The following is a 60,855-nucleotide window of genomic DNA, read 5'->3' as shown; positions in this document are numbered from 1 at the left end:
TCACTAAACTCATTCATTACACACTGATCTTGCCTCTTAACACTCCCTTAAATAGTCAATTTGCTCTCAGCTTGTCTACACTTGTGCATAAGATGATTTCAAGTAGTTACAGTGCCAAACCAAACCAAACGTGATTTTTTCATCTTGGCACCCAGGAATGTGATGTGCTGTTACATTTCCTGCGAAGGATAGGTTATAGGGCTGGGACGATACATCAACTGTGCGATCCGATATGTAACACGATACTTGCACGTGGTCTTATCGGTGATGTGTAGGTCATCTTTGACAGGATGGCCAAATACCTGGCTCACTAACAATTAACTATTAAGTATGGCGCAATGGCAGTGTTCGAAATACCTGCCTGCTCGACCGTCCGAGACGGGTTGATTTCAACTCGGGCTGCCAGATTTTCAAATCCCCCTGCCCGACGGTCAGGTTATATTTCATATTTCAATATTTCCCGATGATAATCATTAATTCACATGTAAAGATGAATGATAAAATGTAACCAAAAAGAAACCCCGTTAGCTTATCCTGAGAAACATATGATTATAGTGGGCAGGCAGGTTTTGGTCAGGGCTGGCAAGTATTTCAGCTAGCCAGTCCTGTGGTCTGGCTGAAATTTTTGGGAGTTTCATACCCTGGCAATGGATGAAAATATTTCCATTTTCACTAGTAATTAGTGTTTGGTGTAACATTCATTAAAGAATACATGTAAGGTTAGAATCGATACCTTTTACAGAGAGTGTAATTGTGATCGATACTTGAATCGAGAAGTGAAAAATCGTGTCCACCGATGCATCCGTGTATTGTCCCACTACTGATAGGTTATCCTCCCAAGTATTAGATATGTTGGCAGTAAAGGATGAATGTTAAATTTTTTATAAAGAATATAGTGTGATTGACAGCCAAACTGGAATTTATGGCTTTGATGTAATAGAAGAAGGGTATTCTGAGGAATCATATTCTTCTTTGACAAGAAAAAGCCAAAAAAGAGCAAGTAATACTGACAATGATGTTTTATTGAGCTGTACACAATAGGTAACAAAAATATAACTGTGCAGTACAGGTGGGTCCCCTCCATGCAGGCCCGTTTCTCTGTCCGTCCATACTATGAAGAAACACTCAACAGCAATAGTTAAATAATCATTAAATACACCTGATGGACAATAGCTTCTCTCTCTCTTTCTCTCACACAGCAACTTTCTTTGTGATCTCTCCTCAGTCTGGCTGGCACATGGTAGTGTCACAAGCAACATACAGCCATATTGATGCTAGCACATACAGAGTTATGTCCCCTGTATCAAGTGGAAATGGAACATGGGGAAACGCCAATTTGTAAATATAACGATTTACAAACATGGGAAATGCAAATTTGTAAATATAAAGATTTACATTCACAGATAACTAGATGGCAAGACTGTACAGCTAAACACTTCCAGTATTTAATATATCCTTGCTTTCCTCACAATTGAATGACAAATGGCAGTTCAAGCCTTGGAATGAAGTCCATGTTGCTATTATAACTGAATCAGCAGATGCAGACATATAGAAAAGTAAAAAAATAATGTTTTGTGCAAGGGGACATAACTCCAATGAGCAGCATCATCCGGACGCTAATCTACAGAACACAAAGTAAAGGCCTACAATATAGATACAAATACTCTCATACTACACAAATAACAAAAGTACAAATCTACGGAAATGTTACAAAATCTGAGTCACTGAAACATGTTTGATGGCATACTCAAGAAGAAAGTATTAGATGATGATCCTTTTGATGAAAATGAAACATGCAAGCACCCTATTTATATGATGTGGAAATGATGATCAAACCAAGCTGGATTGACAAGATTAAGTACAAAATGATACCAGCTAATGGCTTTTGATGATAACATGAAATGTATAGACCTACTTCCGAGCTAAGGTGTACAATCGGAATGCCTTGCCCTCAAACTTCTACCCATTCATCCATCAGATCACTCCAGATCATATAATATATTAAGCTCCTCAAAAATGTACAGAAATACTCCTCACTATGGGCAGTTATTCACATCGCTAGATATGAATATTTTAAAAGAACACAGGCATACCTTAAGCTAGGGAAAATGACAGATACACAGGAAAAACTGTCACATTTTCATATTCATACTTATCAAACAGCTGAGGATAAGGAATGGAACAACTGGACATGTGCATTGTCGGCAGCGCAAACCACCCTCAGAATGAGGCAGTATGTACTCTAAAGATGTTAGGAATATGAGGAATAAAGAAAAGAGATTTAATACTGCCAGAAAAATGATGACGATAGCACCAACCTGAATGTTATATGAGATGTCAGAAGGAAATGACACTAGCTGGCTGAAGTATGACGTCATGTCGCAACCAGCATGTTGGGTCCCCCTCCCCCCAACCCAAGATATAAAACAATTTCCGATTTCTAGAACCTCAAAGAGATGTTACTCTCCATCTGACCATTTGTATAGCATAGTTCAGAGATGAATATTTGTCCAAAAAGCAAATATTTCTAAACAGAAATAACATTACTTCGCAACCTGGATAGACAATCAAATGCCAGTTAGCATGCAGTAACGCTCAATTAGACCTTTATCCAACCAAATATGTATTCAATGGTGTTTAATCAGTGAACTTGGTTAAATCAATTTTCCTTTGACTTTGCAGATATGAAGCAAAATCAATAATAATAACAGCCATTATTAAATGTCCCTTCGAAATAATGCAGCTCATATTTTGTAACATGCTCGTACTAAATCAGTCTATCTGCTACAATTTTAACTATACATCGTACATAATATTAGCGGGGCCTCTGGATTCCAGATTATATAAATTCCAGTGTTATTTCTGCAACTTTGCAAAAGGGTTGTAACGATACAGCGATACAGTATTGTATTGAGATACAACACATTCACATACAGGCGTTATACAGTGCATTGCATACCTTAAATGCTATATTTTCATGATAAAGATCCCAAACCTGTGCTTTAAATCTGACAGAAAAACTTGCGGAAACCTCAATCAATTGTGGTGCAATGCATTACGCATCATATCGCCCCCTTTCGCACTGAATATATATGTATAGTGCCCCCTGTATTGTTACAGTCCTACTGCACAATATGGATTATGCGGCATTGTGACTAGAACACATTGTGGCTAGCTACTTCAGCTACACAGGGACTGCACATGCACTGGCCATGGCTACACACAGCTTGTACAATCTGAGACAGCTGACCGTACCATTCTGACGCATTGCTGGTCACATACAGGCTGACCAGTTGCCATGGAAACAATGACAACAATCACATAAAGAACACCTGGCATGCACAAACACAATAGACCAGTCCTTGGCCATAGGTAAATCACTAATACTTCACAGTGAACAGTTATTGCTAGAAAGGGCATGAGAATGAATGCCTATATACAACAGGTGATCATTTGAACTTGTTTTAAGTGCTTAGGTTGCAAATGATGCTGAGCCCCTGTGGAGGAGGATGGGCGCCAGCCGGCTTGCATAACATGCTCTGTACAGTTCCTGAGAAATTAATCTGTCTTTACATCCAAGCTGGCAATAGGTCTGACCACCACAGCTACATCTTCAAGTCGACAGCAAAACACTGTACCATTCATTCTGTTAGGATGGCTTGTTGTGGAATCACTACGACTTGCTCAAGGAAACTTAATCTGATTTTCAAGATGTCAACTGGATCGATGAAAAAGAATCACATAACTGGACCCCAACTTACAATCTCATGCAATAATAAAAACAAATCGGGATTCTGTTTTATAGGACATATGTCACTTTGCATTGAACATTTTGAAAAATCTGCTTTCACTGAACCTGTCTGAAAATGCAGAAAGTTTTGCTTGTATTGTCACAATTCCTAACAGATTGTCTTGCAGTCAAATCAACTGACGCTTTTCTGTATAAATTGTCTGATATGCAGAAACAAGGCTTAAGAGAAACATGTAGTTGTCTGGATCTCTGTTCCTACGTCAGAATGAGGATCAACTTCTCCTGATTTTACAGGTTGTCCTCATGGTGCGAGGGTCGTTGACCTCTTCGTGCTGGGAGGGCCACCAGCCCTCCTCTCCGCCATGAACTCGGTGCCTGCTGGCAGTGTCAGAAGGTCCACAAGCAAACAGGCAACACACACCCCAGAGTGGTAGTCACTATAACATTTCCTCAAAGGATGCCATTAGTTCACTCTGTTCATTCATGTCGATACGGTTGGCCAACTGAAAGGACAAAGTAAGATGCATTATGTCAAAAGCATGACAACAAAACATCAAGGTAACATCTTGAGCTGAGCTTTTGGTCCAATATAACTGAACTTGATCTGATTGAAGAATAAATATTCCAGAGAGTAATATCAGTTGGAAAGTGCCCTATGCACAAATATTAACGAGTGAATATTGTTTAATGCCAGTAAGCAACATAACAGCTTTATCACAACAGCCTTTAAAAACAGGCAAACTAGAGGTTGTTAACAATGATCCAAGGAGTGAGTGTGCAATCGCAACTTAGAAACTTTTACTGAATCTATTCTGCCTGGAATCCACCGAGTGTCCTCACCAAAGAGATAACATCTGATCATCAATGAATGAGTCCCTTCCCATAATACTTGTCAAATGGCTAACTGTCCCCTCGAATCCCCACTGACACATGCTACATTCGAACTTACCGCCTCTCTGCGCCTGCGCTCCTGTTCTCGCATCCTCTCGCGTTCCTTCTGCTTGTTGATCTGCTCCACCTCGCGCTGCCGTATGATCTCGGCGTGGTGAGCCTGGGCCTGCTGGGCCTGTTTGGCCTGCTCCAGGGCCTCCTCCTCGTCTCGCTCTCTCTGTCGCTCGCGTTCCTGACGCTGACGTTCTCTCTCGGCCTTCTCCTTCACCTGCTGACGATGAAGAAGCTGTGTCTGCAATGCTCGTTCCTAAAACAGAATGTACATCAACATTCAGCTAAGACAGTACAGGAAATACTTGTTTCAATAAAGTCAGTTTGTCCAAGTAATATAGTATTGCATTACTGTTACAATTTCTAACACTTTTGCTGATCACTCTTTAACATGGTATGAGGCTCCTTAATGAGAAGTACTGAACCCAGATTTCGGAAATATTATGAGAACAATTTAGTCAAATCCTCCATATTATTAATTCTTGTTCATATCATACTATATGTATGATAATGATCAACTGCATCAGCTGAAACAAGTTTGAAACATACCCTCTCTTCTTTCTCCTTGGCTTGTTTACGGAAGTGTTCGAAGCTGTTGACTGCAGCAGGTTTCCTTGACATGTTGTGTGAAGAGTTGGATGTGGCAATGCTTGACCAGGAGCCAGCATTCTTCAACTAAAACATCAATGCTGAAGATGAAACATTGGGCTCTGAACATGACACACACAACTACTGAGCTAGTTCTAGGTTTTCTTTGCTTGTTTTCAGATAGACGAGTTAGGAAGTTACCATGATCAATATCTAAAGTTTCTTACAATGTACAATTTCCAATGTCTTTGCCATAGGCACCACCTAAAACAAAATCATAAGGCTTACATAGCTCAAGCTCTAAATGTTCCGTATGGTAATAACTCACCACATTCTGTTTCTGTTTGGTTGCAGCTGCGGCGGCGGCAGCTGCTGCTGCTGCTGCAGCAGCATGGGACGGTGGCATATGCATGGACATCTTTGGCTCCTTTTGAGGCTCCAAAGGTGAAGGCTGGGACAACATTGTGGATCCTGATCCATAGGCTATGCCTACACCGTGAGCAGCTGCCGGTGGAAAAAATAGGCTTGCTATAGAAGTATGTTCCTAACAGGAATACAAACATTGCCCTTGCTTACTAGCGCCAGTCAGTACATCTTGATAGGCATAGCACCAACAATACATGCACTTATACCATTACATGGCTGTAGAGGCAACTCGGCGAGTGATAACTGCTCATTGCCACAATCTTGCAGCTATTCACAATGAACCACGCCTCAGAAACGGACAATGATGTAAGTGTGTTTCATAAAAACCTGAACTGAAACTTAAATCCTACAACCAAAAACTTTTCATAGCAGGGCCTCATCCTTGAGACGTTTAATGATGTATGCAAAGGAAACTTGAGAAACTGACACAAAATTTCTCTCATATGGTCTTATTTCACCTTTGACCTTCTCACTGCATGTGCCAAAAGAATTCCCAAGGTGCATGTTCAGAAAGTCAAGAAATTTAATGTCTTTTCAAGGCTTCTTTCCTCACATTCAAGGCCATAAATAGCCGATTGCCTAAAATCATATCACATTTGAGTCAAATCCCAGAAAAAAAATCTGGCAATGTTCACACGGAAACTTTGCACACTTCCTTCCATTCAGTCATTCTCAAACAGAGGCTAAAGAAATGGAGAAAAGTTTTATTGTTTCCGATCAAAACAGGTTGGGTTTTTTCCAACCTATTAAAAGATATACAAAGGCATTCTGTGGGGCAGCAATTTAGCGATTGCTGTGATGAAATATTGCTTACATATGGTGGCCCCAGGAGGGGCTGGCTTCGGACTGGGTTTGGGGCTTTCAGGCTCATCGTCACAAGGGAATAGTTTGGATAAGTCATCTGGTGGCGACTGGATTCTGGGAGATGTTCTTCTGACTTCGAGCGGCATCTTTGGTGGTGACGTCACCTCCACTTGCGGTGACATGGAAGGAGGTTTACTGACCGGGAGACTTGGTGTCACTGGAACTAATGATTGAGTACTGTTAGCTAGTTTTTTCTGAAAATGGATATTAAACTGTAACAATACGTCTACAGAAAATAAAAATAATAATAATCAATTTACAGAAGTCTGCAGTTTTGTTTAGTTTGTTTGATTGTTGTTTAAAGCCACACTCAGCAATATTCCAGCTATATGACAGTGGTGTGTAGCCTGGACCAGACAATCTAGTGACTGACATGGGAACATCGAGCCACGCAACCATGCATCAACCAAGTCAGCAAGTCTGACCACCATATCCCATTAGTCACCTCTTACGACAAGCATGGGTTGAAGACCTATTCCAACCCGGATCTCTCACAATTGACAAGTCTGCAGTATTGACAAGAGTTCCACATTATGCCTTGCCTGGAATATTGAAAGCAGATCGTCTGGTTAGAGAGACAATAAGCTTGCACTGCTCCCCCCCCGCCCCCCTTCTCCTGACTTACTGGTATTCTTCAACGGTGGCTTGGCTGTGGCCATTGCCGTGGGTCTGCTTGGCTGCTGAGGCATGTGTGTGTGAGTTACAGGCTTTGGGGCTGAAAGACACAAAAGACAGAGTGTTGATCAAATCAAGTAAGCATTCAACAAAGCATTTACTTCGGATCAAAATAGGACACTTGATAGCATAATAGGATGAAAGAGTTAACAGACTGTTTACCAAAGATACAATTAAATGGCCATTCAAGTCACTTTCAAAAAATATTTCACTCCTATTAGCCACACATCTCCTTACATGTCATACCACTATACCATATAAAGTGATCTTTAATTATAGTTTGTTGTTTAAAGCTGCACATGGTAATCAGATGGCAGCCTATAAAATAATTAAGTCTGGACCAGACAATCCAGTGATAGACATAATGAAAGATCCACAACATTTTGGAACATTTGACAGATAGAACCTGACCTCCCAATCCATTATAATTTAATATATAGTTATGGGGCCTACTTTAACTCAGAATCACACCAACCCAGAATCCCTATTTAATAAAATAGGACTAGTTTCCTCACAGCTACAATGTCTTTCAATAACTGAGTATGCTTTGCCTCATTGAGGAGATAGATTTGCAGACAATCCCAAGGCCGTTGTATCCCAAATATTTGTACAAGTATCACTTGTCCCCAACTTGATTCAAATAAAACTGTTTTCTATAAAAACTGCCCACCCCGGCTGGCTGCGGCACTGAATCCTCACCTCTTGCCGGAGACAGTGGCTTGTGCTGAATAACTGGAGTAGGAAGACTGGGCTGTGCACTAGCGGCAGCAGCAACAGCAGCAGCATGTGCTGCAGCCATAGCCGCAGCTTGAGGAGGGGGAAATGATGGGTGAAGAGGAGCGCTAAGGGGTGAGGGTGGCGGTGGCGATGACACCACAACTGGAGTGTTGCCTCCCAGCATTATCTTCACTGGTGGGGAGCGTCCAGGGCTTCCAGGAGGCAACTCAACCCGTGGTGGCATTGACTTCAACTTTCGTGGAGTCTTTTCTGAAATGGTAATCAAGCATTATAGGACTATGTACATATCTGAGCAGATGTTGAACATAGTGCTTCTATTTTCAAGGCCTGAAGCAAGAGATTTCCAAGTTGAAACTTCTAAAAGGCAGAAAAAGAAATTTTTTAGTAGTGATCACAGTGTTGGACACACACACTGGTCTGCAGGTCCAAGTCTAGTATATATTTTATCATGTACCAGTAAAATTAAATATATGCTGGGTCCAGAGGTCTAGTGTTGTTTTGGGGACGTACAAAGTAATTTAAGTGTGCACGATTTTTCTAATCAGCAATAGATGGACTCTAAAATCTAAGCAAAACCAGCAATGTGGTACAGTGGTTTTCTGCTTGCCTGGTTACCACAATGAAGCAATACCATCTTACACCAATTTTGGCCAGAGATCCAACACGACCTGTACAATTTTCAATGTACTGGTCCTTTGGCTGCTAAAAAATTTTGGTCAGTGTCAAACCCTGTAATCATCCAAGTAATAATGAATGGGCCAATTTTCAAATAAAGGTAATTCTCAAAGATGGAAGAACAAAAGTCAAGAAATGCTCGTAAATCTGTTAAGGGATATCAAGAGTATCTTATTATATAAAAAAAAAAGACTGCCAAAGACTAATCCACTACTCCACTAAAAGGATCTACCTATGGTAAAAGTTGCAATTTCCAAAGGAACGTCACCAGTCATCCCTGACGTCACTTGTATCAGGCTAGCAGACCATGTTAAGTCCGAACCAATAATATTCATAGCATGGTACCAGTTCGCCTCTAGACCTATCTGTGTGCCAAGTTTGATGAAGAAATATTGCATGCTTTCAAGAATGGCACCGGCAACAAGCAATACTGCCATTTCCCCTACTAAATCAAAGTTGTTGCCATGAAAACTCGTTTTTATTTTTTAAAAATTAAAAAAAAAAATCAGTTCACTTATCGATGTACCAAGTTCATGGGATAATGTGACTTAATGAGGCAGTGAATAGAATGGCAGGTTTAAATCCAAGTCAAATAACTTGGAATGCCAAGATGACTTCTCATATTATCTAGCTATATTACTTTTTATTAAACCACTAGTTCAAAACAGTTGGGGACCATTTGGATGAGGATGTTCTGGTTTAGACCAATGTTCAATTGTGTGAAATAAATATGTATCTCGTCTGATATCACTGCAAATTTGGAAGGAAGTTGGTAGCCCATCTGAAACATTGTGCATGTACAAAAATCCAACTTGTCTGGGACGTTACTATGTGCTACCTGGCCCATTGTGTATTTGATGTGGTCATTACAGGTCACTTTCATAAAACTTAAATATTGCTGAAGATTAGTATTCACTCACTCCTGTCCAAATGTATTCTTCAGGCAGCTTTTAGTCAAATATGCAACAGCAATTATTTGTTGTGTCCTCAATACTGTGAGTGCTTGTGACTTTGCTTTGCTTTTTATATTTGTTTCTGCAACATTTCAACTACATGACAGTGGAAATATACAGGAATGGCTTCACACATTCTTTCACATGGGTGTTGAGTATATCAAGCCAAAGTCTTAACCACCAGGCTTCCCTATTTGTCTTTCATCCATTCGAGTTTATTAATTAGAATCTCATATCCCCTGAATCAGTTTCTCAATTTTCCGGCTTGGGGTATGGCTAAAGGGATGCCACATTTAAATTCAGTTTTCTGAGTTTCACATACTTCTTTCTTAAGAGGACCAGTGCCAAGGAAAACTGTTCCTAGAGAACATGTGCTTGACAAAACATGCAGACCAGCACATTCATCGAATGTCTTATTGTTCTCGGCTACATGTGGACAAAGCCAACATTCAGTGGGTCCTGGGTTTGCTGCTGCTGGAACATTTCCAAATACTGACCACTCCAAAACAATTTTATGGTGGTAACAGATCCACTGACTTTCATGCTTAACTTCAAACACTCTAAAGACTAAACAGATGCACTTTGAATGTTTTCAACTCAGATGACAGCAAAGTACAGTGGTACCACAAGAAGAACGAAACGCCTAATTGAAACGTGTGTTCTTAATGGATTGTATTGAATAATGTCAAAATTGGTGAATGGAGGGTATGTACCTTCTGTTGTATTTGCTACCTGACTTTCCCTTGTGATTGGTGTACAGTTGAATGATTCATCAGTTAACAATAACATACTTCAAGTCAGAGCTACAGATAAGCTGCATATTTGCGTAAAATACCCTACTATTCAAAACCCAATTACTTTCAATTAACTTGCGTACAGAAACGCATGCATTAAATGAAAAACTTTGTTTGAAAACACGTGAATTCCCATGAAGCTTTTTCAGCATGCGTACAACGGAGCTAATTTGCGAAACACAATTACGAGCTAATTTACTTTACTATATTTAGAACCATTATAAACATTTTTTTTAAAATGAAATGTTTTAGATCTCAAAATGCTTACTCATTTTGGGGAAAACCCAATATGCAGCAAGTGATGAATAAATGAGTGAAAAATATATTGGTAACCCAATGAAAAATGTAATAAATTTAAAATAGAAACCTGAGAGTAAAAACTCAATTACTCAAAAAAGTTATCTGGAGCTCTGCATGTGTACTGGGTATTATACCACCTGCAAAGGATTAAAATATATTTTGGCAGTGGTGATATTGCTTCAGATGTCATTCACAGTAGTATCCCTGTCCTAACTTCTCAGCCTTCTTTGGCAAAGGGAAATGTCCACTGACCATCATTCAAACTGTACATCAACTTGAGTAAGGATCATATTATCCACTTCCCCAGTGGAAACAATAAGAACTCATTCAGTTCTTAGATGTACTTGAAAGGTAACCACATTTCACCAACATGTTGAAATCTCTTTCTGTCTGGCATGGGAGTCATGGTTTTCAAACGACCATTTGCTGTATTCACACCTTGGTGAGTATGCTTGTTTAGACATGAAGGCAAGGGACCACGCGAGTTGGATACAGACTTGTACCCATGTGTGGAATCAAACCCAAGTCTTTGGCATGACGACTCCAACTAACATGTACCAGTCATAATCCATAACATCCTGTTACGTGTCAGCTTCTTAATACATATATTGGACACTACACAGACACAGACAATTACCAACAGTGAAATATCTAAAACTTGAAGTGCCATCAATAATTGAACAGTCTCGGGACTAACATGTGTTAATAGCTGCTTTCACCATTACTCCAGTCCAAAGCAAATTCCAAGAGATAATGTGGTAAACTTCACTGTATTGCTAAATATACTTGATTTTATGCCAGATATTATTTACAACCCCCATAAAACTGGATCAAATATTCAATTTTTTAAAACTTAAATTACTTGAGCATGTGAATGGACTCTTATAAGGACATCTTTGCACAAGTTGCAAGGTTGATAGTTTACCAATTCGACATGTAGATGTTAGGGTAACCAAATTCTACCTTTAACCGGAAATGCATCTAAAAAGAGATATGATAATTTGCTAAAATGGAACTCAACTCCCTTTTGAGCAAGGAACTAATATCCTTATGAAGAAGTTAGAATTAGAATAGGAGGATTCAGACAAAATGGTCACCTTTTTACAGTACAAAACAGCATGAAATCAAGCAGTTGTATTGCTGGCAATTGCTGACCGTGTCAGTTTTGTTCTGCCCAAATTTGACTCCAATTTCAGAACATACCACTCTTAATGCATCTTCAAAATTAATTTTGCCAAAAACTGAAAGTCCTCTTAAATAGGAATCAAAATGATCAAGTTAATTCATCCGTAATAAGTCATCAACTCTGGTAATTGTGGATGTGTCTGCATATTATAACAGGATCAGGTTTTACAACTTCAGTAGCAACGATGGAATTTGTCTTAACATATTTTGATTCCCTTAAACTGAATATAGACCAATTACAAAATCAAAATGTAACATTCTCCAGATCTTTTAGCTATGAGGGTGAATTCAGGTCAAAGTAAGTATATCCAATTCATATAATCATTTGATTTAGCATAATCTTTCCCATCAAATAGAGACAAAATGCAATTAACATGTGAATGAATCTATTAATAACCTAATGCATCTGCAATATAGTTTTTAACATTGATCCTTGTGAATGGTTGTCAATGCATAACTTCATGATCAGGTGTCCTAATTTGTATTGATTACGGAAAGCCATAGTGTCAGTGTATGAATAACAGCTGAATAATATCTATATTCCTGAGAACATTCCATACTGCAACATGTACCTGAATTCCCCATCTCTGAGCCACTGTTTCTTTGTTGGGCTGTGGGAGTGTTGAATTAAAAATAGTATCCTTTAGGTTGAAAGACAATATCAGAAATCATTGGTACAAGAACCATTTCAATCTAAAGAGAAATTCAATACTGTATGTTAAACAACATTTTCATTGGGTGGATCAACACACTTCCCATTTCACCCCTTATTTTCACATGATAATTGTCAGATCCTAAATAGAAAGTGACCAGTGTGCTGACCCAAATTTGAAATATTGACATCTGAAGACAACCATGGTATCCTTAATTGTTACACGGTTGTGTGCTCAGAGTGCGGTGGCATGGTTAACAATTTTGCCAGTACATCTATTGTACGTAGTACCAGCTGAAAAGAAACTTTGTTGTGTCTGAAATAAGAGTATATGCCAACATTGTAAAATATGGACTTTGAACTGATCAGGAGGAAAAGAAAACTGACTGGATTTGAAACTAAATTAGGAGCTACTCCCCGTCCCAACTGAGTGCAGAATGCGAATCTAGCATGAGGCCAGCCGAGGAGCTGCGAAATAAAAATACAATGCAGATTTGATAGTTGTTTCGTTTTATTGATGATAAAATGATGATGACATGACACTATGAGATCTGACGTATGTACACAATGCTTTATCAGATTTCTGACTTGGAGTAGAGAAATGTACAATACTTATGTATAATGCTTCACATACAAAATGATCTAAAGTCTTTTGTAGACCGGTAGTACAGAAATGTAATGAAATGACCACGACACAAAACACAGTTCAAATTTCTTAACATTACAGCATGCTTTTGTATATATTAGATCCAGAAAATTTGCACAGTGGCTGATAAAGTAATTGGTGGTACTTGCACCAACACAATAAGGAGATTAACTCCAGCTGTTTTGATTATACCTTCAATTTTGTGAAGTACATTTTCTTTGCTGAGCTACATGTGTCCGGCCAGATGGCTGGGAATGCATCTCGCTCAGATCATGTACAATTTGCCATGGAGTGCAAAGATGTGTAGCAGGGGAGGCCAGTTGACATGATCATTCTCCTCCAGCATTAGTCACGGAGTCAAATGAGTCAAATGTTTCGTTTCTCTTAGGTACATTTCACCTGCAAAATGTCCTTGTACTCGATCCTTTGGTGTAAATGATGTGGAGATTAGCAAAGCACCTTTGTGAAGTAAGAAATATTATGCAACCATGAGGTCCGTGAAGACATATTAATAATGTAGTGAGACGGACTACCCTATTACCCACCCTGGTATGAATTGTACCCATCCCTTCCTACCTAGCATCAAGATCACCAGCCCATTCTGTGACTGGCCTCAACCTTCACACATTCTGCACTCGTTGGCTAACAATCTAACCTGTAACCTCATACCTGACAAGACCAGATACTCTTACATCCCTACAAACAATTACATCTTGTCGCATCCATTTTGGATTTCAACAACAGTGCCTTTCAGGGAAAAAGGGCACCACCTTTGAACACAACAATCATTAGTCCCATTCACAGGCAGGGTGCTATTTGCCTCGTAGCACTCTTTAGACTGAGGCTAGCTGACGGTAGACTGACCACAGGGTTATACACATACAAACCCCTCCCTTGGCGTGCTACCCAGCTAGCTCATGTTGACTGGACCCACTTGTGACGCTAGCCAGTGCCTGGTGCTGTGAACACCATGTCTGTAACAGCAACTGCAGTTTACAGTAGAAGTCGATAGATCAGCTCACCAGGGAACTCAAGCTAACCTGATTCCGAGTCGCTCGACTCTGACGAGCTAGATGAACTGCTATCACTGCTTGTGTCGCTGCCAGAAGAACTGCTGCTGCTTGCACTTAGACGACTTTGACCACCTCCCGCCTCAACACTGCCTCGTTCAGCTGAAATACATTTTCATACATATACTATCCGATATCCAGTTGATTAAGCTGTAAACCTACACCCTTGGACAACTGAGCTGAAAATGCCCAACTTGGCAACATGTCAAGGACCTGGATAGTTTTTTATCATGAAAACAGTTCTTCAGAACATTAAGCATTTAGATCACTTAAAATATTCTTTTAAGGGAGAAAGCAAATGGTGTGCATCTAAGACCCAATCGTCAAGTGTCTAGGAAGGATGTTTGGCAGACTTCATATTAATAAGTAATCAGACCTCAAATTGAAACTCATTTCTGCTTTGCTTAAGAAGTCCACCTCCCTCTAACCAGAAAAACTCTGGCTAAACTTTGGAAGACAACAAAACAAAGCATTCAAATGACACGCATGATGTCATCATATTACTTATTAAGCAAAGCTGCATCACATACTTTGACAAAAATGACAAAAAAAACAGTGATCAATAACCTCTGATGTTCAGATTATCACCAACTGCCAGGTATGAGTGAAATGTTTCTTCGCATATTTCAGCGTAATTGTTTTGCTTACTGGTTGGTTTCTTGCCACCGGCCAGCTGCTGTTGTACACCCTGCAATCGGATTTCCAACTCCATCTGCTTTTCCCGCTGCAGATCCTCTTTTGTCTTACCAGAGGTCTTCTTGGCTGTAGAAGCAAAACACTCTACCTACAGCATTATGTCTAATATCAGGATTTTCATCTCACCGTTAAATTGGCATCACTACAATTGTTTGCTAATCAAAACTTTACAATGGTCTTGCAAAGGTGTGTAACCATTAATTTGAACTGCCTCTATTTCGTTTGTATGTGTATGTCCCCACGGCATGAAACAGCCTTATCAACATTGAATTGGCTGGGATTAACGTGGGATTGATTTTACCTCCAATGATTATGAGATCAATCACTGTCTAGGACTATGTCCCTTGCCCTGGAGGTATACTGGGTTAATAATATAATGCCCAACATCTTGTTATGATTTAGGCTGCACAAAACTTTCCTGATATTACCTGTCTATGGACTACTGTGTCCATTTCAAACAGAAAACTCGAGTTGATGTGGCAACACTGTTAAATTTGAAAACAAGAAGGAGGGTATAGGAATAAAATAATACTTACAATATGGCTTCCGAGGCTTTTTCTTTAAACATGACATTACATATGCTTCCAGTTCCCTTAGAGTTGAAGGTTTTAATGTTTCAAAGTCTATTTCTATTTCATCAGGATTGGAATCTCGCAAGGACGGCTCTCTTGACTGTATAATATGCACCACACGACCAAGCTTATCACCTGCAATCATAAGTTAAGCAACTCAGCAACATAGAAATGCTGAATTTCCTTACACCACAACAGTGTCTACTGGGAAAACTAACAAATGACTTTACAGGACTCCTAATAGGATGTTATAACCCTTGCATGAAGGATATCATTATATAGGGAAAACTGTCTTTGTAAGAGTGCTTGTCTTCATCAAAGCATCACCATTCCTAATGTAAAATATTGCTTTGTCCCTGAATTTATCTAGAAAACAATAATTACTGATATAACTATAAAACAGTTTAGCCAAAAGTCATAGTAAGATGACTCTACCAGACTCTGCTTATCTCCTAAATGTAAAAGGGTTGAAACTGATTGACTTTCAAAATGGATTCCAGCAGAGTAATAGCCAAAAAAATATGTGAGCAACCATCACCAAATCTTCCAGATATTGATCATAAGATCATATGGAACTACACAGATTTGAAGAAAACAGCTTGAGTTCTCACATATTTAAAAAATAAATAAAATCCCTGCCTCCCTATCCTTCCTGTTTTGTTAATCCAATTGTGAATACACATGAATCCTCCATGAAATTCCTGAAGCACTTTTTCCACATGAATTGCAGCCACACTCACTCAGCACACCTAACACTCGAGCTGCTGATCACGGGTAGTATCTTACCTGGCAGCTTGTTTATGTCTAAACTCAGCTGTCTCTTTTCATCATAAGTCATTGGCTTAGCATTGTCTTCATCGTCACTATCATACGAAGGCAGGATCGGTCCTGCGGATGGCACCACCACTGCCGGCATTTTCCTCCTAGTCGAGGACCGACTGTTAGTCCTTGATCGTTTAGAACTTGGAGACTTCTGTTTGGATTTTTTCTTTGGTTTGGGAGGATCCAGCGACATCCTGGGTGCACTCGGTACAGGAGGGGGAGGTGGGAGAACAGGGGGTTCCACAAGTTTGTCCTTTTCAACTTCTTTTTCCTTGCTTCGTTTCTTTTTCTTCTTCTTTTCTCTCTTCTCCTTTAACTTGTTCATGTGTTCTTTTGTTAACTTGGACAACTGCTCTTGTATTGTTTGAAACTGTAATAAAACCACAATTGTACAGTTTTAAATCGAGGAAGCAACAACATTCAGTTAACAATAATTAATGGAAATCCACAGCTCACATGTACTGCAATTCTTATTGGAACATACCTGTTCCTGCAATTCCTTCAGCCTTCGCTCCCTCTCCTCCTCACTGTCATCATCAACATCACTATCATCACTATCACTGCTGGAAGAGAGATCACTGGTGCGAGACTCAGTTTTGGGAACCACCATTGGCACAGAGGGTGGGGGCGTTGGTTCAGGCGGGAGTGGTTCATCAGGCATTTTGGCATACTTCATCTCAAATGCATCCTGCAGAGAAAGCATTTTTAAGTTAATATTCAAAACAAATGATATGTGAACAAAATTTACGTCATAACAGAAATGAAAATGTGGTCCTGATTGTTTTCATAGATCTCAACTACTAAAGTAACATTGGGAAATATTCATTAAAATTCGAAGTCACTCTTTACAAAGAAAAGCAATAACACGTTTGGGAACGGAACTTTGAAGACATAAGCATTCACAAAACGAGTCCAGTCCATAAACAGTCGAAAGGCAACAAACTTAGTTGCCAGCTGTTCTCACAATAAATACAAGGATCAAATTCAAATGGCATTGGTCTGTGGGGGGCATATATACCTGAAGTTTTCTTGCCATCTGCACCACATCACTGTCTCCAGAGTTGTACCTGTAACAGTTGGTGAAGATCAACCGCACATCTTCTGCCATCTCTGTTGGCGTACGGTACTCACGATTCTCCAGTTTCCTCTGCAAGAAACAATTTACATACAATACAGATAGCACTTCTTTTTTTTCTACCACCATCATGTAAACATAACGCTGTGGCTGTGATAATATATTTATTGCTCTCATGAGATGTTAAACATGTTAAATGAGCAGACCATATACATTGTCATCCACAAACTAGTCTTTGTTTAACTATACACTTGGCAATATTCCAGCAGCTTGTAAATAATTGAGGTTCGGAGCTACCCAATACACTTGGTCGCCTTTCAAGACCAGAGAAGTTGCTGGGGACCAATTCCAACCACAGGTACTTTTTCAATGAAATGTGGTCCTAACATATGGGTTATTAAAGCTTTCATACCTAGGACTATTGGCTAAAGTTTCGGACTGGATGAGTGAACAAGAAAAAACAAACCTTCACACTGCCAAGGTCCATTGGCTTCTTAATGATATCATGGTAATCATGAAGTTCAAGTGAATCAGCGTCTACTGGCTTGTAGAATGGCCAAGCATAAGTCTGCAAAAGAAAGTTAACATTCATGACACATTCCTGTTCGATACATTCTCCACAATTCATGACCATATAGAAAAAAAATAAACTTCACTTTGTGCATCCTTTTGGCCACAACACTTTTCCCTGTTCTTAAGAATGTACAGTGGAAGAAATTTATCTGAAATGTTTACTAGCCCAAACATAAAATAGTGATAACATAGGCACACCCTCTAAAAAGCCTCAAATTCTACAAGCCCAAAGTATCCTCAATGTTGGATAAACAGATTCTTCATTGTGAACCATGACTGGAGTTTAACTACACATCACAAATGACGAGTCAGAAATAGATCACCATAATAAATATGAATTGGACTGTTTTATTTTTGCTTTGTTTCAATGAATTTCACCCCATGAAATTTGACATCTATACAGAATACTTACAGCATGCTTCTTGGCAAACAATTCCTTGATGAGATTAATGCAATACTTCATCTGTTCTGAGATCTTCCCTTTCTTGTTTTTAGAACTATGCTGAGCCTACGAAAGAAACTTGACAGATTAAATAGACAGTGTATTCACACATTTAGTATTTAAACAACATTGGACACACTAAAGGAAAACACTTGCAACCTTTTTCTGACCATTCACTATATTTTATTGGAAATACAAATGACTAAACTGAAAACCAAGCATGGTTTCTTAATAAATTCACTTTAGTATGTCCAAGAACATTTTGCAGAACATATCAATCTTTGTGAAGTTACAGGAAAATATGCAGTGATAAAATGTGCAGTAGATCAGTGAAATTAACAAATATTTATTTACCATGCCTGCCTTTTCAACAAATGTATTTTAACTTCCACGTTATGAAACTACATTAAAAAGAAAAGTTGAAAGTTAAATCCCTTTTAAGATTTTACAGGTGTAATGGATGGTGTTGGGTGAGCAAATTACATAAGGATGAACCAACTGATTAAGCAAGCAAGGAAGAGAACCTCCCAAAGAGAATGCTACTGCTTTCACTGCTAAATTGGAAACAAGTTGGTCTCAAAAGAAGCCTTAAAAAGGAAATTCAAGCAGCTAACTACAAGTTAACTGTATTCAAGCCAGTCCTATTGTTCACTTGAGCACAAATTTGAAATAGCTGGTGTGATTACAATGAAAATCCCCATAGCGTTAAAATTTTGACATATGTGATTAACAGCAGATAATACATACATTTTGTAAACAATGTCTGGCTTGAATACAAGTAAAAAATCTTAAAGCAAAAAGCCAGGAAAGGCCTCATATGACGCACTTCATCTAATACAACGACCTGGTCATCTGGCAAGTCCCTCTTGGGCTTCTTGATCTGGCGATTACTTTCTCGTCTTGTTGGAGGCAGTCTGCCTGGGATTTTAGGTGAATATATTGATGCAGGGTCAATGCCACCAGAATTTGTTACAATGGCAGCTGGGGTAGTGGTGTCGGCTTTCCGCTTCACACCTTTTTTAGTCTGTAACATGACAAAATGCTTAGTTTCATAACAAACTTTACAACCTTAATTGATCTGTACTTTAAATTAACATATCTTTAACGATTAGCATCACTCAAGGATTGCAAACCATGTCCTTGAGGATTGTTTGAACAAATTAACCAATCCCGAATTCACATTTAACATTTGAGGGAAAATATTGTTTCTTTCCTTCCATATCAATGAACTATAAATATTTCTCAGATAACTTACTTTTGTAATCTGAGCTGGAGGTAGCACAGATGGAGGCATAACTGAGTTTTCTGTCATGTCAGGAATAGGAGTGGGAAGTTGTGGCTGCGGCTGTGGCGGTAGAGGTGGTGGTGGTGAGGGCTTCACTGGCATAGGTGGCAGCTGTGTATTTGGAGGGGGTACTACTAGTGGGGGTGGAGACGTATGAGTAAGCACTGGAGGAGGTGGCGGTGGTGGTGGTTGTGGCGCAGGTGGCGCCACAACTGGAGGAGGTGGTGGTGTCACTGGTGTAGGTGTTGTATTGTTAGGTGGTATGACTGGTGGGGGCACAACAGTCGTTTGAGTGGGAGGCTGAGAAGCAGCCACGGCCTGCGCTGCTGCTGCAGCAACTACAGGAGCACTTTTCGGTCCAAGTGTCCCAACACCACGAGGAGTCACTAGTCCTCTTCCAACACCTCCGCCTCCACGACCACGGAAACCCTTAGGACCTGGAGTTTTCTTCTGAGGGATTGACATTTCAACCTCCTGAAAGAAAATGTTCTTGCATTCCATCAAACTATCTTTGAACTTCAATAACAAACGATTTCTTTTGATCTTGATGCCAGAAACATGAAAATCTGTCTGCGTGTTATCCATACACAGCAAGTATTAGGCTTATTGTGTCTTTCTTAAATTTGTAATGTGGAATTAATCTGACTTTCCTCATCTAGACAGGTTTTGATAAAATTAAAAGCAGATATACCCCAAGACATGGTGCAGGACAATCAGTTTCAAATAAAAGAAAATGTCACCAGATGTAAAAACCACATACCTCTTGTGGCATCTGGGCCACCTTCTGAAGGAACAACTTCTCCAAGGTCTGTGCCATCAGAGTGATGTCCTGAAAAATACCAAATTAACATCTTTAATTTCTGTGCATTAATAGTCTGCCACTTCAGCTAATAGCTCAAACCTTGTATCATCTGTCTAATACGGTTAGCCTGTGCAGCCCATATTCAAGGAGTAAATCTTCTGTAACTTTAGTGTAAGGATGCAGAAATACAAGCTTGGGCTAGTCGACTCAAGAATGATCCCATTCACCATAGCAAGACAAGATATATGAAGAGAAATTTCAATCTACTTACATCCCCTGGTTTGTTGTATACATAGCAGTTAGTGAACATTGTGCTGAAATCCTGAATACATTCTTGTGCAGAGCAGTAATAATTTGTTTCAAGTCTCTTTTTAATTGTTCCCAGATCCATTGGTGTTCGGATTATCTTGTGGTAATCCTGAAACGCAAATGTGTGCAAAAAGTTAAAACTCCATAAATGATACACATTTTAGGAATTAAAATATGGTCAGATAAGCTTTTGGGGGCATAAAATCTATCTTATGAAACACACAATTAAGGAGGTGAAAGTAAATTAAAGCTGTCGCATGCGAAAATCTGTAGGAACTGGTATTACTTGTACTAACTCATGAGCAAGTATGTTGATGGATCAGAATCCAAATCAAACAGTTCAGTTTAGATACTTCTGTTGTCTTGATGTAAGATTGAACACACCGGTAAATTGAGTCTGTCTGCATCAACAGGTACATGGAATGGCCAAGCAAACTGATGTTTCCACACAGCCTTCATGACTGTTTTGAGTATGTATTGCAGCTGATTAGTTAGACGCCCACGTTTCTGGGAGGTGGGGACAGCTGGCCCCTCGCCCCCGTCATCCCCATCTCCACCACTGTGGTTCACATTGTTGGGCTGTAAACAAAGAATCAGATTTCAATCCAGAATTGATTTAAGAGGCTGGATTGAAAGCAGCCAATAACCAACCTAATCAACAATATTTTAACAAAAACTCTTTGAAGATCATACACGAATTTGGGAATTTCATCATAGGATTGTCTTCAGTAACCTATATCCCAAGGTAAGACTCAATGGCAATGTCACCATCAGTCAGGCAGCCACTAATCTGAGACTTGTACAAAAGGAGATGTGGAGGTGTTGGATATGACCCTGATGGTTTGGGACTTTGCCCACACCAATCTCGTTTGTCTGGTCAAGACTTAATTAATTACAGGCCACTGTTTATAGCTGCTATATCGTTGACCGTAGTCTTAGCATTAATTTACTCTAAATGAATTATTTAAACTTGATCAGTATTTCAAAGATAAGCGAAGGAGGGCGACATCTGCTGATGCTCACCACTGTGTTCTCATGAGTTGAGATGCCCTTCATGGTGCCACGACTTACTGAATTTGGTTCATCACCGTCTGTCCTTGTGGGGCTCTCTGCATCCCCATTTGACCTGAAACAAACAAAACAGGTGATATAAACGAAGTTTTCCCACACATTTTTAAGTATTCCACGAAACATGACATTTCTATTCACTTTTGCTACAGTACAACACATGATGAAAAATACTGAAAACTTACTCTGCTAGGATTAAATAAAAATAAAGTTTGTGTGATGGTGACTGCCAAACAAACTTAAAATTCTCACCATGCATATACATCGATTGCTTTTGACTTCATTTGCATTGAGAATGAGCAACCTCCTTTGTTTTGCTGCCAAATCTGGAAAAGGTAAAATGGTTTCAATTGAGTTAAAAAGCTACAGAAATCATGCTTACAAGAGAATGGCAGTCACCCTCAAACAAAATGCCTGAAAATGACTTACCATAGCAAAAGACAAAAAAGAATAACATGCCTTTATCATTCCACTTATTTGAAATTTTACATGCCTGCTATTTGCTACCATTACCAAAATAAGCAAATTTTGGAGCTCCCACCTTCAGAAGATCAATTTTACAGACATGGAAAATGAGATACTCAAGAGGTAACAATGTGGGATCTGAAAAGTTTTAACTGAAATATATTTCCTTAGGAATGGTACAAAGAGCAGGCAGATAAAACAGGAACAAACATAACCAATGATTAAAACACCCAACTGATTCCCAACGCTCCCTTAGACTATGCAGCAGTAAAATCTAACATTTTAGCCCACAAGACCCTATGATGACAATGTATATCAAAGCACTTAAAAATGGCAAATTTCAACTAGCCCTTATGATACCTTTACTACTGGGCAGTTTGGCGAGGACTACAGGACTAGAGCTATGGATGTCATTGCATATTGCAATATTGATAATTTAAAAGTCCATGCTGTATTGGAAAAAATTTAGGACTATCGATACTAAAATAATTCACTGCCACAGAACCTAATTCACTGCTAAATATGAAATAGGCTGATCTAGTGATGTTAATAATTCTACATACTTTAAAATACCAATTTGACTAAAAATTTGTGAAATATGTACCATGAAGTAGATTTCTTTATGGTATTACTAAAAACATCCCTGGTGTCCTGGTTAGCAAATGTATAAACGTGTTGCTAACACATATGAAGAATCTGATATCTATTGTGGGTTTCAAAAGATTTTTTGGTTAAAAATTTTGAGTATTCCTGAACCAAGCATCAAAATAGTTGTTAATGTAAAAATGTTTTTATAAATCACATTTATAAAAACCATCACATTTTCATTCCATCGTAAAAATAATATATTTTAACCTTTCACACGTTTCCAATACACAAAACTTGGTGTGAATAATGTTGGATCTTTTATACAATGCTGTTGAGTTTGTCTCCTGTTGGAGGGGTAGTGGTGAATGAAATTTGGGATCATTTTTTTGTTTCAAAGCTGTAATAGCGCAGCGAAGAAATGAGTGAGTGAGCAACACTGAATTTTAATGCAACTGAAGTGAGTGAGTGAGTGAGTGAGTATGGTTTTACGCCGCTTTTAGCAATATTCCAGCAATATCACGACGGGGGACACCAGAAATGGGCTTCACACGTTGTACCCATGTCGGGAATCGAACCCAGGTCTTCGGCGTGACGAGCGAACGCTTTAACCACTATGCTACCCGACCGCCCCAGCGAAGAAATGAGTTGTCTGTAAACTGTGGCAACCAAACTCACTACCACCGTGGTAACAAGGAGACGCACTTGCTGGACCTGGAAACGTGATCACTGGACAGTGATAAGTGGAAGAAAATCAAACATGCCTATTATAAAATAGTGTCTTAAAAATAAATCCCTGTTCCAGGGTTAGTGAGTGAGTATGGTTTTACGCCGCTTTTACAATATTCCAGCAATATCACGGCAGGGGGGAGACACCAGAAATGATGTTTCAGGGTTAACTGACACTAGTCCTATAGTCCTTGCCAAACTGCCCAATAGTTAAGGTATCATAAGGACTAGTAGAAATTTGCCATTTTAAGGGTTTGGCTATATATTATCATTATAAGGAATAGTGGACCAAAAATGTTAGTTTCTACCACTGCGTTTTAAAAACGTGTTCAATCTGGAATTGTGGGGCAGTCAGCAATGATTTGAAACATTTGCATAGATGTGAATTTCAGAATATTAGTTTTAATCAATGTATCATGAACACTTGAATTGACCTATCGATACTCATATTTCAACAATATTAACTTCTCCAAACCTTGAAATTATTTAACTTTTGAAAAGAGAAATGTTTAAGACTGCTATTTAGTAGAACATCTTGAATAGTAAGTAAGAGGCAGATTAACATTCATAATTGTAGCAGGATTGTTCCTTTTGCTTTGGCAAATACAAATGTCGTATTAAGATAAGTTTGTGTCAAAGTTAGTAAGGAAACCATGCACTTTAGTCAGGTGTATTCTGATTCTTTGCTCACAATTCAGGGAGATACAAATTCCCAAAAGTCCAGGCTATTTGGTTTTTAGGTTATTGATACAGTACAAAGTACCAAATCCGCATTTTAATGTTGCTGTGTGTCAATGTACTATTTCAGGCTTTACAGATTTGAAACAAGAAACAGCAAGCTTGAGTATTTCAGTGCCCTCGTCACAGGAGTTTGTTTGAAATGTATGTAACCTAGATGCAAAGGATCAACAGAAGTGTCAGGAGTACTGATGCAGACATATCATAATGCACTCAACACTGCACAATTTTCCATATTTTCTTTCATATCTGAAGCAAAACTATTTTGGGGGCATGTCCATCAGTGTTCTAAATATGATAGGTAACTTCATGTGCATGGACTAGCATGGCAGGATAAAGGAAATATTTCTCGATTTCAAATCAATTGCCAACTGGGTTGAAAAACCCACAAAAATACAGTCTCCGATCCTGATTATGGCAAAGTTTCAATAGACTTTAGTGTTATGTGGACTTGTTACTAGCTGAGTTTACTTGACCAAACAATCTTACTACTCAGGCTTCAGACAAGTGGCTACAAATTTATACTGTTGCAGCAGGCAACAAAGTAAAATACCAGTTCATCTCCATACACAGAAGCAGTGTGAACAGTCCATGCACACAATATCACTTGTTTAGAAGGACTACTAAGTTTGCTACACAGAGTTGTCATGACTTGATAATTTAACACTTTTCTTGTGCCAAGATCTGTAAAATTTGTTTTGCTTCACTGCAAGAGAAAGGAACATATGAATTGTTATTGTTAACAACTAATAATTGTGTATGCCACCACAGAAAGAAAGACCCCACAAGAAAGTCAATGGCTGAAGATATTATTACTGCAGTCTCAAATACCCCTTGCACTTAATAGAAGTGCAATCAGGATATAAAGTTTGCACCATATGACCCAAACACCTTACAAATATCAAACAAAATCTTAATAATCGTACAACTTTAAAAACTTTCTCAAATACGCCTCACATGATCATCTATGAAACAAAGCAATGCGGTGTTGCTTTGTACAGTCCATGCACTTGACCTCTTTAAAAACAGGTCACATTGTCGCGCGACTAGACATTACACCAAAGCAGGAAGTAGCTATATCACACGGATTTCTCGGAAAATGTGACTCTCACGACACAACGAAAGTACAAGGAATGTGCCGACGTGTTCAATAATGACTCATTTAGTCAAAACATGTGACTATTACCAACCAAAATGGCGGTACAAGCTTCATCCAGGAAAACAAGCGCTACGATGTAATGAGGTCTCGTACTAAGTGCGAGCGTTTCTCACATTTAGTCTATAAAATTATGCACAAACATTGCATGCAAAACGTTCAGAGACGGTTAACTTCCTAAATGGTAGGTCTAGAAGAAGGTAAAAAGACCTAGACGTCGGTAACAATGACAAATAAGACGCATTTCTGATGCAATGCACACGATATTTTATTGATAGCTTACCGTGTCTGGGAAACATTAAATATTTGCCGGAACACGAACAATAATAACCGTACAAAACACAAGTTCGGTTTCAGAAGTCACTTACACAAACTAAACAACCGTAATTTAGGTTGGTATTGGGTTAGGTATCCAGTAATTTATGATATTTCACAGAGCCGATGCGAAGTTCGACCGACGAACAATGGCGGACTGCACAATAAGCCGATCCCGTTGCCTTTCTTCATAGATGCTACGATAATTAATATCCAAAATGTAAAAATGTTGTCATAGTACCCTGCGTTGATGTTTAGTGCATTCTGCTGGTACCCTTGCAGCGCCGGATGGCTCTTCGGGTCCATCGCTTGGGCCAGATTTTCCAGCACACCATGGGTATCAGTCAACAGCATCGCACTCCCAAGCAAGGACCAGAATGCTTTTATACGTTCGTTCAAAAAGCCGTGAATTTGATTGGTCAGCTACATCACATGATGGGTCACCTACAATATTTCATGCAAAATGTAGTTGATTTGGATCATATTTATAAACAAATTCACTTAGACATGCTTCACATTAGTGTTCAAAACAAGACTGTATACAAATTCGGCATTTATCGTCTGTTCGTCCACATGAACACAACCGAGGACCCCGAGAGGTCTGAAACTTCCAGCCTGTTGGGCAAGTTGCTACTGACATGATTGGCTCAGACGATCACGTGATAACATATATTATACTCAATATGAAAGTATTGCTTGAGTTCTAAACACGACGTAGTGTGCAGACTTCGTATATAACTAGGAAGTGAGTGCTTGCAGGGATTTTTTTCAAGATTTCAACTTCATGCCTTGTCTTTGAGCGAAAAACGCTTCCATATACAACCACGCGAGATCGCGGTATATCGCGTTTTGTTTGTACGCATGCGTGAAGAGTCCATGCGTGATAGCGGGAATACATTGTAAGAACAACACTCAGTGTATGTTCTGGACGTGTAAACTAACGGTAAATTAATGGAAGTGCTTTAATATATGGAATGGTTTTCGATTGACTGAATGATATCTCCTTTATTATGTGTTATATCCAACAACCTTGCAATCCACTTCAAACAACTGTGGCCACTGTTAGAGGAAGAGCAAGATTATTTCTTTCCCCAATATTCACTGAAGTAGATATATTTTCGATATATGTACAAAGGATTTGATCATAAAACTGACCATAACAACACTACAGTTGCTTTATGTGCAGTTCCAGAATTATTTACATACTAATATAAAAGATTAATTTGGAGCTTACCGAGTATCACATTTGCATGAAGGCCAAACAACAATCTAGGCCGATTAATGTTCTAAAATTAACCACTCTTTGGTTTTGTTAAGATCCTAGATATGTTATCATGCGTGTTCTATAGGATATTGTAAAGTTACTTCAAAGGATATATATATAGTGAGTAAAAATTAAATTTGACAGCAATATTTTAGCCATATGAGCAACAATTAATTTTGTTGATATTTTGACAATCATTTGTGAATAATGTTCCTTTTGAAAAGAAATCCATGAATAGACAGAATCCTTTAGTTTCAATTGAATAGCATTTGAGGATGTTCAATTCAATAGTATGCATACAGAGCTCCAGATAACCTTTTGAGCAATTAAGTTTTTACTCTTAGTCTAGGGTATCTATCTTTATTAGGTTATTGCATTTTTCATTGGGTAACCAATATTTTTTCACTCATCTCTTCATCACTCTATTGGGTTTTTCCCAAAATTAGAGAACAATAGAAGATTTCAAAAAATTAAATGAATAGATGTATATAACTGTTCTAAATATATTTGGTGCCTCGGAAAGAAAAATTAGCTTGTAATTGTGTTCCAGAAATTAGCTCCGTTGTACACATGCTGAAAAAGCTTAATTGGGTATTTACGCGTGCTGTTTTTATAATTTGAGTTTTTCATTTAATGCATGTGTTTCTGTATGCAAGTTAATTGAAAGTAATTGGGTTTTGAATATTTTGGGGGAGTATTTTACGCAAATACGCAGCTTATCTGAAGCTCTGTGCATAAGTGTTCCATTGTTCATAGCACAATGTAAGGTTATGATTGAGAGAATCAGTAATACCATGCTATGATTGATTACTATGTTAAACTGTTGGATAAGTAGAGTTTTGCATTTTCGTTGTATTATTTAAAAGTTAAGAATTCTCTAGAGGCTAAAATGAAATGTGGGTGCACTGAGATTTGAACAGATAACATTATTCACATGTTCATCTCAATGTGATCCAACATGTTATTCTGGAGTTGACCGAACCTTCTATGATGTGAATAGTAGTACTTTATACAGTGTTTATTCTTGATGTCCAAGGCATGCAGACCCGTAAAGGTCCGGGGTAGAATAGGCCTTCAGCAACCCATGCTTGCCGTAAAAGGCAACTATGCTTGTCGTAAGAGGCGACTAATGGGATCGGGTGGTTAGGCTCGCTGACTTGGTTGATGCATGTCATCGATCCCAAATGCGTGGATTGATGTTCATGATATCAATCACTGGATTGTCTGGTCCAGACTCGATTATTTACAGACCGCCGTCATATAGCTGGAATATTGCTGAGTGCAGCATTAAACAACAAACCAACCAACCAACCGACCAACCAACCAAGGCATGGAAAGAGTTGAAGACTCTCGAAGTACCATCAAATCACAAGCAGAAATGTATTGTGTATTAAGTTCAACAGGAAGGTTTCAACTCCGAACAAGTAGATGTGAACAAGATTTGTGTCTGCTGCTTTCATGGGTTCAAATCCCCGATTCACCCTCGATTGTGAATGTGATCCATAGTCTGTTTACCCCAAGCTTGTTTGTTATAAAAGTCAACCAGAGATGCTCTAAAATACATCTCAAAATGGTTAAATCCTTTATGCACACCCCTAGTGGCCCTATCAGAGTCTATGTGACCCATGCTGAAATACAATCTGACTGACATATGTTTATGTTGGCAGCTATGACACACAATATTGAAGGCTATACTTAAACATTAATAATTGACGCAAATTATATCCACTTCAAGTCCCCCTGGAAGCAAAAGTGTATGATTTGAAATGAAAACATTTCTCAGATAATTTAACTACTTCTCTTCTGACAAGAAAAAACATTAATATTCAGATTGTCCATGTCTGAGTTGCCAAGAAGTAAACCCCCTCCTGATATAAGCATGTATGGTATTTGCTGTTGGTACACTGTTCACTGTGGGTTTCCTATTTTAATGCCTGGGAATCATTCACTCACACAGCCTCACCTTTACCTTTGTTGCATTGACAGGTAATTTATTGTCAAAATGTCGGCTGATGAGAATGCAGGCCTGAAGAGTGGGGACGGAGACACAAAGCCGTCGCTGACCACACCAGCTACAACCACATCATCATCAAGTCTAAGTCAAGGCAGCACTGCAACAGTAACATCAAAACCTTCATCAACTCCTCTTGTATGTTACAGAGTTGTCCTCCTTTCATATGATGAACGGTTCGCCCGGATTATGTTTCTAGGTTTGTCAGCACCATACCTGTGCTTGTGGGTTTCACCGAAGTGGTTAACGTCCGAGACCTGCATCACTTCGGGCTTTCCACCCACATTAAGCCGACATGCCGCGATATAACTGGAATATTGTTAAAAGCAGCATTAAACACAACTCACTCACTCATATGATGAAACTCTGACCATGACCATAATCCTAATCTTGTGAAATACTTTGACAATTAATTGCTACATGGCTGAGATATTGCTGATGTGAAGTTAAATTTTGACTCACTGGCTTACTTTGACAAGTTACATCAGTGGATGGTGAGAAGTGATTCCTTCTGCAAGGTATCAAATTTTGATGGCGAAGTCATCTCGTTACAGCATTGCAAGATACAAGAAATACATTTTTTCATTCTAATGCAAAAGTTTGTATTTATTTTACATTTGTACAAACTGAATAATATTCATGATGTGTTTCCTTCCAGAAACCCAATTACACTCTCAAATTCACACTTGCCGGGCACACAAAGGCTGTTTCATCAGTGAAGTTTAGTCCTAATGGTGAATGGCTGGCAAGCTCATGTAAGTATCACTGCACTTGGTAAATATCAATTTAAGCATCCCCTTTGGTTCCATGTCAGAACAGGTCCCCAGTCCCCAATGCACTTCTTATGAGCAGAATAAAAGTAGGATCAGGTCATTATGTGACCTTTGTGATGGTGTGTCACTTCACCCAGGTGAGATGCTCGTCACATCAACCACTGGTTCACATTGCTTGGATTCTATTGGTTATTTGTGGCCATGATCATGATGATAATACTGTATTGGTTTTGGCCATGGCACCCCACTAACTTGTGAAGATCCAGGTTAGAATGGGCTTCCAGCTACCCTATGTTTGCCGTAAAAGGCGACTATGCTTGTTGTAAGAGGTGAATTATGGTATCGGGTGGTCAGGCTCGCTGATTTGGTTGATGCGTGCCATTGTATCCCAATTGTGTGGATTGATGCTCATGATGTCAATCACTGGATTGTCTGGTTCAGACTCAATTAGTTGCAGACCGCCGTCATATTGCTGGAATATTGCAGAGTGCGGCGTTAAACAACAAACAAACAAAAGTTAACACACTCTTCTGAAACTCGTGAAAGTCCAAAGGGTATGGGAGGTCATGGGGGGTCCAGTTGTGGCTTTGCTATTTGCCGTGCTGATTTGATCGCTTGGGCTAGCTAGAAACCTATGATTGTGGCTTCGAATCCCGGTTTGTCCCAGTGGTATTTCTTGGGCCTGTCAGCACCATATCAATTCTTGTGGGTTTCAATAGTGGTAAAAATCTGAGCTCTGCTTCACTTCAGGCTTTCCTCCCACATTAACTTGACATGCCGTGATGTAAATGGAATATCGTTCAAAGCAGTGTAAAAAAACCAACACAAACACCCAAAGGGGATAAGAGTGAATTGTTTCCTTGTGGTGAGTTTGTATAGCTTGCATAATTCTTAGCTTGCCCATTATTTGAAAAAATTGATATTGTTGAAATTAGTGCCTCCGAAATATCTAAAGTGGTTCATGAAAGTGTTTCAGCAGGTGTAAGTAAGTAAGTGTGGAAATTGATTGAAACTGCCCATTTCATGTTTCAGCTGCAGACAAATTAATAAAGATTTGGGGTGCTTATGATGGCAAATTTGAGAAAACAATTAGCGGTCACAAATTGGTGAGTTTTCTTATTCTTATCTCTAAAGCTTCACAAGCTACTTTAGTGCTTCAACTGTTTATGATAAGGTAATGAGGTTAATAATGACTGGCGCATTGTAGTGCACTTATCAGAACTTATCAGAATGCCTTTTCATGTTGAAGAACATCAATTGGTCTTTCGTCAGTGGAGGGTTAATTCAAAGCTCATCTTTATTAGAGATACCAACCTCAATTATCCAGTGTTTTATGCCTCCATACTATTATGATAAATACCCTGGACCCTCTCACCACAATAGGGGGAACGGGTGGCCCAGTCGTTTAAGGCGCTGCGATTCGCTGTGCAGAGTTGCGTCCCTTGGGCACGCCAGAAACCTATCATTGTGGGTTCAAATCCCCGTTCGCCCCAATTATGTTTCTAGGTTTGTCAGCACCATACCCATGCTCGTGGGTTTCACCGAAGTGGTAAATGTCTGAAACCTGCATCACTTCGGGCTTTCCTCCCACATTAAGCTGACATGCCGCGATATGACTGAAATAATGTTAAAAGCGGTGTTAAACCCAACTCACTCACTCACTCTCACAACAATAGTTTTGTGTTTGAGCCCAGTTCAGAGGAGACAGCGCTAAAAACTCAAAAGAGCTGTGCCATTAGACTAACATCTAGTCTCTGAAATGAAAGTATCATACAGAAAAAAACCAGTTCAGTTATCTTAATAAAAATATAATAAAAAGGAGCCTAGTGATACACTGCAGTGATCTAGACTTGCCAAACATTACAGACTAGCATGGGCTGTATTTGATAAATTTTTGTATCAGTTGTTCAGTTATCTTAATAAAAATATAATAAAAAGGAGCCCAGTGATACTGCAGTGATCTAGACTTGCCAAACATTATAGACTTGCATGGGCTGTATTTGATATATATTTGTATTAGGGTCTGTAAGACAGACTACTGTGCCATCAATGTAGACCCCTGAGTGAAATCCTGTGCTCTGATGGCAGGGGTTTATCTAGACCTGCCAGGAGGCTGATGGTCAGTCCCAAATACAGCAAGTGATAGTACAACTTTCTGAATTGGAATAATTAAGGACGTCCCAATTCATGTTAATATGGATATAATTAAACTAAAATACCTCCGAATTTGGGAAAATAAGAACTTTAAGAAAATCCCTATTTTGATCAGTTTCTCTCTTCCCTCCCTCTCTTTCTTTCTCCCCTCCCCCTCCCCTCTCTCTCTCAGTTTGCCTGCCCACGTCACTTACTTTAGAATCCTAGATCAATCCCTGCTGTTATGAGATAAGAGGGATGGTGATAGTGACGTCACTTCCAAACAAAATAATGGTAGCAAATGATTCCTGGGTTTTTGTCAAAATTGAATAAAGCTATACGACCCCTGGAAGATGGAGGATGTGGACACTGGATACCAGGACCTCTCGGGTAACACATCATCTGATATTAACTCGGACATTCACTGTGAAAAACACAAGTGCCATTCTATTTTTCAACAATTGATCTTGGGATTACTGTCAGTTTGATTAACATACACAGGCCATTGCATCAGTACAGTTTAACCAAACACTTCTTGTTTCAGGGTATATCAGATGTATCCTGGTCTACAGACAGTCGACTTCTTGTCAGTGCTTCCGACGACAAGACTCTCAAAATCTGGGACTTTGCCACAGTGAGTTCATTGTCCATGTAATAAGAGATATGGGTTCTCATATGGACATCAAATAAGCACATATAAAACCATACTAAAAAGGTAAATTGTTTTCAAACAGAAGTGAAAAAACTTCAGTTGTGTTGAAACTGAAATACTTTTGATAATATAGTTACTAGGCAGTTATTTTTCTGGATTCCACTGCAGTTTTCTGTACAAAATTTAATATACACAAGAAAATATAGGCCGTTATTTAAATTTCCAGTCTTAGTTGGGGCGCTTATAAAAATTCCTTATAGATTGGTGTACAAATGGTTTAGAAGAAGGTCAGGGGTGCTTATTCGAGCAGGATACTTAATACGGCGAATACAGTATGTAGGATCAGGTAGTAACAGTTTCTGACCTGGTTGAGTTGAGTCATTGTGAATGTCTTTGATACTTCAACAGGGGTAGACATAAACACTTTTAGTCCACTAGTCCTTACAATGATAACATATTGCAAAACCCTTCAAAATAGCAAATTTCTACTGGTCTTTATGATACCTCAACTTTTGGGTAGCTTGGCAAGGACTACAGGACTAGTGCCAATTTCTAACGCTGCTTCAAATATCAGCATGTGGTTAAAGTATGATGTTCATCGTGTTTCAGTCTCATTAAAATCAGATCTTATACTCCAATACAATACCTCTCTGCATCAAGATCTGAGGACACCTCCAAAGGTCACAGCAGGTGAACCCAAACTTTGACTGCCCAATCAAAATGAAGGATGCATGGGTTCTTGAACCAATCAGATGTCATCTTTCTAAAATAGTTCAGGGTGATTTCTTTACTACGTCGATTGTGAATTTTCAATCTCTGCCACAGAAAACCGCTACAAAACATACTTTTGATACTTATACACACTTATACACATGTAGATGCTGTAATGCTCACAAACAGTGGGGTGTAGAAATATCCACAGCCATATAAAAGTGTATCATTACCGTTTCGCATTCAGATTTCCTTGATTATATTCATTTTCAAGATGCAGAAATCAGATGTGTTTGTCTGAATGCTGGGCTCCAATAATTTAGATTGTCTGATTACAAGGTTCACCTGACACAACCTCCAGAGGTCCAGATAACCTTTTGAGCAATTGAGTTTTTACTCTATGGTTTCTATTTTAATTGAGTTATTTCATTTTTCATTGTGTTACCAATATCTTTTCACTCATCTATTCATCACTCTATTGGGTATTTCCCCAAAAGAGTGATCATTTTAGGATTTAAAAAAAATGAAATAATGTTTTAGATGTACATAACCATGATAACTGTTCTAAATATATAGGCTTGACTCGGAAAGTAAATTAGCTCGTAATTGTTTTGGAAATTAGCACCTTTGTACGCATGCTGAAAAGCTTCATTAAGTATTTATGTGTGCTGTTTTTATACTTTTGAGTTTTCATTTAATGCATGCGTTTTTGTGCGCAAGTTAATTATAAGTAATAGGGTTTTGAATATTTTTTTTGGTATTTTATGCAGCTTATCTGTAGCTCTGAACCTCTGATTTGGATGTCCTCAGATCTTCACATTGAGAGGTATCATATCAGATTAAAAGATCAGATTGTAAGAGATTGTAAATATTTTTTTTATATAATACAACCTGTTTTGTTATTTGTGAAGGGCAAAAGTTTGAAGACTTTGAAAGGACACAGTAACTACGTATTCTGCTGCAACTTCAATCCCCAGTCTAATCTGATTGTTTCAGGATCCGTGAGTATCATCCAATTCAGTGACACTTATTAGCCAGTATTAGTTACAAGTAATCTTGTATTACATCACTACATGTTCAGGTAATAGGCGACTATGCTTGTCGTAAAAGGCGACTAACGGGATCGGGTGGTCAGGCTCGCTGACTTGGTTGATGCATGTCATCGATCCCAATTGCGTGGCTCGATGCTCATGATATTAATCACTGGATTATCTGGTCCAGACTTGATTATTTACAGACTGCCGTCATATAGCTGGAATATTGCTGAGTGCAGCATAAAAGAACAAACCAACAACCAACATGTTCAGGGTTCCCAACACGAGAAATAAATGGCACGTTTCTGTGACACATGCTGTAGTGAGTTCAGAAGATGCTTCCAGTGGTTATGTTTGGTTTTCATATATGCCCCAGGATTAAATTCTGAACATGTATCTCCCTGGCTGCATGATGACTCAGTGGTCTGTGGCCCTCAGTTAGGGGCATGATGTCTCGGTGGTCTGTGGTGCCCTGTGGTATGTGGTATTCAGTTGGGAACATGATGGCTCACTGGTCTGTGGCACCCAGTTGGGGCATAATGGCTCAGTGGTCTGTGGCACCCAGTTGGGGCATGATGAGTCAGTGGTCTGTGGTGCCCAGTTGGGGCATGATGGCTCAGTGGTCTGTGGTGCCCAGTTGGGGCATGATGGCTCAGTGGTCTGTGGCCCTCAGTTGGGGGCATGATGACTCGGTGGTCTGTGGTGCCCTGTGGTATGTGGTATTCAGTTGGGAACATGATGGCTCAGTGGTCTGTGGCACCCAGTTTGGGCATGATGACTCAGTGGTCTGTGGCACCCAGTTGGGGCATGATGGCTCAGTGGTCTGTGGTGCCCAGTTTGGGCATGATGGCTCAGTGGTCTGTGGCCCTCAGTTGGGGGCATGATGACTCGGTGGTCTGTGGTGCCCTGTGGTATGTGGTATTCAGTTGGGAACATGATGGCTCAGTGGTCTGTGGCACCCAGTTTGGGCATGATGACTCAGTGGTCTGTGGCGCCCAGTTGGGGCATGATGACTCAGTGGTCTGTGGTGCCCAGTTGGGGGCATGATGGCTCAGTGGTCTGTGGCGCCCAGTTGGGGCATGATGGCTCACTGGTCTGTGGTGCCCAGTTGGGGCATGATGGCTCAGTGGTCTGTGGCACCCAGTTGGGGCATGATGACTCAGTGGTCTGTGGCACCCAGTTGGGGCATAATGGCTAAGTGGTCTGTGGTGCCCAGTTGGGGGCATAATGGCTCAGTGGTCTGTGGCACCCAGTTGGGGGCATAATGGCTCAGTAGTCTGTGGCACCCAGTTGGGGCATGATGGCTAAGTGGTCTGTGGCACCCAGTTGGGGACATGATGGCTCAGTGGTCTGTGGAGCTCAGTTGGGGGCATGATGGCTCAGTGGTCTGTGGCGCCCAGTTGGGGCATGATGGCTCAGTGGTCTGTGGTGCCCAGTTGGGGGCATGATGGCTCACTGGTCTGTGGTGCCCAGTTGGGGCATGATGGCTCAGTGGTCTGTGGAGCTCAGTTGGGGGCATGATGGCTCACTGGTCTGTGGTGCCCAGTTGGGGGCATGATGGCTCAGTGGTCTGTGACCCAGTTGGGGCATGATGGCTAAGTGGTCTGTGGCACCCAGTTGGGGCATGATGACTCAGTGGTCTGTGGCACCCAGTTGGGGCATAATGGCTCAGTGGTCTGTGGTGCCCAGTTGGGGGCATAATGGCTCAGTGGTCTGTGGCACCCAGTTGGGGGCATAATGGCTCAGTGGTCTGTGGCACCCAGTTGGGGCATGATGGCTCAGTGGTCTGTGGCACCCAGTTGGGGCATAATGGCTCAGTGGTCTGTGGTGCCCAGTTGGGGACATGATGGCTCAGTGGTCTGTGGAGCTCAGTTGGGGGCATGATGGCTCAGTGGTCTGTGGCGCCCAGTTTGGGGCATGATGACTCAGTTTTGGAATGATGACTCAGTTGGGGTATAATGGCTCAGTGGTCTGTGGCGCAGTTGGGGCATGATTGCTCAGTGGTCTGTGGCGCCAGGTTGGGGCATGATGGCTCAGTGGTCTGTGGCACCCAGTTGGGGCATGATGACTCAGTGGTCTGTGGCACCCAGTTGGGGCATAATGGCTCAGTGGTCTGTGGTGCCCAGTTGGGGGCATAATGGCTCAGTGGTCTGTGGCACCCAGTTGGGGGCATAATGGCTCAGTAGTCTGTGGCACCCAGTTGGGGCATGATGGCTAAGTGGTCTGTGGCGCCCAGTTGGGGCATAATGGCTCAGTGGTCTGTGGCACCCAGTTGGGGCATGATGGCTAAGTAGTCTGTGGCACCCAGTTGGGGGCATAATGACTCAGTGGTCTGTGGCACCCAGTTGGGGCATAATTGCTCAGTGGTCTGTGGCGCCCAGTTGGGGCATGATGGCTCACTGGTCTGTGGTGCCCAGTTGGGGGCATGATGGCTCAGTGGTCTGTGGCACCCAGTTGGGGCATGATGGCTAAGTGGTCTGTGGCACCCAGTTGGGGCATGATGACTCAGTGGTCTGTGGCACCCAGTTGGGGCATAATGGCTCAGTGGTCTGTGGTGCCCAGTTGGGGGCATAATGGCTCAGTGGTCTGTGGCACCCAGTTGGGGGCATAATGGCTCAGTGGTCTGTGGCACCCAGTTGGGGCATGATGGCTCAGTGGTCTGTGGCACCCAGTTGGGGCATAATGGCTCAGTGGTCTGTGGTGCCCAGTTGGGGACATGATGGCTCAGTGGTCTGTGGAGCTCAGTTGGGGGCATGATGGCTCAGTGGTCTGTGGCGCCCAGTTTGGGGCATGATGACTCAGTTTTGGAATGATGACTCAGTTGGGGTATAATGGCTCAGTGGTCTGTGGCGCAGTTGGGGCATGATTGCTCAGTGGTCTGTGGCGCCAGGTTGGGGCATGATGGCTCAGTGGTCTGTGGCACCCAGTTGGGGCATGATGACTCAGTGGTCTGTGGCACCCAGTTGGGGCATAATGGCTCAGTGGTCTGTGGTGCCCAGTTGGGGGCATAATGGCTCAGTGGTCTGTGGCACCCAGTTGGGGGCATAATGACTCAGTGGTCTGTGGCACCCAGTTGGGGCATAATTGCTCAGTGGTCTGTGGCGCCCAGTTGGGGCATGATGGCTCAGTGGTCTGTGGCGCCCAGTTTGGGGCATGATGACTCAGTTGGGGCATGATGGCTCAGTGATCTGTGTCAATCCTTTTTTCACCCTACGAAAACTGTGGAATGGTCATCATTTATTACGCCACTTTTGGCGATATACCAGCAATATCACGACGGGGGGACACCAGAAATGGGCTTCGCACATTGTACCCATGTCTGGAATCAAACCCAGGTCTTTGGCGTGACGAATGAACGCTTAAACCTCCAGGCTACCCGACCGCCCCCACTGATTAATGTAAAGCTTCATTTAGGATTGGCATCTCTGGTTGATTTAGTCATCATGCCTCGACAGCATTGATCTCACATTATCATGTACTGACAGTAAAACAGCCCGTCCCAAAACATTTGAGTCTCTTACCCTGAACTTATCTTTCATTTTCAGTAAATTTAGGTGCTAATTAGTAATATGTGATATAGTATATCACTTCAGTATATAACAAAACTGTTACATGAAGGCCTAAAGCTGTATATCTGTGTTTCAGTTTGACGAGAGTGTGAGGATATGGGATGTCAAGACCGGCAAATGTTTAAAAACATTACCTGCACATTCAGATCCTGTCACTGCTGTAAGTACTTCATTGCTTCACTGCCCTCTGGAATAAAGTATCAAAGTTGGCTAGATATTTAGCATCTTCCCGAGGCAAGAGAGTTAACTGACTAAAGTCCAGTTTCCTCCCTTGCCGAACTAGGCTGGTATTATGAAGTTAGATTTCGGTTGGACTAACGAGTCTATGCATAGTCCAATCAAAATCGCGCATCGAAATCCGGTTCGTAAAGTGTCGTGCAGATTTCGGTCGAATGCAGGATTTGCAAAGCATGTGCACAGCTAGCTCGTTGTCAACAGATATTTTCTAAATCTTTTCATGCTTTTAATCAAGGCTGTCACGTGATTTGATGCACTTCGCGATGTAAGACTCGTTTATCACAATATAGATCTTGATAATCGATCAGATCGTCTTGACTGAGCGCCACCGTTTTGTTTGAAACAAATGCAAGTGATACTAGAGGTGGAATCTGATTGGTCCATAGGAGAGGCATAGAAGGGACATAACTCGTAATAGCCACTGGTGGCGCTACGATCGAGCCCAGGAATTCCAGCCTAGTTCGGCAAGGGTGGAAACTGGACTTTTAAAGTCAGTTAACTCCCTTGCCTCGGGAAGATGGATATTTAGTGCATTTGGACATTCTAGAACACCTTCATGATTTTGGCAATTTGTGATGGTCCTCTATCATTCCAAGTTGCAAAATAATCTTTAGGATGTATTCATATTCACAAATGTTTGTTATGTTAAGTAACCATGTCGATTTCCTTTTCAGGTTCATTTCAACAGAGATGGCTCCCTTATAGTGTCAAGTAGTTACGACGGGTTATGGTAAGAAGTGTTCCCCTCCTTATTGTGTGAAGTAGTTACGACATGTTATGGGGAGACATGTTCTACCCACCTTATAGCCCATGTTACCGTGTCAAGAACTTACAAAGGGATACTGTGCGAAAAGTACCCAACAGTTTAATACTCAAAATTCACCTGAGAAGATCCGGTATAGAATAGGTCTTCAGCAACCCATGCTTTACCGTAAAAGGCGACGATGCTCATGATGTCAATCACTGGATTGTCTGGTCCAGATTCGGGGCGGTTGGGTAGCCTAGTGGTTAAAGCGTTCGCTCGTCACGCCGAAGACCCGGGTTCGATTCCCGACATAGGTACAAAGTGTGAAGCCCATTTCTGGTGTCCCCCGACGTGATTTGCTGGAATATTGCTAAAAGCGGCGTAAAACCATACTCACTCACTCTGGTCCAGATTCCATTATTTACAGGCCGCCGTCATGTAGCTGGAATATTGCTGACTGCGGCGTTAAACAACAAATAAACAAATATTAGACAAAGGATAATGTTTTGGTCACATCACAGTTTCTAGTCACAGTCCGGAAGGGACTCAACCACAAAAAAAGTATGAGAATCTGTATTTTACTCAGAAAGACCACTTTCTAAATGGCATTGTGTGTTCATAGCTTTCAGCCATGGGAGCCGTGCCAATTTACACATGTCAGAGGGGTACACAAAGTACGTGATCTAGACTACCAGTTGTCGGACTTTCATTTTTGTGGAAGCCTCGGTGGCTGAGTGTATTGGATTGCTGACTTTGTGACCTGGCGATTAGGTGCCTCACTCTGGCAGTGTGGGTTCGAATCCCGGACAGGACTCAACCCCCAAATAAGTACGAGAATCTGTACTTTACTCAGAAAGTGTTATCCCAAATATAACATTTGTTACATTTGACCACTTTCTAAATGGCATTGTGTGTTCAAACCTTAAACAAAAATAAAGGATCTATTTCTCATTGAACTTTTTTAACTCCTCTGGCAGCAATTTAAATACGACTCTTTGACGTTTTATACTGTAACTTTATAACCAGGTGAACTACAGTACTGTGGCACTTTTTTGGTTAAATGAACTTGACACCATTTAGCAGTTTATAATCTCATCTAACACAGCTGAAACAAATTGTACTCATCATACCGTAGTTATTTGAACCAACATCCAGAGGCATGGTTGGCCCAATTGTCCAAGGTGCCACGATTCGCTGTGACTTTTTCCATAGCCTTCACATCTGACCATTGTCTTTACATTCCAGTCGTATTTGGGACACAGCGTCTGGCCAGTGTTTGAAAACATTGATAGGTAAGACATTCTGTTATTTTGCCTATTTTAGATGTGTGTGTGTTTCAGAGTCTATGTAGGGGCGGTCAGGTAGCCTAGTGGTTAAAGCGTCCGCTCGTCACTCTTAAGACGCAGGTTTGACCCGACATGGGTACAATGTGTGCTGCCCATTTCTGCTGTCCCTGCCGTCCCTGCCGTGATATTGCTGGAATATTGCTAAAAGCGGCATAAAAATCACTCACTCACTCACTCACTCACTCACTCACTCACTCACTCACTCACTCACTCACTCACTCACTCACTCACTCACTCACTCACTCACTCACTCACGGACGGTTATGTTTCTATTGTTTCTGAGCAGCCCCCTATCTATGTGATGTTGTATTGCCTAGAAATTACACAGGGGCTTTATTTGATCACAACTATACATTTTCTCAACTTGGAGGTTACAGCGATGGGGTGGTGTAAACCAATTTGAGAGTGAGCTCATTGTACCAAAGACTTGATAAATGTAAACAATCCCAAAGTTCAAATTATAATGTCCCAGTCCATCTTACATACCGTATTCGACATAATAGGGCTCTTATTAGAATATTATTTTGGTGAAAAACAACAGAATTGAAAGATCGTAAATTTCGTGGTTTATGCTGACAGCCTGAAATGTTTATATACGACAGATATATTTTTTCCAGAATTTAATTTCCCATAATTAAGAATGCATATAACATACCTATTATACACAAATAAATAAGTCCTGTGTACATTGATCAATTGGAAGGGGTGCTAATTGGGATTGTTCACTAGTCAATATATTAGCAAATATCGCCGTTCGCGCTTATTAGAGCGGGGCACTTATTACGTCGAATACAGTACTTAATATATAGTTATTACGGTCTTCAGCAACCCATACTTGCTGTAAAAGGTGACTATGCTTATGTACATAAAAAAACATTATTTATAAAACTTTTTTTAATTTTTTGAAATCTCATGAATAGATGAGTGAAAAAATATTGGTTACCCAGTGAAAAATGTTATAACCCAATTTAAATAGAAACCCTAGAGTAAAAACTCAATTGCTCAAAAAGTTATCTGGAGTTCTGGTAGAGGGTGTTGCACATTATGCTTGGGTGCTCGCTATAGTTAAGAATCCTGTGAAGATCCGGGGTAGAATAAATCTTCAGCAACCCATGCTCACCGTAAAAGGCGACTATGCTTGTCGTAAAAGGCGACTTACGGGATCGGGTGGTCGATCAACTTGATTATTTACAGACTGCCGTCATATAGCTGGAATATTGCTGAGTGCGACGTTAAACAACAAACCAACCAACCAACCAACTATAGTTAAGAAGAGACAGTGATCTCTCTGTATAGGTCATGGCTTTTCGGAGGGGACATTATCAAACATGACAAACTCCAACAGCACTTGTTTAACAGTATGATGGGTGTCACAATAAATTGAAATATCAATATATTGCTATTGGTAAGCACTTAAAAAGTCAATAAATTGATTGTTTAATCAATGTCTGATCAATAGTATCGATTTCAGTTAGGAATATCGATAGTTTCGATTGTATTTACCATATCAATAAAATGCATGCAATGCTGTTCAAATTTGTATTTCTTTTGATCATGAGTGGTAGTAATTTACACATGGTAATGTGGAAGTTTCTTTTTCTAAAATTATTAGGGTAAAGAAAAAACAAATCAGTCATATCTCAAGCTTTACTTTTTATTTGTTATGGTTATCACATTCAAAGGAAACGTCAGTTCTAAGGTTTAATTCAACTCCAAAATCCATCAAAAATGATACACTGAAAACTATCGATATTTATCACAATAGTTGCTTGTAATATCAATAGTTATCGCAAAAGTGATTTCAAGACCAATAATCACCCCTAAACAGTATCAGTCCGACTGTTATTGAAAACAATTTTAATGTGGTTGTTCTTATGCAGTGTTTCAACTGAACCTCCAGGGCAAGGGACATAGTCCTAGACAGTGATTGATCTCATAATCATTGGAGGTCACATCAACCCCACGTTAATCCCAGCCAATTCAATGTTGATAAGGCTGTTTCATGCCGTGGGAACATTCAGTATGGAGTGTAAAATTAGACCTGCCAGTGGATGGTTGTAGAGGTAGTAGTAAGGCAATGAAGTTCAGGCTGTTTTATGCCTGGGGACATTGTCGATCTACAGGTGGATAATACCTGGTCTCTGGGCCAATACATCAAAAATGGGGGCATGGTTGGCCGTGTCGTCTCAGGTGCAACTATTTACTGTGCAGAGTTGCGTCCCTTGGGCATGCCAGACGCCTATGATTGTGGCTTCAAATCCTGGTTTGCCCCGATTATGTCTCTAGGTTTGTCAGCACCATACCCGTGCTCGTGGGTTTCACCAAATGATAGATGTCTGGAGACCTGCATCACTACAGGCTTTCCTCACATATTAGGCTGACACGCCGTGATATAACTGGAATACTGTTCAACTCACTCACTCACTCACTCACTCACTCACTCACTCACTCACTCACTCACATGTAAAGATTGTAACAACAGTGAAATTGTATTCTGTAACATCATCTTAATGCTAAGTTTACTTTACTGGTAGAGGCCAAGTCTAAATAAGGGTTGAAAACAAACAACCCTGCTGGACAGCATTTTCTATTCCTTTGGAGCAAAAAATGATGACTAATTCTGAAACCATAGTAGCACACTTATTACACTATTTAAATAGGTTAGGGATGGCACCACACTAAAAAACACAACAATTGAAAATGGGTTTGTTTCTTTCATGCTGTCTATTTCCATAAAGTAGCATTACAGGGTTTTGTTTAGTGAAAAAAAGTTTGAAAAAAAAGACCGCTTCCATGGTCTTGTGGTAGGGCATCCACCCAGAGAACAGAAGGTCCGGGGTTCGATCGGAGTCGGTATTCTGTGATAAGGTAGGGTATTCATGTTGAACTGTGCCATGGTATCTCAATGGGCTAGCACTATCAAATCAGCATTAGTCCAGACAAGTACAAGCAGACACAAGTACGTTTATGCACATTGCTATAATCTCGGGCGCGATGTTAAACCCCATTTCAACTCACCTTGTTGAAAAAATGACACTTTTAGATTTGACTGTGTGGTCGTTGTGTGAAGTGGTGTATTTATTCACAACTAACAATGACTATTTTAGTCGAGAGTATTAGATATGCTCCCCACACACAAAGCTGAACCTCCAGGGCAAGGGACATAGTCCTAGACAGTGATTGATCTCATAATCATTGGAGGTCACATCAACCCCACGTTAATCCCAGCCAAGTCACTGTTGATCAGGCTGTTTCATGCCGTGGGAACATTATCCATTTACTTGTACTCATATATATATAAAATTGGAGCTCTTAGAGTGATACTGCCGCCGTAAACCTGGAATATTGCTGAGTGCAGCATGAACAACAAACCAACCAAATCTTAGATTGATTATTAACAGCTCAGACATTACTGATCAGATACAAGATCCATGAAGTCCTTTCTGCAGATTCCCTGCAGCGACAATACTAAGCCAGAGCTTGGCACAATGTGTGTTACGCATTCTGGTGTCTCCTGCCGTGATATTGCGGGGATATTGCTAAAAGCATTTAAAACTACAAATGGCATGCCTGGGACTGACAAACTAGGATGAAACTAGCCATGATCTGACGGTGTTGTGCTAGAAGCTGAACCTCCAGGGCGAGGGACATAGTCCTAGACAGTGATTGATCTCAAATTCATTGGAGGTCACATCAACCCCACGTTAATCCCAGCCAAGTCAGTGTTGATCAGGCCGTTTCATGCCGTGGGAACATTATACATATACTTGTACTCATATATATATATATACAATCGAAGCTCTCAGACTGATTATCAACAGCTGGGGGCAATGACAGTGGGACAGAATAGGTCCTCAGGAAGTTTGGATATTAGGCTATAATAATAATAATGTGAATGTCTAAAGTGGGTTCAAAGTGCTAATTATTACCCAGGTCAGTGTGCACCAGAATTGTATTCTCAGCTCCCTGGGGAGTATACAACCCATGCTGCCTTATGTGAGTGAGTATGGTTTTATGCCGCTTCTAGTAATATTCCAGCAATATCATGGCGGGGAACACCAGAAATGGGCTTCACACATGTTGGGAATTTGAACCCGGGTCTTCGGCGTAACGAGCAAATGCTTAAACCACTAGGCTACCCGGCTTCCCCTGTGCCTTATGTAAGAAACAAGGAGGTTAGCAGTCACATTGCCATCTCATCCTGCCAGGTAGCCATTTACTGCTGGGTGAGGACAGCACCGATACAGGTTCAGTTGGAATCAATTTCAACTTTTAAAGTTTTCAACTTACCTAGGTCCTTAAAACACTGTCCCAAAGATAGGGATGTGATGTTGAATCCATGTGAAATACCCCAAAACAGGTCGGACATTAGACTGTAGAGCAGACACAGATATAGTTAGGACCGATTTCAAGTTCCCAAGGTTTCATTGAACTTGTCCAAGTCCTCATAAGAACTGCACCCAAGATAGGGATGTGATGATTGAATCCATGTGAAATACCCACAGAAGTGTAGAAATCTGACTCATTAGAAGCTGAACCTCCAGGGCAAGGGACATAGTCCTAGACAGTGATTGATCTCATAATCATTGGAGGTCACATGAACCCCACGTTAATCCCAGCCAAGTCACTGTTGATCAGGCTGTTTCATGCCGTGGGAACATTCTTCTGATATGACTGAGAATATCTGGTGAGACTTTGTTCACTCGAATGCCTGGCAATAAGGAAGTGTGTAATGATTTACAGTGTAGTTCTGGACCGAGACAGGTCCGATTTTTGTCCACAGCATAGTTATAGATATAGTCGGGGCCGAATTCCTGTTCCCCAAGGCTTCACTGAACTTAACCTAATCCTTAAAAAAAACAGCACAAAAGATAGGGATGTGATGATTGAGTCCGTGTGAATTACCCACAGAAGTGTAGAAATCTGACTCATAAGAAGCTGAACCTCCAGGGCAAGGGACATAGTCCTAGACAGTGATTGATCTCATAATCATTGGAGGTCACATCAACCCCACGTTAATCCCAGCCAAGTCAGTGTTGATCAGGCTGTTTCATGCCGTGGGAACATTCAATGTGAAGTTCGAACAGTAGCTTAATACAATCATGACAATGTTCCCTCACTCAATCTATAACATTTGAGAAACTGTTTCAGAAATGCTTTTCACAGTAATCTTTCTGTTTACAGATGATGATAATCCTCCGGTCTCATTTGTGAAGTTTTCTCCGAATGGAAAATATATCCTTGCAGCTACACTTGACAAGTAAGTAGTAGGTGTCGTAGTTTGCCTCTTAGTGACCAGGATCTGCTGGTCAGAGTTTCTTACATCCTCCCTGAAGGGCCGGGTTAGATTTGTCTGCAGCAAGACATGCTTGTCTCCCCTTGTGAAGATCTCGGTTAGATTTGTCTGCAGCAAGACGTGCTTGTCTTCCACCTTGAAGATCCAGGTTAGAAATAGTCTGCAGCAATACATGCTTGTCTCCCCTCGTGAAGATCTCGGTTAGAAATAATCTGCAGCAAGACATGCTTGTCTCCCCTCGTGAAGATCTCGGTTAGAAATAGTCTGCAGCAAGACATGCTTGTCTCCCCTCGTGAAGATCTCGGTTAGAAATAGTCTGCAGCAAGACATGCTTGTCTCCCCTCGTGAAGATCTCGGTTAGAAATAGTCTGCAGCAATACATGCTTGTCTCCCCTCGTGAAGATCTCGGTTAGAAATAGTCTGCAGCAAGACATGCTTGTCTCCCCTTGTGAAGATCTCGGTTAGAAATAGTCTGCAGCAATACATGCTTGTCTCCCCTTGTGAAGATCTCGGTTAGAAATAATCTGCAGCAAGACATGCTTGTCTCCCCTCGTGAAGATCTCGGTTAGAAATAGTCTGCAGCAAGACATGCTTGTCTCCCCTCGTGAAGATCTCGCTTAGAAATAGTCTGCAGCAATACATGCTTGTCTCCCCTCGTGAAGATCTCGGTTAGAAATAGTCTGCAGCAAGACATGCTTGTCTCCCCTCGTGAAGATCTCGGTTAGAAATAGTCTGCAGCAAGACATGCTTGTCTCCCCTCGTGAAGATCTCGGTTAGAAATAGTCTGCAGCAATACATGCTTGTCTCCCCTCGTGAAGATCTCGGTTAGAAATAGTCTGCAGCAAGACATGCTTGTCTCCCCTCGTGAAGATCTCGGTTAGAAATAGTCTGCAGCAAGACATGCTTGTCTCGCCTCGTGAAGATCTCGGTTAGAAATAGTCTGCAGCAATACATGCTTGTCTCCCTTCGTGAAGATCTCGGTTAGAATTGGTTTCTGCAACCCAGACTTGTAGCGGGATCGTGTGGTCGGGCTCACAGACTTTGTTGATGGATGTCATTGTAATATGTTGATCTGTTCTCTTGATGCCAATCACTGGACTCCGTGTTCCATACCCAATTATTTACAGACCGCCGTCACATAGCTTGAATATTACTTAGTGATTTTGACACAAAAAGCTGTATATAGGTCAATGGCCTGGACCCAAGAAATGTTATGAATCAATGGCAAAAGTCAAGACTCAAATAAACAAAAATGGCAGACAAACCATATAAACAAGTCAATGCAATACAACTCCTATATTGCTGGCCAATGAATGTTGTGATAAGTCATTATAGCCCCTGACAGCATTTCCCAATGATACAGAAAGTATGATGCGAAGACGCGCGTACTGCTCAGAATTTCATTTATGATTTTTGATGGCTGTGCATTGTTTTATTAAACTAATACTGTAAGTAGGGCTAATCCTTACTATTTACTTTTTAAAATCATGAAATTATGAAACACACAACGCCGTACTTAGCATTTCAATCAATAGTCTGACAATTAAACACACCATCTGTCAAGCTGAAAATTTATCGGTCTTTGACCGGCGACTGACGGCCATCTGAAACCTTGTTACTGCATGCGGTGATATACAACAATCAAATTATAGCTGTCTGACAATGTTTAATGTGAGCTTTTGTCTTTCAGCACATTAAAATTATGGGACTACAGTAAAGGGAAGGTTAGTAAACAGTCAAGGACAACGTTTTCTTTCATTTTGTGCTTCAGGACACATTTATAGGGAAAGAATGATTACAGTAACAACATTAGAAATTGGCACTAGTCCTGTGGTCCTTGCCGAACTGCCCAATAGTTAAGGTATCATAAGGACTAGTAGAAATTTGCCATTTTTAAGGGTTTTGCTATATGTTATCATTATAAGGACTAGTAGACTAAAATTGTTAGTTTCTACCGCTGAGTAACCTGAAGTTATGATTAAGACAGTAAAAAATGTTTGTTATTTAGCATGTCACACCCTACTCAAAAAAACATCTTAAACTTATTTTCAGTAGTATATATTTATAAAGACACCAGAAATGAAATGTGATCTCAGAAAATTTCTGTTTATTAATTTCTAAAGATTCAACTTTGGACCCGCCAAACCTCAGAAAACGTTACAAAAAGTGTTATCACAGGTGTTATAGTCCACAATGTTGTCATTTGTTTTCTGATGGTGTTTTTAATTTTCAAAGGTGGGGCTAGGGTTCTGCTCTTTGAATGTGGTCTCCATCCCCTGTAATTATTTAATAAAATGATGATTTTACTGTTGTGTTCATGATAGTCCAACTCAAGGTTTATTCTGTATAATTTGTTCTGACTGTCAGCGAGTTTGTGTCTGTCTGATCCAGATATCTCTTACTTTGTTGCAGTGTCTAAAGACATACGTCGGTCATAAGAACGAGAAGTACTGTATATTTGCCAACTTCTCAGTAACAGGGGGAAAGGTATGTGGAAAATTAGATGTCAGGAGTTTCTTACCTATGCTTATGAGCGCCATTCAAGGGTGGATCATTCGGTGGATCGCGATATTTTGCTTCCTGATACAAGTATCGATCTTAGTTGCACACTAAGTACAAAATATTGAATCTTACCTTAAATGGATTCTTTAATGTTTCACCAAACACTAATTAGTAGTGAAAATTAGTAGTGAAAACGTAAATAGTTTCATCCGTTGCGTCATACTTGACACTGCCAGTTGTAAGTCGTCAGTGTGCCAGGTATTTGACTATCCTGTCTATGAAAAAGATGGCTTACACACCACAGATAAGAGCACCTACAAGTATCGTGATACGTATCGGATCGTGAACAAGGTATCGTGATACGTATCGGATCGCACAGTTGGTGTATTTTATCATCCAAAACTGGCTCCCACAGGAGATATCGCTTGGGTGAGATCAAGCGATATCTACATTGTAGATATCTCTGCAATGAAATTGCATCACAATACTTTGCAGACCATTGTGACGTCATTGGTTACCATGACGTCACAATCAAATGACATCACTAATGGCACTGCTACTGAAGCTGTTAGCAGTACTTTTTACACTTAAGACACTGCTTATTACTGTCTACAAACTGAAAGAGTTGCAAGAAAGATGTTGGATGATAAATAGAATCTCACCCTTGTGTCTTTTGATATCAACTCGTGTTGATAAATTTGATATCAAAAGACACACGAGTGAGATTCTCTATGTCCCAGCCCTAGTGCTATGTCTTTATAATAACCTGTGGTATAGGTGTATATTCACCAGTTGTTTATCTAATCCCCAGTGGATCGTGTCGGGCTCGGAAGACAATATGGTGTACATCTGGAATCTGCAGACAAAAGAAATCGTCCAGAAGCTCCAGGGACACACAGGTAACCATGGCAATGATGGCAACATCTCTACTTTGTGGAACATACGGTAGGGGTATAACAGGACATGATGTCCTGACTGATGTTTCGAGGTTTGGTGCAGCTGTGAATATCATGAGTGTATTTGTGAGGTGAAAGAGGTTTTCTTTGCCTCCTGTATCAAGGATTCATGTAGTGTTTTGAGCATTCAGTGAGTAAGATGATGACATCATGCGTGTCATTTGAATGTTTTGTTTTGTTGTCTTCCAAAGTTTAGCCAGAGTTTTTCTGGTTAATTGGAGGTGGACTTCTTAAACAAAACAGAAATGAGTTTCAATTTGAGGTCTGATTACTCCTTGTGCCAAACAAACTTCCCAGGCCTTGATAACACCGTGTGAAGCATCAGGGTTGGATGCATGTGCAGATGAGGTGAGGGTATTTGAAGGGTTGATGTGAGTATTTCTAGACTTGGAGGATGAGATTGGGCATTTCAGCATTAGAAATTGGCACTTGTCTTATAGTCCTCATCAAACTACTCAATAGTTAAGGTATCATAAGGACGAGTAGCAATTTGCCACTTTTACAGGTTTGGCTATATGTTATCATTTTAAGGACTAGTGGTCTAAAACTGTTAGTTTCTAATAGGGTATTTCAAGGCTTAGGGTATGTGACAGGGAATTTCGAGGCTTAGGGTATGTGATAGGGTATTTCGAGGCTTAGTGGATGTTATAGGGATTTTGAGGCTTGGTGGATGTGATAGGGTATTTCGCGGCTGAGGGTATGTGATAGGGTGTCTCTAGGCTAGGTGGATGTGATAGGATGTTGCGGGGTTTGGTGCAGCTGTGAATATCATGAGTGTATTTGTGAGGTGAAAGAGGTTTTCTTTGCCTCCTGTATCAAGGATTCATGTAGTGTTTTGAGCATTCAGTGAGTAACATGATGACATCATGCGTGTCATTTGAATGTTTTGTTTTGTTGTCTTCCAAAGTTTAGCCAGAGTTTTTCTGGTTAATTGGAGGTGGACTTCTTAAACAAAACAGAAATGAGTTTCAATTTGAGGTCTGATTACTCCTTGTGCCAAACAAACTTCTCAGGCCTTGATAACATCGTGTGAAGCATCAGGGTTTGATGCATCTGCAGATCAGGTGAGGGTATTTGAAGGGTTGATGTGAGTATTTCTAGACTTGGAGGATGAGATTGGGTATTTCAGCATTAGAAATTGGCACTTGTCCTATAGTCCTCATCAAACTACCCAATAGTTAAGGTATCATAAGGACGAGTAGCAATTTGCCATTTTGACAGGTTTGGCTATATGTTATCATTTGAGGACTAGTGGTCTGAAACTAATGCTGTATTTTGAGGCTTGGTGGATGTGATGGGGACTTTTCTAGACTTAGTGGATTTGATAGGGTATTTCGAGGCTTAGGGTATGTGACAGGGAATTTCATGGTTTAGGGTATGCGATAGGGAATTTCAAGGCTTAGTGGATGTGATAGGGTATTTCGTGGCTGAGGGTATGTGATAGGGTTTTTCGAGGCTTAGTGGATGCGATAGGGAATTTCGCGGCTGAGGGTATGTGATAGGGTATTTCGAGGCTTAGTGGATGTGATAGGGTATTTTGAGGCTTGGTGGATGTGATAGGGTATTTCGCAGCTGAGGGTATGTGATAGGGTGTCTCTAGGCTTGTTGGATGTAATAGAATGTTTCGAGGTTTGGTGCAGCTTTGAATAACATAAGTGTATTTGCGAGGTGAAAGAGGTTTTCTTTGTGTCCTGTATCAAGGATTCATGAAGTGTTTTGAGCATTCAGTGAGTAACATGATGACATCATGCGTGTCATTTGAATGTTTTGTTTTGTTGTCTTCCAAAGTTTAGCCAGAGTTTTTCTGGTTAATTGGAGGTGGACTTCTTAAACAAAACAGAAATGAGTTTCAATTTGAGGTCTGATTACTCCTAGTGCCAAACATGCTTCCCTGGACTTAATAATATCGTGTGAAGCATCTTTGAGAATCATCAGGGTTGGATGCATGTGCAGATGAGGTGAGGGTATTTGAAGTGTTGATGTGAGTATTTCTAGATTTGGAGGATGAGATGGGGTATTTCTAGAGTTGATGTGAGTATTTGAAGGGTTGATGTGAGTATTTCTAGACTTGGAGGATGAGATGGGGTATTTCTAGAGTTGATGTGAGTATTTGAAGGGTTGATGTGAGTATTTCTAGACTTGGAGGATGAGATGGGGTATTTCTAGAGTTGATGCAAGTATTTGAAGGGTTGATGCAAATATTTCTAAGCTTGGAGGATGAGATGGGGGTATTAGCAAAGCAGAAATGAGTTTCAATTTGAGGTTTGATTACTCCTTGTGCCAAACAAGCTTCCCAGGCCTTGATAACAACGTGTAAAGATTCTTTGAGAACAATCAAGGTTTGAGGCATGTATAGACGGGATAACCTGCCCCATCTCGTCAATCTGCTCACACAACACTGAGCAGTCCAGATATATGCCAGCCTTATAAAACATCTGCTAGATAAACACACTACTACAACCTGCCTTGTCACTACAACAATACATGCATCTATACTTTAAAACACACTGACTGACACTGAGTAACCTATTCATCACGCCTCTTCCAACTCATAACAAATAATACCTGCAAAAGTAGCTTTGATCATTGTTAATATCATTAACAGGGCTTCGCAAAACTTTCCAGATGCCGTTATGGCTATGGTTCGCCACTCACAATGATTTCATGGTGCAAAATGATTTCAGATTTACAGTATTTCTAGGCTTAGTAAATATTATAGGATATTAAAGTAGTGTTTTGAGCATTCAGTGAGTAACATGATGACATCATGCGTGTCATTTGAATGTTTTGTTTTGTTGTCTTCCAAAGTTTAGCCAGAGTTTTTCTGGTTAATTGGAGGTGGACTTCTTAAGCAAAGCAGAAATGAGTTTCAATTTGAGGTCTGATTACTCCTTATGCCAAACAGGCTTCCCAGGCCTTGATAACATCGTGTGAAGCATCAGGGTTTGATGCATCTGCAGATGAGGTGAGGGTATTGTAGGGTTGATGCAAGTATTTGTAGGCTTGGAGGATGTGATAGGGCATTTCAGCATTAGAAATTGGCACTTGTCCTACAGTCCTCATCAAACTACCCAATAGTTAAGGTATCATAAGGACGAGTAGCAATTTGCCATTGTTACAGGTTTGGCTATATGTTATCGTTTTAAGGACTAGTGGTCTAAAACGGTTAGTTTCTAATGCTGTATTTTGAGGCTTGGTGGATGTGATGGGGACTTTTCTAGACTTAGTGGATTTGATAGGGTATTTTGAGGCTTGTTGGATGTGATAGGGTATTTGGAGGCTGAGGGTATGTGATAGGGTGTCTAGGCTTGTTGGATGTGATGGGATGTTTCGAGGTTTGGTGCAGCTGTGAATACCATGGGTATAATTGTGAGGTGAAAGAGGTTTTCTTTGCGTCCTGTATCAAGGATTAATGTAGTGTTTTGAGCATTCAGTGAGTAACATGATGACATCATGCGTGTCATTTGAATGTTTTGTTTTGTTGTCTTCCAAAGTTAAGCCAGAGTTTTTCTGGTTAATTGGAGGTGGACTTCTTAAACAAAACAGAAATGAGTTTCAATTTGAGGTCTGATTACTCCTTGTGCTAAACAAACTTCCCAGGCCTTGATAACATCGTGTGAAGCATCAGAGTTTGATGCATCTGCAGATGACGTGAGGGTATTTGAAGGGTTGATGCAAGTATTTGTAGGCTTGGAGGATGTGATAGGGCATTTCAGCATTAGAAATTGGCACTTGTCCTATAGTCCTCATCAAACTACCCAATAGTTAAGGGATCATAAGGACGAGTAGCAATTTTCCATTTTGACAGGTTTGGCTATATGTTATCATTTGAGGACTAGTGGTCTGAAACTAATGCTGTATTTTGAGGCTTGGTGGATGTGATGGGGACTTTTCTAGACTTAGTGGATTTGATAGGGTATTTCGAGGCTTAGGGTATGTGACAGGGAATTTCATGGTTTAGGGTATGCGATAGGGAATTTCGAGGCTTAGTGGATGTGATAGGGTATTTCGAGGCTTAGGGTATGTGACAGGGAATTTCATGGTTTAGGGTATGCGATAGGGAATTTCGAGGCTTAGTGGATGTGATAGGGTATTTCGAGGCTTAGGGTATGTGACAGGGAATTTCATGGTTTAGGGTATGCGATAGGGAATTTCGAGGCTTAGTGGATGTGATAGGGTATTTCGTGTCTGAGGGTATGTGATAGGGTATTTCGAGGCTTAGTGGATGTGATAGGGTATTTCGAGGCTGAGGGTATGTGATAGGGTATTTGAGGCTTGTTGGATGTGATAGGGTAATTTGAGGCTTGGTGGATGTGATAGGGTATTTCGCAGCTGAGGGTATGTGATAGGATGTCTCTAGGCTTGTTGGATGTGATAGGATTTTTTGTGGTTTGTGCAGCTGTGAATAACATGAGTGTATTTGTGAGTCGAAAGAGGTTTTCTTTGCCTCCTGTATCTAGGATTCATGTAGTGTTTTGAGCATTCAGTGAGTAACATGATGACATCATGCGTGTCATTTGAATGTTTTGTTTTGTTGTCTTCCAAAGTTTAGCCAGAGTTTTTCTGGTTAATTGGAGGTGGACTTCTTAAGCAAAATAGAAATGAGTTTCAATTTGAGGTCTGATTACTCCTTGTGCCAAACAAACTTCTCAGGCCTTGATAACATCATGTGAAGCATCAGTGTTTGATGCATCTGCAGATGAGGTGAGGGTATTGTAGGGTTGATGTGAGTAGCTGTAGGGTAGGGTTGATGTGAGTATTTGAAGGGTTGATGTGAGTAGCTGTAGGGTTGATGTGAGTATTTGTAGGGTTGATGTGAGTATTTGAAGGGTTGATGTGAGTATTTGTAGGGTTGATGTGAGTATTTGTAGGGTTGATGTGAGTATTTGTAGGGTTGATATGAGTATTTGTAGAGCTGATGTTGTCGTGTTGGTTCGAGAGCTTTATGGGACTCGAAAATACCGTGATACTTCCACAAGAAAGTGTGATGGCAAATGATCATGATGTAACTGTCATCGTGGAGTTTGGCAAGGTTGACGGAATGTCCGTATATAATTTCAAAATAAGTTTGATTTGCTAATCGAATACGCAGGGTTAATTCACAATATTTTGATGATACGCACCAGTTTTATTTTTGTAGCGTGTCTCTTATGTTCGTTGCGTATTTGATACGCTTGAATTTTATTTCACTGCATATTTCTGCATTTCTGATGCGCATTTTACGCAGATACGCAGCTTATCTGGAGCTCTGTAAGTATTGACTCATTTTGTTGTTTTCAGATGTGGTGTTGTGTTGTGCCTGCCACCCAACGGAAAACATCATCGCATCAGCTGCGCTGGAAAATGACAAAACAATAAAGCTATGGCGGAGTGATGTGTAATAAAGGGACACTTTTCTACCGAGTTGAACATATAATATGGCAGCAAGACAATTGTACCACCATCATCAGACCTGCCTGCTCATCGCCCTGTGTGGGTGGATTATCTCCCTTGCCACACAGACTCCTCACAGATGCAAAGGTTATTTGTCAGAAGAGTTTGAGATCGTACTGCTGTTCAAATTTTTCCAGTCATCTTAATTCCTCTCCAATTTCACATGGCTAATCTGCCAGAATTGGGGATCAGGTGGGCACAATGGCTGCAGAGTTGTGGTTGTATGGCCATGGTTGATATAGCATGTTATAACCTAATTCCTTGTGGCCAACCGGCTCTGGTTGATACAGAATGTTCTAACCAGTTTTCTCGAGACATGATGTACTTTGTCATGAGCTCAACTCCCAGGAACATTTTGACTTATGTTATTTACAACTGAAAGTGAACCCCATGATCAGGTGCTCTTGTTTTTACTTGCCACAAGGCATCAAATCGCTCGTCTCTACTCAACTTTGTCCTTGGGGATATTGTCATCAACAGCCAGCACACTGAGGTGAAAAATAATTGGTTTGAGACAAACCTGAGCGGAAGTTGAGTGAGGTGTATTCCTCCTGTACTGTACTGCCTGCTGGAGCTCACTCTTAATAGTCTTGCTGAGAACTCGCACAAATAACCAACTCTAAGCATGTCTAAGCTGTCTCAAACATAAAATCATGATAAATTAATTCAGATATGCCAGACCTCTGTTTGTGAGAGGTCCATCTGATCAGAGTCTATGATCTTTTGTCAATGTCCAAATGATGCCTCTAAACCAGCAGTCACTGTTATAACTGCTTCCATACTTCCCTAGGAAATATCCACCGTATCATGCCGACCATGGCCCACTTGCACTCAGAGATTGTGGTACTGGGACCTGTGTCCCCAATATGAAATGGGTTTAATATGTCAACCAACCAACCAGAGATTTCTCATTGCAAATTCTACTTTTAACTCAAGTTCTGATATATTTTCAGAAGAGCTACCGTTTTTTCATCCCACAAACATTTTTTACTCCTAAATTAATTGATTCATCTTTTTTTTCCTTTGTCAAAAAAACGTAAGGATGACAGTGACTAAACTGGTCCTTAGACCTTGTGATGTTGATGAAGAGACAGAGCTCAGTTTACTGAGGCAACAGCCTTCATACATTCTACCAGTATCCATTTCCTGGTGGCAAGTGAGTCAGCAATATATGATGAACTTGTTTTGATAGATAAAGATACTACATAAGTTTTGTGTCATCTATGTGATGGGTTTGATGCCGGTTCGCCCTGATGTGTCTATAGGTTTGTCCGCACCCCACCCATGTTCCTGGGGTTCACAAAAAGTGGTAATTGTTCATAGGGCCATGGGGGGGGGGGGGGGGCAGTCGTCTAAGGCGCCGCGATTCGTTGTGCAGAGTTGCGTCCCTTGGGCACGCCAGAAACCTATCATTGTGGGTACGAATCCCGGTTCGCCCCAATTATGTTTCTAGGTTTGTCAGCTCCATACCCGTGCTGGTGGGTTTCACGGAAGTGGTAAACGTCTGAGACCTGCATCACTCCGGGCTTTCCTCCCACATTAAGCTAACACGCTGCGATATAACTGGAATACTGTTAAAAGCGGTGTTAAACCGAACTCACTAACTCACTCACAGGGCCATGGTAAAACTGAAATACTGTTCAAAGCAGCTTTATGCTCATCACTCTATATTATGAGAGTGAGTGAGTATGGTTTAACGCTGTTTTTAGCAATATTCCAGCAATATCGAGGCGGGGCACACCAAAAGTGGTTAACTTCTGAGGCCTGTATCACTTCGGGCTGTCCTCCCACATCAAACCTTAAATCCCCGTGATATAACTGGAATATGTTTAAAAGTGGTGTTGGACCCATCTCGCTTGCTCGGTCAATGGTTCTTGCTACGTCGCTGGATATGGCTGGAATGTTGCATGTGCGAATCAAGAGTTTATGTGTTAACTCCACCCTCAGCCAAGTCACTTCCTGACGTGTAGACGACTACCTTTTGCAAACTCCTGGATCCGCCCGTGTTGCCATAAGTGGCATTAAACTAAGGGATTCAGTGCTACTGTGTTTATAATTATCCTTAGACTATGCACTGTGTTCGAGGACACCTTTGTTATAAAGGAATCCATTAGCCAATTAACCGTATAGGTTGAATGAAAATAAGGGGGATCCTTGCAAGGCTGTCTCACTGTGATGTACAGTGTTCCCTCGTTATTGCGCCCTTCAATATAGCGCTAACTCGGTTATAGCGCGCGGTAAAGCATGGCTCCCAAAATTTACTAACATTTTCAATAAACTCAAGTTTTCCAATGACACGATGTTTTCCCCCATCTCAGAAAACAGTATCAGCTGATCACCGCGTTCACGTAACACCGGAAATACCACTCAACAAATCCGAACTGAACTACGCAATTTAATCCTATTATTATACTATCTGGTAATATATAGAAAAAATGTATTACTGAGTAAGGTTGAAAAATAAGAATGTAAAATCTTTGTTGGGCCAGAAAAATAAAAATTCTTGTTTCACAGATTGTCTTTGTCAAGTAGCGAGGAGGCAAAATTGGAAAATGAATGGGGGAGGGTTGGTTGGTTGGTTGTTTCGTTGTTTAACGCCGCACTCAGCAATATTCCAGCTATATGACGGCGGTCTGTAAATAATCGAGTCTGGACCAGACAATCCAGTGATTATTATCATGAGCATCAATCCACTTAATTGGGATCGATGACATGCATCAACCAAGTCAGCGAGCCTGACCACCCGATCCCGTTAGTCGCCTTTTACGACAAGCGTAGTCATCTTTTACGGCAAGCATGGGTTGCTGAAGACCTATTCTACCCCGGCGTCTTCACGGGCCGAATGAGGGAGGGAAAAGTCAGGGATGTTTGAAGCTTATTTCCATTGATTTCCTTGTATAACCTTTTGGAGCTAAAAGACGTTTTCGTTTAAACATTTTAAGAATCTTTTGTATTTTATTATTACATAGACATACAACATTTGGTAGGCGTGTCATTAATTCAAGAACATGAATTAGGCTGACTTTGTCTCTGGTACTAACAGTCATCAATTATTTTTCAATCTCATCAGTCTGTTTGCTTGCGGCTAAACCCCGCTCTCACCAATATTCCAGCTTTATGACGGCAGTCTGTGAATAATCGAGTCTGGACCAGACAATCCAGTGATTGATCTCATGAGCATCGGTCCACGCAATTAGGATACAATGACCTATTTACAGGCTGCCAGCAAATTGAAAAAAACAAACCAAGATATGGACTGGGCGGAGTTTAACTGCACCAGATGGTGTGTCTTGGCTCTCTAGCCCTTTAGGATTAGATTTCGGGTGAGAATATAGGTCCCAGCAATCTTGTGCTTACCATGTCATTGTATCCCAAGTGCGTGGATCGATGCTCATGATTGTCTGGACGCGAATAATTACAGGCTGCTTAATATTTTTTGGCGCCAAAATTTAGGTGAGTAGGCTGAAATAGAAAAAGAGGAAAAATCCAATTTCAAATCTATATATTATGTCCACTTAGGATTCGTCATATTTCATTGTATTTTGGCAGTTTTACGATAAATTTTAAAAAGGTTTAGATGCAAGTATTTGAATTAATTTATTTATGTTAATAACGGCAGAAAATGAGATTTTTTGTTTATTTACATATTTCTTGTCCGTGTAATAAAACAAAACCACTTTTTTTTCTCCTTTTTTGTTTTTCACATTCTAATTTTCGGGAGTAAGCGGATTTGTAAACAAATTTTAAAGTCGAGCCTTGGTATAACATCCCTGTTCATATGAAGCAAGCATGATTCAGTCGTCACTTTATGGTGTGACGTGTGCGTTGATACAAGTCATTCAGAAGTTCTGCTAAATCATGTGCAATCTTCCAGTCAATGGTCCCTGGAGTTTACATTGTGGAAATAAGTGCAGAATTTCTCAATATATATTCACTTTGTATGCAATCGATACACTACTAGTAATAATGTCAAATGTTGACGAAATGTCATTAACAGATCCTCCAGGTCGTGTGTTCCACTGTGTTTGTATGTTCCATGAATCAAACATCGTCAATACTTCACATGTTAATGTAAATAACGCTCCTCCATCACCCGAGTACACTGGGCCGATATGCGTTGTCGTAGTGAATCCTGCTTGAACTTTGTGCGAATCCGACCGCTGCTTGAATAAATTATTATACTACTAAAAAAAGTTAAGGATCACCTCTTTCATTCATATTATTATAGTTAATCTGTCATGTCATGACAGAATCACTCTAGTAAGGGGTGAGAATCTTCTCCGGATCCTTGAAGTCTAGTGACCACAAATTTGTAAAAATCTGATGGCTTCAGTGGGGCCGTCGGGGCGGTCGGGTAGCCTAGTTGTTAAAGCGTTCGCTCGTCACATTAAAGACCCTTGCATGATTCCCGACATGGGTACAGTGTGTGAAGCCCATTTCTGGTGTCCCTCGCTGTGATATTGCTGGAATATTGCTAAAAGCGGTGTAAAACCATACTCACTCACTTACTTATTGGTTAATAGCAACCCGACGGTCGGGTAGCCTAGTTGTTAAAGCCTTCGCTCGTCACATTAAAGACCCTTGCTCGATTACCGACATGGGTACTATGTATGAAGCCCATTTCTGGTGTCCCTCGCTGTGATATTGCTGGAATATTGCTAAAAGCGGTGTAAAACCATACTCACTCACTTACCGATTGGTTAATAGCAACTACCCTTTGTCATCACATGATGGAGGAATGTATGTGTAGGCAAGCGTTAAGTGTTGACGATATGAATAGAAGTACTTCATGTAGACCCAGTTTTCCTACAGCAGCTTGTATATAAGCCAGATCTGTATAGCTGTCAGCGTCTTTGTTGTTGTAAACCATTGTGTAAATAAACATGCTTCAGACATTCATAGTTCTCAGTGTTTCCTTATATGGTTGTCTGGTCCATACTCGATTATTTACAGACCGTCGTCATATTGTTGGAATATTGCTGAGTGCGGCGTTAACCAATTTTCAACCAACCAACCAACCAATCTTATAGGGACCCTCACCAGTGGTATTCTGGGTTGGAATTAGTCCCCAGCAACCTAGACTGGGCACAAAAAAACAATTGATTTGAACAAAATATGATCTCATCACAAGGAGAAACATGCATGTCAAAGTTCTGCTAATTTCAGAGGACAGGAAATTTAGAGACGGAATGTAAGAGCAAGGTCAAAACGTCAAGACTTTTATTATCGTTATAAACGAAATATATGTTGAAACACACAATAAAGTGCACATGCACCATAATTATTCCATTTTGAAAATCCGATTGAACAAATTCGGCTGTCATCATTGGAGGGAACAAACGTGTTTTAGCGTCAATTGCTTCTAAGGATAAGATGTTTACGGTACAATGCTCACCAGACACGGCACGACATAAGCTCACTTGACTTGCAGTTAAAAGTTATCATGCGAGTGTAGGTCAAGGTGACTACTCCTAAACAACCTTATAACTTGAGATGGGACACATGAGTAGCAATACAATGTAGACTAGGTAGGAAGGACTGGCTGACTTTTATTGTCAGGAAGCCGTACACGAAAGAATCGTATGACCTAAAGTAACGCGAAACACAAATACGTGGACACAACGCCAGTTAAGTTAAGGCTTATGTGTTGAGGTGAGGTGACGCGAAATGTTTTTTTATTGCACTTATATCGCGACGTGCATGCACGTGTGGCTGTTTGTAGTAGTATGGACTAATGCCGAGCTTATAGTGCTAGCACACTGAGATACCATGCCGCAGTTTAACCTGAATACCCCACTCAGACACAGTATACTGAGTCCGAGCCGACCAGTCCTTGTTGTAGCCCCTTAATGTCAAGCGCCAGACAGGGTAACAACAAGTACCACCTTTTAACGTCTTTTGAATTATAAGGATAGTGCCATGACGCCAGCGTATGTGGTTAAGTTGTCAACAGTTACAAATGTGAAATGAATCCTTTATGTTTAGACCGCCTCCATGGTCTAGTGGTAGAGCATCCACGGAAGGTCCGGCGGGGTTTGATCACCGACTGTGTGATACTAAACGATTTTAAAAGATGGTACTTGTTGTTACCCTGCCTGGTGCTCGGTTTTAAAGGCCTAAAACAAGGACTGGTCGGCTCGGAGTCAGTATACTGTGTCTGAGTGGTGTTAAACTGCGAGATGGTATCTCAGTGGGCTAGCACTATAAAATCTGCATTACTCTGGATTAGAAGAGCAGACACACACACACGTGCATGCACTTCGCTACATAAGTGCAATAATCTTAAACGAAACGTTTAACCC

At 40.6% G+C, this 60,855-nt stretch overlaps 2 protein-coding genes across 9 annotated transcripts; one reads left to right on the top strand and one right to left on the bottom strand.

The window, feature by feature from the left end:
* Positions 1–1,001: 1,001 nt before the first annotated feature.
* On the bottom strand, positions 1,002–26,535 carry LOC124138353 (bromodomain-containing protein 2-like). Of its 6 annotated transcripts, none has more exons than XM_046504954.2 (23): positions 26,133–26,535; positions 22,156–22,229; positions 21,859–21,961; positions 21,220–21,414; positions 20,798–20,944; positions 20,485–20,553; positions 19,695–20,198; positions 19,266–19,463; positions 18,410–18,505; positions 17,891–17,992; positions 17,368–17,496; positions 16,834–17,037; positions 16,314–16,719; positions 15,492–15,662; positions 14,908–15,021; positions 14,230–14,361; positions 7,946–8,233; positions 7,197–7,286; positions 6,522–6,734; positions 5,610–5,785; positions 5,243–5,368; positions 4,701–4,949; positions 1,002–4,254 (listed from the first exon to the last, which is right to left on the bottom strand). In XM_046504954.2, exons 2-23 carry the CDS (start codon positions 22,191–22,193, stop codon positions 4,189–4,191), a joined length of 3,816 nt encoding a protein of 1,271 aa, XP_046360910.1. In that variant the 5' UTR covers positions 22,194–22,229; positions 26,133–26,535; the 3' UTR covers positions 1,002–4,188. The 6 variants fall into 6 exon arrangements, with proteins under 6 accessions (XP_046360910.1, XP_046360912.1, XP_046360906.1 ...); XM_046504956.2 differs by having other exon boundaries at positions 21,907–21,961; positions 26,133–26,534; XM_046504950.2 differs by lacking the exon at positions 22,156–22,229.
* Positions 25,523–55,975, top strand: LOC124138356 (WD repeat-containing protein 5). 3 transcript variants are annotated; one of them, XM_046504960.2, is made up of 14 exons: positions 25,523–25,655; positions 29,142–29,304; positions 29,825–29,921; positions 30,972–31,045; positions 32,617–32,706; positions 34,347–34,436; positions 38,115–38,198; positions 38,950–39,005; positions 40,266–40,312; positions 45,551–45,626; positions 47,353–47,386; positions 48,075–48,149; positions 48,976–49,063; positions 54,401–55,975. In XM_046504960.2, the coding sequence occupies exons 2-14, from the start codon at positions 29,158–29,160 to the stop codon at positions 54,499–54,501; spliced, it is 1,059 nt and encodes a 352-aa protein (XP_046360916.1). In that variant the 5' UTR covers positions 25,523–25,655; positions 29,142–29,157; the 3' UTR covers positions 54,502–55,975. The 3 variants fall into 3 exon arrangements, with proteins under 3 accessions (XP_046360916.1, XP_046360915.1, XP_046360914.1); XM_046504959.2 differs by lacking the exon at positions 25,523–25,655 and adding an exon at positions 26,553–26,636; XM_046504958.2 differs by lacking the exon at positions 25,523–25,655 and adding an exon at positions 26,736–26,834 and having other exon boundaries at positions 54,401–55,974.
* The last annotated feature ends 4,880 nt before the right edge of the window (positions 55,976–60,855 follow it).

This window comes from Haliotis rufescens, unplaced genomic scaffold, assembly GCF_023055435.1.
Source record: "Haliotis rufescens isolate VD_foot unplaced genomic scaffold, xgHalRufe1.0.p SCAF_8, whole genome shotgun sequence".
Classification (NCBI taxonomy): domain Eukaryota; kingdom Metazoa; phylum Mollusca; class Gastropoda; order Lepetellida; family Haliotidae; genus Haliotis; species Haliotis rufescens.
The sequence above is the reverse complement of the archived record's forward strand: the minus strand, read 5'-3'. Positions and strand labels throughout refer to the sequence as shown.

Bases quoted from the DNA above. Each gene is read 5' to 3' on its own strand.
- LOC124138356 (XM_046504960.2), top strand. From the start codon at position 29,158: ATGTCGGCTGATGAGAATGCAGGCCTGAAGAGTGGGGACGGAGACACA. The intron at 29,922-30,971 runs GTAAGTATCACT...TTCATGTTTCAG, and splicing joins TGAATGGCTGGCAAGCTCAT to CTGCAGACAAATTAATAAAG. The intron at 49,064-54,400 runs GTAACCATGGCA...TGTTGTTTTCAG, and splicing joins GAAGCTCCAGGGACACACAG to ATGTGGTGTTGTGTTGTGCC.
- LOC124138353 (XM_046504950.2), bottom strand. From the start codon at position 26,245: ATGCTGTTGACTGATACCCATGGTGTGCTGGAAAATCTGGCCCAAGCG. The intron at 8,234-14,229 runs GTTAGCTTGAGT...TTACCATTTCAG, and splicing joins GTCGAGCGACTCGGAATCAG to AAAAGACTCCACGAAAGTTG. The intron at 6,735-7,196 runs GTAAGTCAGGAG...CTCAATCATTAG, and splicing joins GCCACCGTTGAAGAATACCA to TTCCAGTGACACCAAGTCTC.